The sequence below is a fragment of the Tasmannia lanceolata genome, unplaced genomic scaffold (assembly GCF_043159265.1).
Source record: "Tasmannia lanceolata isolate RefF3 unplaced genomic scaffold, GAP_Taslan_0.1 ptg000002l, whole genome shotgun sequence".
NCBI classification, from domain to species: Eukaryota; Viridiplantae; Streptophyta; class Magnoliopsida; order Canellales; family Winteraceae; genus Tasmannia; species Tasmannia lanceolata.
The window spans coordinates 39,101,052-39,173,140 of record NW_027518679.1 but is presented as its reverse complement, the minus strand read 5'-3'; the positions used below and the strand labels follow the sequence as shown (position 1 = coordinate 39,173,140).

The 72,089-nt window shown below is 37.5% G+C and overlaps 1 long non-coding RNA gene and 1 pseudogene across 3 annotated transcripts; one reads left to right on the top strand and one right to left on the bottom strand.

The window, feature by feature from the left end:
* The first annotated feature begins 15,309 nt into the window (after positions 1 to 15,309).
* Positions 15,310 to 20,516, top strand: LOC143872092 (uncharacterized). 3 transcript variants are annotated; one of them, XR_013246859.1, is made up of 4 exons: positions 15,781 to 16,308; positions 17,536 to 17,576; positions 18,488 to 18,954; positions 20,024 to 20,516. It is a non-coding gene; the product is annotated as an uncharacterized LOC143872092 (long non-coding RNA). The 3 variants fall into 3 exon arrangements; XR_013246865.1 differs by having other exon boundaries at positions 15,310 to 16,308; positions 16,754 to 18,954; XR_013246853.1 differs by lacking the exon at positions 15,781 to 16,308 and having other exon boundaries at positions 16,321 to 18,954.
* A 16,821-nt stretch (positions 20,517 to 37,337) lies between these two features.
* Positions 37,338 to 38,838, bottom strand: LOC143891431 (uncharacterized; annotated as a pseudogene).
* Positions 38,839 to 72,089: the final 33,251 nt, after the last annotated feature.

Below are 72,089 nucleotides of genomic sequence, written 5' to 3'. Positions count from 1 at the left end.
TGATCCCCTTGTGTTTGTGATTGCAGACCCCGCGGAGGCCCTCTACCGACCGCGCGATCGCAGACCCGGATCCGGACGCCACCAGTTTGTGATTGTTTTAGAGTTAGGGGTTTGTCCTAGAGTTATAGGAGCGCTACCGTCCTGTCAGTCGGCGATCCATATCGCCGAGTGATGACTAGAGTAGGATACGCTAGTCCACCTTTTGTTTTCCTTAGGAAATACAGCCTAGTTACACATAGGTTGTAGGAATCACCTGCATTAGCTTAGGGCTAATCTGCATTTAGTTAGGGCATATAGGGTGTCCTAAAATCCACAGTTCACTGGAATTTAAATAATCGTACAAGAAGCTTTAATAACTAGTCCGGTCTTTTAGAACGAGTCTAGGATAGAGGTCTAGGTGTCTTAGGCATCATAGCTTAGAATAGGTGCGAAGAACTACGTGGCTCTGATTCTTGCGGAGGCGAGGATACGCAGGCTTCTTTGGATGAATACCAGACCATCTGAAGACTCGGGCTAATCATTTAGAGTCTTAGGATTTGTTGTGTAGTCATTGTATGTTTTGATGTGTTTTCTTACTTTCTTGTACTAATCTTATACCTTTAGCTATAGCTTGCATGTGTTTGCACATCAGAACTTAGACACCCATTAAGCATGTCACTCATAACCTAGCTATGCTTAGGTGACACATCTTTCATTTTATTTTATGTGTGTTTATTATTTGTATTCTCAGGAAATGCATGCTTAGGTAGACGATTCCTGAGTATTGTTCCCATTTCAAATGATTTTGACCCAAACTTCTTTGGAGTTAATAATAAATGGCATAAGAGACCAAGTGCTTGCACTCGGACGAATTGGGGATGCTATCAGACCTTCTCCATTCGTAACCAGGCACAAACCCATATATATTTATGGTTATCCATTGCACAGAGGATTTGATTTTTAGGGTTCCATGGCATATCCATGGATGGCCACTCTGAGTTTATTTCAGGTATGTCTTGATTTCGAGCCTCGGCTTCGGATCGAGACATATCTCTTTCTTTTTACATCGCCACTCGTGCTATGCTATGAGGGTGGCAACCGTTTCGAGAGTTCCTTGGTAGAGCTCTCCTTCACACGTGGATGATCCAGAGGGTGTTAAGGGACCTGTCCACTCGTCCTATCTCGGATCGGGGTCCACAACTATATTCCAATCTCTGTTTGAATTTTTGGAACTCCGAGAGTAATTCTCGGAACTCCGAGAACACTATGTCGGGAAAAAAATATATCCATTGGGGTTTTTTGCAGAATTACGACTATGCTCCTCAAACGGTCATTTTTGGGTTTTCTATATATATATATATATATATATATATATATATATATGAGTTAAGTGAAGCTACACATACGTGTAGCTAACTTAGCTACACCAATGGCTTAAAATACAGTGGGCCCACATTGTTTGGGTGATCCAAACCATTCATTTGATAGACCCTCACATTGATAGGGTGTGCCCAAAAAATCAGCTCCATAGGATCATCCCCACCCTTCAAATTGTGGAGGCAAAAATGGACAGATTTGTGAAGGTTTTTACGCGTCCATTTTTGCCTCCACAAATCGTAAGGTTGGGATGATCCATAGAGCTGATTTTTTGGGCACACCCTATCTATATGAGGGCCCATCAAATGAATGGTTTGCATCACCCAAACAATGTGGGGCCCACTGTATTTTAAGCCGTTGGTGTAGCTAAGTTAGCTACACGTATGTGTAGCTACACTTTTCTCTCTCTCTCTCTCTCTATATATATATATATATATATATATATATATATATATATATATATGAGATCTAAACTTCACCATATCCAATTCTAACACTCAAAAACCATATTGGAACATCCAAAATCAAGATTGTTTTATGCCTCTCATCCTCTAGATTAAGGATTTGGATCATAGGCTCTCATTTGTACATCCTCTTCAAGATTGTAACCCTTTGGAAGGGATTTTTTGTGTTCTTTCTTTCCTGACAAATCATTGTATTTGGGCGAGTATTCAGAGAAGCGAAGCCCTCTCTCCGTGGCTACGATTGGCACCAAGGTTAAAGCAATTGGAGATTGTAATTGGCACCGGTCTTCGCCAAGGTTAAGAAGATCAACATAGTGAAGCCATTAACGTGTTTGGTTAGTAGAGTGGAGTAGGCCTCGTGTTTGAGGACCGAACCACTTTAAATCTTGGGTGCACTCTTTCTTGACTCTTGCTCTTTTCATTTGCATTGCACTTTAGATTTAACTTTCTTACTTAATTATTTTTTATCTCTTAATCTTTAATTGAGTTAAAGTTTTCAAAAGGTTAAAAATTTAATTTTATAAAAACCTAATCTCCCTCCTCTTAAGTTGCAAATAAGCATACTTGGGCCTGACATTGGAATTTCACTTGGTATCAGAGCCTTGCCTCTTAGAAGATATTTCTTAAACTTTGGTAAGGTTTTTTCAAATCTAACAAGGGAAAGATCGTTGGCAACTTTTCTATTTGTGAAATGGCAAACATGATTGGAACCAGACTTCCGGAAGGCCATTCCACAACTTGATCTCCTTTCTTTGATGGGTCCAACTGTAAGCCCAAGGGTTCCCATGGGTTAATCATTCCTCTTACCTTCTTGTTTTGATGCTAGCAAACCAAATTGATTAGCATTTATGGGCTGATGTGTTGCTTTGAGGTGTTGTGTTGTATACAGGGATTTCATGTCATAATTGTCATTACACAACTCTTCACAACATATGACTTGTGGATCAAGGATCGAAGGAACCAAGACCTTGTACCTACATTGGAGTCATCCTCATTTGAAGAGGCTCAAGTAAAGAAGCTCATCATGAAGATCCCACAAGTTCCTAAGCAAGTGTCAAGAAGGAGCTTGGAGTTGAACATGCCATGGTGACACCTCATGTACCTCAACATGCATTGAAGATTGGAGGACAAGTCACAAGAGCCAAGACAAGGACAAGATGTTCACACAAGCTGAAGAAGTCCAAGAAAGTACAAAGGGGCCAAGACATTCCAAGAAGACTTATTTTTAGAATGTATTTGGAGTCCTCTTGATTTTATGTTTAAATGCACTTTCAAAAGGTTTTCAAATGATTTTTATACTTAACATTTTACATCTTTGAAAACCATTAACACACCCAAAAATGTGTTTGAAAACCTTGGACTTAAGCCCAAAGACCATTGCCCAAAATTCCCTGGATTTTAAAGTTAAAATTGAATTTCACTCAGGGCCGGTCGACCGGGCGACCGCGCGATGGAACCTGAAAATCCAGGCCATCTCGAATTTAATGGGGCCGGTCGATCGGGTTAAGTCGGGCGACCGCGGATGCGTTTCTGTTTCAAACAGAACATTCCAATTTGGCCTAGGGCGGGCAACCACCGTGGGTCGTTCAACCGAGAAAGGTTTTTGAGCCAAATTTTTTGAGCAAACAGTAAGCCCTCGCGGGGCAATCGCCATGTGGCCGGTCAACAACGACGGTAAGAAATTTGAAAATAGAATAGGGCGTTTTCTGCTTGACTTTTTCAAGCCATTTATTTACAGTTTTACCCCAAACTGTCATATTTTCAAATAAACTATATTACATCATTAACCTATCTCTACAAGCTTTTGAACATTAGAGAAAGATCAAATCCCATTTCTCTTTGACCTTCAACTTTTTATTTCAAAAGCTAAAAACCTCTTTGATCTTCCATTTCTACATATTATCAAGAGGCACTCCATAGGGCTTTACATTTGTATATTCTTGAAGTGAATGTGAGCTATCAATGTTGTAATCCGCCTATTAAGAGGCAAGAGAGTTTTTATTTTTATTTGCTCTTCATGTGAGGGTCTCCTCTTCGGCCCGTAAAGAAAGGTGAAGAAAATGGTCTCTGATTAATCCCGTGAAGAAAGGTGAATCATGTGTGAGGGTTTGATTCCCTTGCGAAGGCTTTGTGCGACGGGCTTCACTTTGGCCCTTGAGAATGGAAAAGCTTATTGTAAGAGCTTCGAGATTAGGCTTGAAATCTCAGCATAGTGGAGTACCCAAGGAGCCAAACTTGGAAGAGTGGAGTAGGTCAAGTTGTGACCGAACCACTATAGAATCTTTGTGTCCTCATTGTGGTGTCCATTGTCTCTCTCTCTCTCTCTTCCTTTCATTCTCTTGCACGTGTGGTGATTGGTAATCTCCAACCTTACTTGTGTTTATGCTTTAATTGAACAAGGGTTAGTAAATGCACTTGTGTTAAATGTTATAAATCCTAATTGCATTATGATATCCATTTGAACAAGGGTTAGTAAATGTGCATGATTAGAAAGTCTAAATCCTAGCTTTTATTGATATACATATTTTAACAAGGGTTAGACTAATTAGTGCTTAATTAGAAGATTAATTTTTAATCTCCCTTAATGAAGCCTAAAATTTCTAATTGACCAATTCACCCCCTCTTGGATCGTCACACCTGTATTTCAATTGGTATCAGAGCTTAGGCTCTTAAAGAGATTTTTAATATTAAAAATCTACAAGAGAAAAGATCTGTGACAATCCCTATAGATTTTGAGAAAGGCCGATCCACCCTAATTCCTCAATTCTTTGATGGAACCAAATATGGAGCTTGGAAAGCACAAATGCAAGCCTATCTCAAATCCATAGATAATGACATTTTAGATGTCATTAAAGAGGGAATTTCTTTTTCAAGAAAATGCACTGAAGGTGATATGAAATTATTTTCCATGAACTCAAAGGCAATGATTTTATTGTGTTGTAGTTTAACTCCAAACATTTTTAACAATATTTCAAATTGTATCAATGCAAAAGATATTTGGACTTCATTAGAAAACACTTTTGAGAAAAATATTTGTTTCTTTTCAAATAATACAATTTCTAGACAAAAAGAGATTTCAGAAAATTCTTTTGCAAAAGAAGTTTCTTTCAAACATTTAATTTCTGATTTGAAAATTTAAATTGAAAATTTGAAATTGGAAATAAATGAATATTTGAAAAGAAATAAAAAATTAAGTCAATTGAGCATATTTTTGATAAAAAAAAATGTTGACTTATTTCAAAGATGCAATGCCTTTGAGAAAGAAATTAAAAGCCTTGAAATCACATACATTGAACTTGTTAAAAAATATAAACATGTTTGTGAAAATGAAGAACAAATGAATGAAGAACTCTCTAATAAAAATCAAAGACTTCATGAAGAAAAAGATAAACATACTTCAAAGTCTTATGATTCTAATTGCTCCTCATCTACCAATCATAATTATTGTGGTAGAGTTGAGCATTACAATTCTGAGTGTAAGCTTGGAATTGTGAAATCTAACAAGTTTGTTTGGATAAGAAAATGTACACTCCTACAAACAAACTTGGATGGAACCAAAGGGATTTGGGTTCCAAAAGATTCCCTCTAAACTAATTAGTAAATGAGTTAGTTTAGGGGCAATGCTAAAATTTTCATATCATTCACATTCACGGTAGATACTTTAAATTCATTGAATATATTTTGTATCTGGTTTTCTTGAGCTTAATGATATATCTTTTTAATTTTGAGCTTAAATGATCACATCTTTTTTTATTTTTGCACTTTATTGAATATCTTTCTTGATTAAGCCTATCTAAGTGCAAATCACATCACTTGTGCACTTAGCATCCATAAGAAAATCCACAATAGAAAATTCAATTTGAAAACCATATATGTGCTTTCATAAAAAAACCATCATTTTTTTCCTTAAGTTCAAATTGATCTTTCAAGTTCGTTCCCTGCATTCTTGAACTCTTTCTAGGACAATTTTGGCATTTGCTAGATCTCTGTATATTCAACTTACGAAGAATATCATTTCTAGCAAAATTGAGTGTTAAAAGCCATGTCTAAGGAAATCCACTCAAATCCGTTCTTAGACATCTGTTTTGCCCTAGGTGAGTAAGTATGTTTATTACTATGCACCTAGTTGTCCTTCTAACCCATTCTTATGTTCTTAATGACATTAAATGCATAAGAAATCTTAATGGGTTAAATTGATGTATTCCAAAATTGCTTAAAATGAATATCCTCTCATGACTAAGATAAAACTATGTAGTCATAGTAGTTCATTTTGGAATGCATGTGTCTAAGGTAGTTCTCACTTGATATTCTTTTGAATTCCTTGGATTATTCTCTACAGTCCTGGATGAATATTTTTGTTAGTGTAGAGAATTGAAAATGTGTCTAGATTCAATGTATGAAACTCAATTGAGTAAAATTAAAAATGTCATAGGAATCTAGTACCATTGTTGGGCAGTTTCTCATTGTTATGGTTATCATGTAACACATTGTGATGGGAACACTTATTTCCCACACATCTTAGTTTTCCATGGGCCTTTTGCACTTTGTGCTTAAATGCCCAATTTTTATATGGTGGTTTGTGGATATAGGCATAGATGTTTGGACCATGATTCGTGTGTCCAAACATGGTAGACTATCCATGAATGCTCTCATTGAATGTACCATGGAATTCTATTGATCCCTCTTATAATATATAAGTCCTATAGAATTGTGCTTAATTGATAGTATATATATATATTCTATAGTTTTCCCCTTGTATGCTACTGGGTAAATGGTAAAGATGGTAAACTTAAATTTGAAAATCACTTAATTAGTACTCTTAGTCCTCTTACCCTGTAAGATGGAGAGTGTACACTCACCCTTAATTAAAACATCTAATTACTTTGGCTTTTAGCCAGCATCTTGGCCATAATAAGTCATATGTGCCTTGTGTGTTATATATACATATATATTATTTGCACATATTTAAGGGGAGCATGGTTTGCTAGGTTGTCACTTCTTTTGGTATTATATGAATACCTATAGCAATCATGCTTTAGTGGCCCAAAGGTGGTTTGAAAATCATTCACCTTTAAATTCCTTGGTGTCTATGTGGTTGGACAGCCCTTTGGATTCATAAATTGTATGAGTCACGTACAAAGGGAGCTATAGATGCTCAATTTCTATCCATCCACCTTATCATATGATGTGTGATGTGCATCACATATTATAAGTACACTCATGTGGAGCCACATTGCTCCATGTGTGTTGTAGTTGGGTCTTATCCTATTATTTAAATTTGAAATCGTCTCTCATCTTTTGACAGGATCCCTTTGCCTGTGCCTTACTGTTATATCTTCTCAGGCATTATACTTATCTTGGATAGACTTATATGTTTTTATCTCTACTAATGATAAGTATTTTGTTCTAGAGTTTGAAAAATCTCTAGAACTCCTCTTCATAGAGTAGTGATTGAGATGATCATCCTATCTCCTATAAGTAATCTCTTATCATGTGATCTTAAAGATTAGAACATCTTTAATCATGATAAGATCCAATGGCTATGCTTTTACATTCTTATCTATAGCCATTGTGTATTGTCAGGCCTTGCATTATAAGAATTATCAAAGGCCAATGACAATTTCTTGGAAGAGGGATGATTTAAAAATATTTTGAGTTTGTCATGTCCCATCATCTCTTCCAAGATTCTAGCTTCGGAGGACTCCACTCAAATCATATGTCCTTCGTAGCTTGTCTAAGGTACTTGTCTTCTTCCGTCATGCCAGATGTAATGAGATGGTAGATGTACTCAATTTTTCTCTGTTCATCTCTACATTCTTCCACTGTGAAGGATGAACAGAGACTAAGGAAATTGAAGACTCTGTCTAAAGGCTGGCATGTGCACTTCATGATCATCCTCTCAAGGATGATCCTTTGATGAAGGAGAGGAGTTAAAGCAAGTACTCAATCTCTCAATCCGAAAACATTTGTCAAAAGATGCTCCCTTACATGGAAGAAATGGTCAAGCATTGATCTAAGCTCTTCTAAACATTCATCAGTAGAAGAGTGCCAGATAGAAGAAAATAAGTTCAATTTTACTTCTTTCAAGAGATTTCCAAATACCACTTTTATCATTTCTTGAAGTGATAAAAGAAATGTGGTATCAATCTTCCATTTTGATCATGTATATGGAACATTATAGTTTTATCTATTTATACATGATCTGTTGGTTGCCATGGATATGTACCTCATTGATTTCATTCTCTTATCCATGTGTTTAATAGACCATCTGCCTTAAACTCGTATTCTATGTCTAATAATCATTTATCGATATATTCAAAGTGTGATTGGTTTATGAATGGAGCAATCCGAATGGTTAAAGGTGATTAATTAAATCATGGGTTCTATGTGCCTTGATCTATTACATTTAAATTAGATGCACTCAGTCAGTGGGAGCTTTCACTTTGATATGTAAATCTCTATGAGCAAGAAACAAGTCATCTCAAAAATGTTATATTATAGTTCAGAGCATATCAATGCTCTGGAAGAGACCTTTTTGCTTCATGTCAAGAGATCCCCTACACAATGCAACTTGTGAACTTGAAAGTTATGTCTAATACTTGAGTATATCCTTGCTAAGGTAGAGACTCATTTTTACAAGTTGCAAATGAAGCCCAAGTATTTAAATCACTCACCTTTTAAATCATTTTGCCTGGTCATGCCCTTTCACATAGGTTTCACCTAGGGCCAATGACAAATAAATAGGAGGAGAGCCAAATGGTTGCTTTTTCATGTTTATATAGACCATTGTGATATGCTCACAGTCTATTGCCCCTATAATTGTGCTTAACTTACATATCTTTTGAAATAAAAAAAAAATGCTTATAATGCTCTTTACTTTGTTTTCTATTTTGATAAGCATCATATGAGCTTCATTGACACATCATTTACACTTTGAAAAACTCTTATAAGTTGTTCTTCATCTTGACACCCCACTTGCACTTTCACTTGCATATTCCTACCTTTTTGTTGTTGCCAAAAGGGGGAGTATTTTGGGAATTGATTAGATAGTCCATATTGTATATGCACCATATGCAATATAGACTACCTAATCAATTCCCAAAACCAACTATGGACATTAGAAGACAAGGATGTGCATCTATCTTCTTTCGATAGATGTGGAGCTTTGGCATATTGTTAACAATTGATACACTTTGCCTTCTAAACCATTTGAAGAATGGAATGTTGTAGAGAAAAGGCAAGCAAACTTGAACTACAAAGGTATTAATTATTTATTTTGTGCCTTATGTACGAAGGAGTTTAATAGGGTAGCTCTTTTTTATTCCGCCAAGATTATTTGGGATACCCTTGCCATTACCTATGAGGGAACATCTCAAGTCAAGGATTCTAAAGTAAACTTGTTAAGAGCAAATATGAAATGTTTAGATTGAATCTATATGAAAACATATCCAAAATGTTTACCCGATTTTCTAAAATTACAAATGAATTGGCTAATCTTGATAAATCTTATCCTAATGATGAGCTTGTGGGTAAGTTGCTTAGGTCACTTCCTCCACATTGGGATCCAAAGGTTACCGTCGTACAAGAATCAAAGGATCTCTCTAAGCTCACTTTGGAGGAGATTTTAGGATCTCTTATCACTCATGAGATGCTCCTCACTAGCCGACAAGAGGAGAAGAAGCCAAAAGAGAAAGAAAAAGATAGTAGGTCCCTAGCACTCAAAGCCTCCAAGGCGGACTCATCATCCTCAAGTGAAGCGGATTGTGATGAAGAGGAAGCGTTGAGAAAATTCAGAAGCTTATGGAGAAAGAAGCACAAGAAAGATAAAAAGAAAAAGAAAGTGACTTAGAGGTTGGAATAAGATGCTACAATTGTAAGAAGACGAGACACAAAAGATCAGAGTGTCCACTTCCCAAGTCATCATCCTCGAAGTACAAAGGAAATAAGAACGATTGGAAGAAGAACAAAGGTATTGTAGCCGCTTGGGATGCATCAAGTGCTTCAAGCAAAAGCTCAAGTGAAAGGGAAACAAATAAAGATGATTTATGCTTCATGACACTCACCCATAAAGATGAGGTAAATTCAAACCCTTCTCATAGTTCATCTAGTAGTGATAGTGGAAGCATGTCTTATGATGAATTACGTAATACTTTGCATTCCCAAATTTCAAAAAATAAAGCTCTTAAGAAATTTATTTCCAAATTAGAAAATGAGTTTGATATGTTGAAAAATGAATCATCTTCTTCCAAATCTCAAGGTCAAGTGCAAATTAAAAATCTTAAACTTGAGATTGCAACCCTTAAGGGTTGTTTGGATGAGAAAACTTGCTAAATAGTCAAATTCCAAAATGTGGCAAGCTCTTCCAATTGTTATGAAGATGAGAATAATGAGTTTTTAAAACAAATAACCCATCTTCATAATGAAAATGAAAGCTTAAGATTATGTCTTCATGGATTTTTAAATGGTGATAAAATCATTGACATAATCATGAAGAAGGCTAGTCATAGACCTAAGCATGTGTTTTATGATAAGACTAGTTTATCTAACCCTCATGTTAGATGCCATTATTGTGGAATTTATGGTCACTATCAATTCCTATGTGCATCTATGATTAGGGATAGTTGTGGGACCAAGAAAGCTTGGGTTCCCAAAGCCCCCACATGATTCTACTCATATATTTATTTGAGATTAGGGGCTTGCACTTAAATTTGAATATCATTCTATTATGGTTTTTAAAATCCCCTCTTGTGTTGTATTAGTATTCTAAATAGGGGGAGTTCTATGTTTGATTTTTTCCTTGAAAAATGAGGTGCTTAAAATTAAAAATTTTATCCCTTTGATTTTTTGACCCATCTTTTTGTTGATGACAAAGGGGGAGAAAAATCTAGAGTAAGAAAAATATGTTCGCTTTTATTGGAAAATCTCTTGTGCTTGTCATCATAAAAAAGGGAGAGACCGTAAGCCCAATGATTCCCACCTTGGCATTCCCATCTTCTTTTGATGATTCCAAACTTAAGTGATTTTATTTCACTAATGTGTTTGTTTGTCTTAGTTGTAGATCATAAATAGTGTGATATCAAGGTTGCTCGGATCAAGTCCAAGAAGCTCTTATTGGACCGTATTCGGAAGGCCAAAGTCATTGGAGATCCAAGAACCAAGAAGACTTGAAGCAATGCAAAGTGAAGATCATTCTTTGAAGTCTTGTTAGATTGTAAAGATCCAATCCTAGTTTAGGTTTTGAGAAGCATAAATGAAGTGATCACACACCCCTAAATGAACTAAATGATTAAGTGTTTGTCCTTGTGGTGTTCCAAGACTTTGGAACCCTCATAACAATCCCAACTATGTATAAAATTGGAATTCCATGAGACCAAAACAAACTTAAAAACCTGCTGAAATAGGCTTCTCGAAACTCAGAGCTCGGAACTCCGAGACAGTCCTCGGAGCTCTGAGAAATGGTCTAGGGACTATATTCCAATCTCTGTTTGAATTACCGGAACTCCGAGTGTAATTCTCGGAACTCCGAGAACACTATGTCGGGAAAAAAATATATTCGTTGGGGTTTTTCGCAGAATTACGACTATGCCCCTCAAACGGTCATTTTTTGGTACTATATATATATATATGAGATCTAAACTTCACCATATCCAATTCTAACACTTAAGAACCATATTGGAACATCTTAAGAGTGAATCAAGCTTGTTTTATGCGTCTCATCCTCTAGATTAAGGATTTGGATCATAGGCTCTTATTTGTACATCTTCTTCAAGATTGTAACACTTTGGAAGGGATTTTTTGTGTTCTTTCTTTCTTGAAAAATTATTGTATTTGAGCGAGTGTTCGGAGAAGCGAAGCCCATTCTCCGTGGTGAGGATTGCCACTAAGGTTAAAGCAATTGGAAATTGTAATTGGCACCGGTCTTCGTCAAGGTTAAGAAGATCAACATAGTGAAGCCATCAACGCGTTTGGTTGGTGGAGTGGAGTAGGCCTCGTGTTTGACGACCGAACCACTTTAAATCTCGGGTGCACTCTTTCTTGACTCTTGCTCTTTTCATTTGCATTGCGCTTTAGATTTAACTTTCTTGCTTAATTGTTTTCATCTCTTAATATTTAATTGGGTAAAAGTTTTCAAAAGGTTAAAAATTTGATTTTATAAAAACCTAATCTCCCTCCTCTTAAGTTGCCAATAAGCATACTCGGGCCGAACATTGGAATTTCACTTTCTACTCTTCAGTTTCTTTCAACACAATGAAGGCTCCACTAAATCTCGCAACGATCCGCTCTGAACAGGAGATTCTATCTAGAAGACTCTCCCATAATAAGAAAAAGATTCTGGATGAAGAATGATGAAGCGTAACGCAAAATAAGGTACACAATCTCCTCTCTTTTCTTGTTGTTGTGGTGGAGTTCTTCTGAATGGTGCTAATTTTGCAATAGTTGTGTCACCATTTTTCATCATGATTTTTGGGTAGAATTTCATTTTTTTATTAATTTTTTATCATGCTCTGGATTATACATGTTGAGGAATGACATCTTCGAAGTCCCTTTTTCTCTAACAACCTGTTGGCATCGCTATTGGGTTTTATGTAACAGAGTAGCCAAAGTTGTTTAGGATTTTTTGCTTTTGAGAGCTGTTTAAACGTAATAACTTTTGAGAGCGGTTTAAACGATAAACGATAAACGATGAGATGATAGTACATTTATCAAAAATGATAGTTCCGATATCAACAACCTTGAAATATTATGACTGAACTGGGATTTCAATATCCATCTGCTTTTCTTACGTCCCCCACCTGCTGCAAATTAATCGACCACTTCAAAAGGGTTCTATGCTACAATAGACAAAGCCGAGAAGTAAGTGATATTCCAATACGGAAGAAAACAGTCAAGCACCCACAATAGGAAAAGTAAACATCAATGAATCATGTTGGTTTGTTCAAATTCTCAGTGTCTATGTTTTACAGAATGCCATGAAACTAAAAATGATATTCCCAACCATACAAGCCCATGTATATGGTGGTTCCCACAATTTTACAAGTCATGATTTGATGGGAAGGGACATTTTGATCCACCCATGTATAAGAATCTATATATATTATTAGGAGGAAGGTAGGTTTCACTGTTCATGCCTACGTGGAAAGCCTCCCCTTCCCCCTCAAATCTACATGCCAGCTTATTTTCCTACATGACAACCCATTCATAATTTTTCACCAGAAAATCAAAATATGTAAAGAGCATTTATAAAAATTAATTAGGTGAACTTGAGGCCGAATCGTTTCCAATTCTCTCCAAGCATCCTTCGAAGAAATTGGCGTATAAATCCTACATGGCCCTTTCCATACCTCAATCTCCCCACCCTTAATATGGAAATCTGTTGGACTTCACCGTTTCCATTGACGATTCCTCTCCAATTCCACCGTCTCACTACCATAATTATACATACCGAGCTTGAAAGAACTTACCATTTTCATATAATAAGACAACATGGATGGGTTCCTGTCGTGATGGAGAATGATTGCCAAGACGGGCAGTTAATAGATCGATTTGCCCTCTCCGATTCTACAATGATCCAAAGGTAAAGGTTGGGAGATTTGCTCTTTCTACTCTTCAGTTTCTTTCAACACAATGAAGGCTCCACTAAATCTCGCAACGATCCCCCTTAAACAGGAGATTCTATCTAGAAAACTCTCCAATAATAAGAAAAAGATTCTGGATGATGAATGATGAAGCATAACACAAAATAAGGTACACAATCTCCTCTCTTTTCTTGTCGTTGTGATGGAGTTCTTCTGAATGGTGCTAATTTTGCAATAGTAGTGTAACTTTTTTTCATCCTGATTTTTGGGTAGAATTTCATTTTTTATTAAGTTTTTATATGCTCTGGATTATACATGTTGAGGAATGACATCTTCGAAGTCCCTTTTTCTCTAACAACCTGTTGGCATCGCTATTGGGTTTTATGTAACAGAATAGCGGATTTTTTGCTTTCTAGTGCTGCCCTCGATTAGGCAGTGGAAATAGTTGGTTAGTTTGTAGGCCTTTTGGACTATACAGTGAAAATGTCTAATGTAAATTAGTTGTTCTTGAGCACATTTTGCTTGGCTAGTATGCAAGCTTTATATCTGTCCAACTCATCTACTTCAAATTTCTTGATAGACCATTGTACATCTGATGTGATTCTTTATAGACAAATGATTTCTTATCCCCTCAATATGAAGTACCTTTTGTAAGCATATTTCATCAATGCTAAAAAAATGAGAACTTTATTTTATTTCATTGTTAACTCCCATTTCCATTTTTGAAAGGGTCTTTTTGTTGTATATGATAGGCAATGGAAAATGAAAAAAGGGGTGGAGATATCACTACCCTTAGGATTATTATAAAACGACACCTCCTCCTCTTGTTCCACATTAGGGTTAAGAGAGAAATGAGGAAATATCATTTTTTAAAATTTTATTTCAATATTGTCAAATATAATTTCGGCTTTTATTTCAACATTTTAATTTTAAAAAATTGTCAGTCTTTTTTCCTTAGGGTTTTAGGCACACTGCATTTCCAAATTGCATCCTTTTAGGAAAAATACATTTTAAAACATATTTCTTTAGTCTTTCAGTGCATCGCACAGGGAGTCCCACTAGTTTTCTATATATTTAATGGGTTGGCCGAAACATAACTTAATCATAAGTAGGGCTATCAATGGATCCATTTAGGATCGGATCTATATGTCTCGGTCTCAGGTTTCTTAATAGTACGTCGGATCATTTTCAAACTGCTTTTGTGATCTATTTTGAATCGGGACATCCATCGGAGTGCCCTAAGTCCCACCTAGGTTGTCACTTTTGTTGCACCTAGTTACCTCGTAGAGTAAACAGTGTAAGCAGTCAACAGGGAGGAGATAAGCCCTATGGTTACCTTGTAGATACCTCATAGAATAGTAGTAAGTAGTGGTGAGTGGTGTTTGGTTGTCAACCACGTAGAGCAATGGTGGGGGTTGTCCTGAGAAATCTATCTACCAAAAAAATTAACTGTAGTGTTTTTTGGTTGAATTTTGTTGGGAGTTCCTGGAATGCCATGTCTGGAGACAAGCAGGAGACATCCCTAGTAATCTATTAGTTTCACTGTTCACGTGGACAGTCCTCCCATCTGGCGTTAGATCCTACGTGGCATCCTCTTTTGATTTAACGCAAAAAACATAAACACCAAATCTCCTATTATGGCACCTTAAAATCATATTGCTATTATGGATTGTTTCCTACAATATCGGGATTTGGGACGTGGCATCCCTTTCTCAACAATCCAACGATTCTCTCTTTACTCAATTAACTTTTTAATATTTACTTCCGAATAATAACTTTCTAATACCGAATAAAGCTCCCTGATTCTCTTTCGGATTGCATTCTCTTGATATAAAGGTCATCTTCAATATATCTTCAAATCTCTCTCTCTCTAAATCACATCAAGCAATGTTTCCATATTGTATTCTCTCTCCATTGGTGGGCCCAACATTGTTGACCCCACCCATATTTTACAAAATGAAGTATTGTACGGCCTGCCACACCATTGGATGATCAAAACAGTCCATTTGATGGGCCACGACGTAAATAGGCTACACCCCAAAATCTCATTCTCATCTGATGATCCTAGCCCTTCCATCTCCTAGCCCTTCCATCTGATGATTCTAGCCCTCCAAACTAAAGAGAAACTGCATATTATGGAAACATCTATAGATTGGAGGGTTCCAATCATCCCATTGAAATGATTTTTGGGGCACAACCTATTTACATTGTAAGCAATCAAATGGATGGTTTGGATCATGTTCGCTCCCAAAACGATTCTATTTCTAAAGAGGTGTTAAGTAGAATACTTAGGCAAAAAAATTAGCTCTCTCTTACTAGTTATTCTCCTAAACACACCTCCCCATGTAGCGTCCATCCTACTTGGCGTTTAGTTTTCCTGAACACACCTCCCCAAATAGAGTTCATCCTAAACACACCTCCCCTTCAGAGGCAAAAAATCAGCTAGCCTTCCCCTTTACTAACCCTTCTCGATATCTTCTTCTCCTAAACGATTTTCTAAGATCTTTGAAAATCGTCCCGGATATTCCCACATCCTTAAATGGGAACTTATCATTGAATGTCATGGATATTTTGGTCCTTTTACAAGGTTATTTTTGGCAGTCCACGTATTGTCTATCCACGTAAAGGTAATTCAAACGTCATGACTCCAGCTGTTACCAAATTGTCAATCTAGAAGATTCTTTTTCCAAATAAAGCAAAGTATTAGGATTTTTTTTGCAAAAGCCTCATTATTATATCTCCACCCAATAAGAAGAAATCGTGAAAATGAAAAAAACAGGGTGGAGTTATCACTACCCTTAGGATTATTATAAAAGGACACCTCCTCTTGTTGTTCCACAATAGGGCTGAGAGAGAAGAGAGGCAAGATAGTAGAGATGAGTAAAAAAAAGAGACGGAGTCATCTTAAGAAGGTGAGGGTTTATTCTTTCCTTTCTAGAATTTTTCATCTATTTGGTAGCTATTCAACTAAGTCTGGCCATTTTCCATTTGGGTTTTATTCTCTCAAATTGTGTGTGTGTTTTTTTTTTTTCCGAGTGTATTCAGTTTTTTAATCTGTTTTTCTCAAGTCTGTCTTCTGATTCTTTTGTTTTACTTTTTATTGGAACTTTCTTTTTCACGTGAATGACTTTTCCATTTCCGAAAGTGCGGAAAGTGCGGAAACATATTGGCACTGTTTAGATTGAAGAAAATTTTTGGAAAAGAATTTTTTTCATAAATTTCTTATTTTTCATTTGGCTGATTATTTTCCGCCTTGATCAGCCATGTCTTGTTCTGTTGTTTTTCTGTTTCAGCTTTCTTATCTTGTAATCTGTTCTATTTGGCGAAAATAATTTTCTTAGGAATTTTTTTCACCAGAAATATTTCCTACAATCCAAATTCCAAACGTGGCCTTTGTTAATCATCATTTGCATATTTAAGCATGGGGCAACAATACTTCTATTGGGTTAGACAACAAATAACTTACCTCATGAGATTTTGGGAAGAAGTGAAGTTAGAAAAACAGATCACAACAAAGACGACATCGCGGCTGGCTGTTACAAGAGACATCGCGGCTGGCTTGTTCATATAAATCTTCTGAGGTGGCCGCTGTCTCATGTAACAGTGCGGCACTAAATGCCGTTCTTTGAAAGTCCCTAGCAAATCTGTTTTTACCCACTTAAAAAGGTAATTCCAACCAGCCTTGTTCCATTTTTATCTGAAAGGACCTTCAATTTATGATGGTATCAAACCTACTAAATTAAGTATAATCATATTATTTCCCTTTAAATTATGAAAAGGAAACCCATCACTAATAGTTTCACATCACATCACGGTGTAGATTCAGACTTTAGCTTAAATTGTTTAACATCACACACCACACGGTTACCTTAATTCAGAATTAATTACATGCAGATATGCTTGAATGGCCACTTTTCATTATAAGCAAGCTTGCATGACTGTAAATCCTATCTCCACCCCTTTTGTTTCTCCATAACTAGTTAATTGAAGCTCTAACAAACGAGCTTGAGTAAAACTGAAATGTAGAAGTAACCAAAACAAGAAATGAAAAACTGAAATGGTAGAAGTAACCAAAACAAGAAATGAAAATACCGTTGCTTTTCTTGTTTCATTGTGCTTATATGTATGTAAATTGACAGGATTAAGATGTTGAATGGAATGGGTGATATAGGAAAAAGAGGTACGAGTCTAAACTTCTTTGCTCTTTATATGTCGATGGAGTATCGATTTCTTTGTTTTTTAATATTATCTGAATTAGGGCTGCAACAGCGTCGGGTTTTGCAAAACCCTAGCCTAACCCTAGCTGCCATTACCTTAGCCTTGACCCTGAGTCAGGGCCGAAAATACTCAACCCAATGCCCGCCTTATAGGGTTCAGCCCAACCCTTGCCCGCCCTGATTGGCCCTAATTCGGCCGGGCCGGGCCGGGCTGGCCCTGCTTGGGTCCGATCGAGCCGGGCAATTTTACATGTTTTCGGTCTGTTTTATTGTAAAAAATCAAAATACTTCCACACAATCTATTATTCTAATTGATATATGATTTTTGGTGATAAATACATAACCAAAACCCAATAGATGGAGAAATGAAAAACAAAAAGGCTCAAGGGTGGGCAGCAGGTAAAGTGTAAACAGGGTCGGGTGGGTCAAGGCGGGCCGTGGTAAAGTGTAAAGGGGTCGGGTCGGCCAGGGGTATCAACCCTAAACCCGACCCGACCCGACCCTGAGTCAGGGCCAAAAAAATGTACCCAAACCCGCCCTCAGGGTCAGATTTTCCAACCCTGACCCTGTTCGGGCTCAGGGCGGGTCAGGGCTCATAGGGTCAAACTTGCACCCCTAATCTGAATTATAAGAGATATTATATGGTGCTTGAGCGTACGCGGTTCATCAGCACTTGGTATTCGATCTAACAGCAGCCTCTTAAAAGTGGGCTAAAAAATTAAAAATTAGGAAGATGGATTTTAACCTAGAGTGAGATCCTACGTGGCAGAATCTGCTAAGCCACACTGGCAGTCTCTCTCCCTATATATTCACAACCTTTTTTGTACTTGGCTCTAATTCCTTAGCTACTTTGTTCTCTCTATGTTCTTTGTAGTTTTCATGGAGGAGATGGGAGGGGAATGTCGTCGCAAGTCTGACCCATGTTGGCAAGGAGGCTGAAAAGATGACGAAGATTCCCGTTGTATTGGATATTAACGTATGGGAATATCCGATTCATGAGATGATAAGCGAGGAGGCCAGAGGAAGTGATTAACAGTGGAGATCTTCTTCCAAATTTCGTTTCGAAGCCTTCATCAGCTTTAGTTTCTGTTAATGTCAACGATAAGATCAGTGAGGCTTCATCAGCTTTAGTTTCCGTTAACAGAAATGATAAGAGTGGTGAGGCATCCGAAGACTCTGCTTCAGCCGTGTCAGCTAAGCTCGATGTTGGTGGGGCCGATATTTCTTTCATGATGGGGCCCACTGCCACCGATACCACCAACCCATTGGCTCTAGAGAACCTTCTGTTGCATGTCGATCTCGACGAGGAACTACGCATGCTATTTCATGTTAGGAAAAGAGGTACGAGTCTAAACTTCTTTGCTCTTTATATGTGGATGGAGTATCGATTTCTTCATTTTTTAATATTATCTGAATTATAAGAGATATTATATGGTGTTGTAGCATAGGCGGTACATCAAAAGTTCTGCACTTATTATTCGATCCAACAGCGGCCTCTTAAGAAAGTGGGCTGCCTTAGGATCAAATATCCTGGGTGGTACCGCATGAAGTAACATGCAGGCGGATACCACCCTTGATATTTGATCCTAAGGCAGCCCACTTTTTTAAGAGGCCGCTGTTGGGTCGAATACCATACCAAGTGCGGAACTTTTGATGTACCACGTACGCTCAAAAGCACGACACGATTTCTGAAAGAGGATTTGCCTGCAAAATCTACTTTTACTATCATCAATAAAAGGCAATTACCTTAACTCAGCCTATCCAAGGTGGGCATTTTCTCAATACAAATCTTACCTATTCTGAACCTCACGTTTGGAAGGGTCAATCTTAACCCAACCTGCCTCTAAATCTCCCAACCCTAATCCAACCCATCTGACCTGATTTCTGAAATCGAGGAGGGTTGGTTTTGGATTCGCCTACGGCTTAAACTGAAAAAAATATAAACAAATAACTTTGAGATTTTAAAAATCGCAGTAAAAAAATATTAGGTGGACGTAGTTGGATCGAGTTGTCCAAGACCTTAGGCATAACCCAATCGGGTTGTCTTTTACCCACCCAAGCCAAAATCAGCTGGAAGCTGTCAATTTGGGTCGAGCCTAATCCAAGTTGCTCTCCCATAGCGACGCTTGAGCCACGGCTAATTCAAGACGGGAAATCTGAAACTCGACCGAACCACAACAAGCTTCCATCTACCCGCAAACTGTTTTTTAACCTACTCACATGGGCTATAGTTGTCAAATAACCAACCACCATTAAATTTTAAAAATATTCACTTGGTATTAAGTAAGCATCTTTGGAATCCAGTTTCCTATTTGCAAATAAGCATATTTTAATCTAATCTTATTTGCATATGGGATTTGCGAAACTACTTTGCGAATCGAATCAAACCTTTCCCACCATTGGGTTGTAGATGGTAACGAACAGGAGTCGTGGTCCAACAAGAGGCGGGCTATTGATCGAAACATCCAACAAAGACCTAGTTTTGGAGTTTTTTGACGGGGACGATTCTCGGTGGGAAAATGGTTCGAGCTGGGGAACCATATTGCGCCTAGTTGATGAACCGTTACCTAGATCCGAGATGCTGAACAGTGTAAATCTTGGCTTCGATAATGTCGGTGCAGAGAATTCCACAAATTGCACAATTAGTGAGGGGCATTGTGGAAGTGATTATTCTGCTCCCTCTCAATCTCTGCTGATAATAGAAGATTCCAAGTTGTGTATTGTGGATGGCGGAAGTGAAATTAATTTCTAATTTAGTAAGAATTTGGAATTTGGTAACGGCATTTCCACAACAACAGGCGTGGCCATGAATAATCTGGATAACAGTGGCCACTCTTATGGTGTCTCTCATACAGTTTCAATAATCTGAATAATTTCTACCGGCATCTTAACAGTTTCAATAATCATAATTGTGTGAATTACATTCAGTAAACATACACTTTTGGTTAGTCTGGGTCGTTGATCCATTTCTGTTTATATAAATGACAATAGCCTAAAAGTCACATGCAAGTGATAATCCTAGCCATCGAAGCAACTGCCTAGAAAACGACGATTAACTAACATTCTAGTTTCAAGTCAATCCATATGGACACTTAAATACTACAGAGCGTTCCAGATAAGCAGGTTGAATCAATGCAGAGGGTCAATCCAACTAATGATTGAAGCTGCTTGAGGGCAGAGGCTGAATTAATTGCTCGAGCTTAGATAAGCTTATCTGCGCTTGAGTGCAGAAACAGCGTGGGACCAATTTGGAAGGCCCTATCATAGATAGGATGTCCACAAAAAATCAGCTCCATTGGATCATCCTAACCCTTCCATTTGTGGAGGGAAAAATGAGTAGATTTGTTTGAGTATTTTAAAACTTCGTCTTCGTGCATCCATTTCTGGCATTAAAACCGACTCTTGGGAAAAATGGGTAGATTTGCTTGAGTGTTTTAAAACTTCGTCTTCGTGCATCCATTTCCGGCATCAAAACTGACTCTCAGTGCATGTTTGGACGTAGGTAATCTACTTTCTTGGAAAATAGAACTTCCCAACAAGGTTTTTTCTACCTTTTTTTTTTTTGGGAATTTTGAATTTTGTGGTCTGGTTCACATACTTCAATTTTCAGGACTTTTAAATTTTAACCTTTGGCTCACGTCCCCCTCTGAGTGACCCAATGCGCATGGTTTAAGGGTGATTTCATGCATCCATAGGGTTTAGTTAGTCCTGCCCAAAAATGCATCCCTATGTCATTAAAAAAAAATGTTTCGCTCGTGTCCGTTAACTTCCTAGAATTTATTGAGGAAAGTTTTATCAAAATAAAAACTTTACCTACATCAAAATATGCCCTTAGGACTCTTCGCTAGGAAAATCCTTTTCTGAATCTGGTTTGTAACTTCCATAAAAAACAAGGTGGTGAGTTACTGGACATTTGTTACTGTCCAATACTTTTCTTATAAGGAAAAATTATATCTCCACGCGTATTGTTTCTCCATAACTAAAAGAGCGAAAATGGGCGGAGTGGTAATATCACTTCCCATAAGAATACAATAAAAGGACACCTCCACTTCTTCTCTTGTTTGAGATTCGGACTAAGAGAGAGTGGGAGAAAACAAGATGCGGAATTTGGAAGAAAAAACGACAGGGATTTATTAGAGATTCAACGAAGTCTGTCCATTTCCTAGTTTAACTGGGATTCAATCACGCCAGGCAAGCGTTTGCAAATCAGGTCATGCCATTAATTTGTGGCCAAAATATATCTGGTGGGGGTCTTGCCTAACCCCAACTTACCCATAAAAAATAAAAAAAAAATAGTAGGTCCCATGACCACACGAGCCCACACTTAACATTGAATGCCAAGGTCGTCTATCCACGTATAAGGATATTTTGTTCTTACTGAATGAGTACAAAAATAGAAATGATATTAATCCGGCAGTTACAGAATTGTCAATCTAGAAGATTTTTTTCCAAATATAGCAGAGTAAGACTTCTTTTAGATAAACCTCAAAATTATATCACCACCCCATATCGTCTGGGAATACGGACGTCCAAAAATTACGGACATCCGATGATCCATCTGTCGCCAAACTTGGTACTCACAAACGTCCGCTATTTTTTCGGACGTCCGTCCCACGCGCGGACTCAGATTTCTTCTAAACGCGATTCTCCACCGTTTTTTTCACTAAAAACGGCCATAACTCCTTCGTTTGGGGTTCAATTCGCGCGAGGTCGGATCCGATGAGTTCGTATCGGCGAGAGGAATCCATTAAATCATATTTCACGCTCCAAATTCATATGTATAATTTAAGAAAGAAATCACCAAAGATTCTACGTCAAATCTCCAAAGTTCTAATTTCTGATTTCAGATTCATATATATTGATTTTGAGTTCGTTGGAATTGTAATTCAATATCGGGTCCAAGAAAACTCAAGATCAACCCAAGGATTCTTATTTCTAATTCATATAAATCGAATTTCTTGTGTTAGCCCAAGGGTTCCCCATGGGTTCATTCAATCACCTTATTTTGATGATTAACTAACGGAAATTGATTAGTCTTTTATGGACTAATTGTTTGCCTTGAGTGTTGTGCTATGGACAAGAAATTCACAGGTTAATCCATGCTAGCACACACCATTGATGGCCTATGCTTGAAGATGAACCAAACACGTGTCAAAGGAGCTAGAGCTTACAAAGGATCAATCATACATTGGAGGATCAACCAAGGAGAAGCTCAACATTAGTCATCTCAAAGCATTGAACAAACAAAGAAAGATCGATGAAGGCCAAAGCATGGAGATCAACAACTTGTCAAGGAGCTTGAACCAACTTGAAGGAGTGATCCATGCAAGAGACCAAGACTAGAAGATGAGCTTTAAAGTTGAAGATGTGAGTAATGAGTCTTGTGTTAGATTGTATAATTTAATCCCACTTAGGTATCCCTTGTTGAGGCATAATCAAGTCACTAATAAGGTCCCAAACAATATTAGAATATAAGGAAAAGACCCGTGGACAAAGCCCTAGTGCCATAAATAGCTTAGAATTGCAAAAGATTCAAATCGGCACACTAAGCACTTGAATTTTGAGATCAGGTCATAAATCCTATCATAACTGATCCTAAACATTTTTAAATATTTTTGAAAATATTTTTAATAGAAATAGCTCATCATTTCTGTTCAAATCGAGTATAAGAACGTCGAAATCTGACGAGAAACGAGTGAGATATGAATTTTACAAAACCGAGTCTGAAATTTAGAAAATGCCAAAAATGCCCTGAAATAGATCCGTTGGGAAGTTGCCTAGAATTACAGAAATACCCCTGTAACGGCTGGTTTTGGGTTTTCTCTATATATATGGGTTCCCTAAGCATGTGAACTAATCTCTCTCATTCCTAAACTTGTTGTAAATATATTAGAGAGTGAAAAACACCCTTTGTGCCTCAATTTGGGAATATCTAAAGGGATTAGACCTAGGCTTATCTTTATAATTATCTTTGAGAGACTCTTGTGAGCTTTACATTGTATCAAGCCTTCAAGAGGCTAAAGAGTGTGCTTCAATCTTCTTCTTCATTGTAAACTTGGCAACAAAGGGTGCTGTATTTAAGACCCTTGGAGCTTGGACGCTCGGACGCTCGGATTGTACAAGGCGAAAGGAACGCCGTATTTAAGTTCCTTGGAAGATAGTGGATTCCTTAAGGAGACAAAACTTGAGAAGAGTGGAGTCAGGGTTAAGACCGAACCATTATAAATCTTCGCGTCTCTTGTATGGTATTTATCTCTCTCACCCTCACTCTTATTTGTGCTTGCATTTATACACTTAGAATTGAGTGAGTAGTTAGCAATGGTAATTAACTTGCTTATCTAGTACCTTGCTAATTAGCCAATTTAATCTTGTTAATTAAGTTTGCATGAGCCTTCCACCAAGTGTTTGATAAAAGGCCTAAAAGAAACCATTCATCTAATTCCTTTACCTTGTTGTGGGATTTACAATCTTTAATCAACCACCAAGTATTTTCATAGAAAGATTAAAAATGGAATAATCAACTAGGGTTTTCAAAAGCCATCAAACAAGTGTTTGACAAAAGATCTAAGAGAGGATATTCATTTAAGATTTTGAAACTAATCTTACAAAAGTTTTTAAAGAGGATAATTTTTTTTTAAACACACCCAATTCACCCCCCTCTTGGGTTGCCAAGTGGGATTTCATCTTGCTTCTTTTCTCTTTTCAAACCCTTGTTTTAGGGTTTCTAATATTCCAAATCGTTCATGGTTCATAAGTCTTACCTTGGTTCGCGGCTTCGACCCAAAAATCGCGATCACCTTGGTAATGTTCTTCTCTCTCTCTGATTTCTCCTTCTAGGGCTGCACAACTGTTTAGGAATTGTTTTAGCCACAAAGCAATCTATTTATACGCTTTATTAGAAAGCCCTAACATGAGTTAAGTGTTAACAGACAAAAACACCCCTCTTTATCAAGGGGGGACGAAAATTTAAGTGGGGGGGTATTTTGGGTATTTACAATTCATTTCATAATCCTTGCAGAATTTCATGCATACTTAAAATCAGCTTGTGTGAAATAGCAAGCTTTACAACTTAATAGCAAGCCTTACAACATACCAACAAAAGGCAAACCTTACCAAAAGCTTTATGTTATAAAGATGGCCAAAGACAAAAGTTTTTTGTCCCACATTAGTACCTAATATAATCTTTTTGATAAACTACTGAGCTTTATCCCAAGCTTTCATGGTCCTGAACATATCCAAAACACCAAACTTTATTCCATATAACTATATAAAATCATTCCCTCTATACCATCAGCTAAAAAAAGAACTGGCCTTCCTGACTGTCAAAGATGGCAAAATACAAGTTTTGTTCCATCTCAGAATGTACGCCATCTTATAGTAAAATTTCAAGCTTTATAACAAGCTTTCATGGTCCCCAAGATATAAAAGAAGTTTTTGTACAACCTCGGTTACCTAGTAGTTCATAGGTGAAGTGGGATGCTTTACCACGAGTTTCATTGCTGTCATGATTGACAAGGTATCAGATTTTAACACCTTTGAAAAAAGGATTTCAATACCTACTATCTACAATCAACTTATGTAAAATAGAAAGCTTTACAACAAGCATGCATGTTCCTCAATACAGATAATGGTTCTTATTATACTCACCTCACATACAGAGTATTTATCTCTTCCTTCTCTGTCAATTGGAAACAAAGAAAACACAGAAGACGATGTAGAAAAGAATAGATCATGCAAGATGTCATGCATAATTGACAAACATAGCTTAAGCCAGAGTTACTTGTAGACATTCCCCCCACCATAGCCTAAATAAACTTCTGGTGATCAATTAACCTACAGATGTAAGCAAGGTCAACCTTCCTCAATCTGCAACTGTTATTTGTTGAGCCTCAAATAGAATCGAATCTAAAACTAGTGTCCACTAGACTAATTAAAAGAAAATGACACCCAAAGTCACTGAAAACAAATGAAGTTCTATGATGTATCTCAATTCTACAACATTTAACTAATTGACATAATATAAATTAAGTCTCCAAAAGACCTAGATGTTTCTTAAATTAAGAAGAATCCTACTTGTCTCCCGGTAGGTGTGTTTATTGGTATTTTTAATAAACACGAAAGAACGAAATTCGAAGAACAACCAAAATGACCACCACTCTGCACGGAGCAACCGATGTGGAAGCTTATTCCTTATGTTTTAATGTGGAACATTTGGAATGAGAGAAACAAGAGGATTTTTTAATAATAGGAGAAGAGATGGTATCAAAACTCTCTTGATATCAAGCTTGCTGAAAAAGCTTGGACAAGAGAGAAGTTTGACATATTTTACAGTGCAGGGGAAATTCTTACAAATTATTGGCACTTGGTTATAATGGAAAAGGGAAAAGAGAGAAAATCATGCCCAAGTAGAAGGCCCCTCTGGTGGGTTGGTTTAACCTAAATTTTGACTGAAGCTCTATCGGCACTCCGGGTAGAGCCGGTATTGGAGGGTTGATTCGAGATGCTAACGGTGTTGTATTGATGTCCTTCTTGGGTCCGATGGTCTTTTGTGATACTAATGAAGCCGAAGAGAAGGCCCTCTTGTTTGCACTAAGATGGCATGTGAAACACAAGTTGGGCCCTCTCATCACTAAAGGTTACTCATTGAATGTGTTAGCTTGGGACTCTAACAAGTGTAGGGAACCATGTAAACTTGAAAATCTCACTGTTGAGATTCGGGATTTGATTCGTGATGCTTTGGCACTGCGATTGGGGTGGGAAAGATATAGAGCATGGGGACAACTATTTACAGTCTCCTTACTTTGGTGGGCTCACTTTTTTCCACCCATGTACAAGAATGATAATATAAATAGAAATGATATTACCACACCCTTGATTTAAAACTTATCATTGAATGCCATGGGTATTTCGGTCCTATTACAATGTAATTTTTGTCTATACTCGTATAAAGATATTTTGTTCTTTTCAATGAGTAAAAACATATACATGGGTATTATGGTCACAAATGAGAAAAGCATGAAATACAGGCAAAGATTGTAAACAACTAATTTGGGCGTGGGATTATACCAATACAAGAATCGGTTTGGGAGTTGAAATTCTTCTCTCACAAGCCACTGGTATCACCTTATTTCTCACGCGTGTGAGTTTTGCTCCTCCTCAGAAACAAGAACCAACAGAATAGTTTTTGCTGTGGTTTATTCCATTATTATATGAAGTGGGTTTCTTCCACCATAAAGAAGTTAGCCTCTTTCTCTTATGTATCTACAAAGATCCAAAAAGAAGACATATGTTGTTGTTTTTGAAATCTCTTGAAATCTTTTGATTCACATCATATTTGCTTGGAGGGCAGCAAGGGCAAGGGCAAGAACAAGGACAACTCTCGAGAAAGTTGATCGGATCATTGAATTGATTTGGGCGTGGGATTCTTATTCGTCAAAAACGACTATTTGAGCCACCGGTTGAAAGCCCTGCTAGAAACGGTGGTGAAATCAAGTTGGTGGAATACTTGGAGGATGTCCCTCTCTCTCATCCATTAGTGCCAAAGAAGGAGATTTGGAAAAGAAAAGCAAAAACCCCCTTTGCTACTTACAGATATTTTGGCTGCAACCACGACTTGGTTGGTGGTTCTTGAGCGAGATACAATTTGGGCATGATTTAAGCAACCCTCTTTCAGGGTCGGTGCAAGTAACTCCTTTGGGGTTTCTGTAAATTCTCACTGGGTTTTGGGCATGGGTACTGCCTCTCTTAAATTCTCACAAGTGGCCTTTGGTGGTTCAACTCACTTTGGTTGTTGACCATCTTGTGGTTTCGGTTTTGATTGGGTTCTCTTACACGATTTCATTGCCGAACTCTTGTTGGGTCCTCTTGGTGGACGACAGTTTTTTTTGGCCGAATCCTTCGGGGTTCCATATTGTTGATTATTGGGAGTAGATTGGGTTCGTTCTCGCAATTGGTTTTTCGTACCGGTTTTGGCAACCGGTTCTCGCACCGGTTCTTGTTCGCCGATTACACCGATTCTCACGGTTTCTTGTTGCCGGTTCTTTGGATTCGATTCTCGGATCTGATTCTTGGATTCTTCTTGGATTGGGTACTGCATTTTGCCAATCAGGTGCACTCTTTCTAATTTTTACTATTATCTAAAAATTACAATGCAAAAGAGTTCTCTTCCGTTTGCAATGGTCAAACTTCAATCTTTTGGAGGATCTGAGTTTAACTCATGGAAGCGAAAGATTCAATTCAGTCTAAAATATATGAACTGATTTTACACCGTTTTGAGTAACTTTGCTGAGACGGATGAAGACGTTGATGAATCTCAATGGCTTAGAGATGAGGATTTCTGCAAAGACTACTTGTTGAATTGTCTTTCAGACCGTCTTGCAGAAACTTATAGTAAATATAACACTGCTAAAGCAATTTGGGACAACTTAGATGCTCAATTCAAGAAAGAGGAGGAATTGTCCAAGACCCATCTAGTGGACAAATTCATAGATTTCAAGTTTCAAGAAGACAAGGAAATTACTCCTCAAGTTATTGATCTAGAGAATTTGAGATCTAAGTTGCATAATGAGAAAATAGTTGTCTGTGATTCATTTCTTGTGGGTGCAATCATATACAAGTTACCATCTGCATGTCACTCTTTCAAAACCGAGATGTATCGGAAAAAGGTGCAAGTGGGACTGGATGATCTCAAACGATTCATTCGAATCGAAGATGAGAATCGAGCCAGAAATAACTTGGAGATGGTTAGACAGCAACAGTCTGCTGCTAACGCGGTAACATATCCCAAGAAATTTCCTCGAAAATCCAAGTCACCTAAAAGTGAACATCTCAAGTTGGAGGCCAAAAAGACTATCTTTCAGAAAAAGAAGGGCAAGTGCCACAACTGTGGGAAATGAGGTATGAAATTCCAAGGGTGGTCCCGAGTACGGCATCTTATGAGGAGTGAAAATTAGGTTGCTAACAAGTTTTAATATTTTGAAAACTTCTAACCCAATTTTGAAGATTAAGAGATCAAGAATGAAATTCAAGCCCACAAGTTAAATCCTAAGTGCAATGCAAATGTAAATCAAGGGTTTAAAAGAGAGTGCACCCGAGATTTAAAGTGGTTCGGTCCTCAAAACGCGAGGCCTACTCTACTCCACCAATCAAACCCGTTGATGGCTTCACTATTTGATCTTCTTAACTTCGGTGAAGATCGGTGCCGATTACAATTTCGAATGCCTTTAACCTTGGTGGCAATCCTCACCACGGAGAGTGGGCTCCGCTTCTCCGAACACTCGCCCGAATACAATGTTCTTGAAATAAGAAAGAAAGAACAAAAATCCCTCACAAGGGTTTACAAACTTTGTAGAAGATGTACAAATTTGAGCCTAATGATCCAAATCCTAATCTTAGAGGATGAGAGGCATAAACAAGCTTGAATCACTCTTAGGATGTTCAAATAGAGTTTTAGAGTGTTAGGATTGATAATTGGGCAGTTAGGAATACCCATATATATAGAAAAACCAAATATGACCGTTTGAGTGGCATAGTGGTAAATCTGGCGAAATCCCAAATGGTTATAATTCTTCCCGTTATAGTGGTCTCGGAGTTCCGAGAATTTCTCTCGGAGTTTCGGGAATACAAACAGAAGTTGGAAAAAAGCTACTTGACCAAATCTCGGAGCTCCGAGGATTTCTCGGAGTTCCGAGAAGCCTATATGCAGCAGATTTTCAATTCTGTTTTTAGGCTTCCAACTTTACACCAAGTTAGGATTGTTATGAGGGTTCCAAAGTGTTGGAACACCGCAAGGATAATCACTTAAACATTTAGGGTGTGTGTTTATTTACTTAATTTATGTTAATTTATGCCTCTTAAACTTAAGCTAGGATTGCATCAATACAATCTAAAAAAGACTTAAAATGGTCTTCACTTGCAATGCTTCAAGTCTTCTAGAGTCTTGGATTTCCGATGACTTTGGCCTTCCGAATGTGGTCAAATGAGAGCTTCTTGGCCTCAATCTAAGCAATGTTGTCTTAGCCCAATTATAATCTACAACTTAGACAACCAAACACGTTAGTGATATAAATCACTTGTGTATTGGAATCATCAAAATAAGATGGGAATGCCAAGGTGGGAACCATTGGGCTTACAGGGTCACTTTGCTACAGAGTGTAAACAACCTAAGAAGGTTAAATCTAACACACCACAAAAGGAAGCTCATATGATGGTGGGCAGTGCTGAGCCTAAAAGTTTTGTTGCCATGTTAGTCAATGGTAAGGCCAGTACTTCTTCAGACTGGTGGTTAGATACAGGGGCCACCTGCCATGTTTGCAACTCGAAGAAACTACCTACGGATGCTGTTGGCGTGAAAGAGACCGTTACAGTGGCTAGTGGTGCTCAGGCAGAGGTGACTCACACTGGGACTGCGAACCTGGTCCTTTCTTCAGGTAAAATACTAACTTTAAAAAATGTTAAAGTAGTTCCTGCTATTCAAAAGAATTTAATTTCTATTAGTCTTTTAGACAATGCTGGCATGTGTTCATCTTTTTTGGGTGATAGAGTAACTTTAACTGTTAACTCTTATTATTTTAGTTGTGCTTTCTTAATCGATGGTATGTATAGATTGTGTTTAGCAAATAAAACCGTTAGTCAGGTTAGTTCCACTTTGATTGATCCTAAGTTGGGACATGTGAACTATAGGAAAATGGTCACACTTGCTAAAACTCATAATATACCTTTAGATACATCGATTAGATTTGACAAATGTGAAGTGTGTGCACAAACCAAGATCACTAGAAAATCTTTTCGTTCTGTTTCTAGGAGCACACAACTTCTTGAGTTAATACATTCTGACCTCTGTGACTTTAAAAGTTTCACTACTCGAAGTGGTCGGAAGTATTTAATCACTTTTATAGACGATTTTTCTAGATATTGTCATATTTATCTCCTAAAATCGAAAGATGAAGCTTTTGATAAATTTAAAATTTTCAGGAATCGTGTTGAAAATCAATTGAACTTGAAAATTAAGCGATTTAGGAGTGATAGAGGCTGAGAATACACTTTGACAGAGTTCAAGGAATTATGTGCCTCTCAGGGCATAATACTTGAAAATACTGCTCCTTACTCACCTCAATCTAATGGCATAGCTGAACGTAAGAAGATGACGTTAACTGAAATATTAAACTCTATGTTATTGACAGCTAGCATGCCTACTAGCTATTGGGGAGAAGCAGCTTTAACTGCAAATCACATCCAGAATAGAGTACCACACTCTAAGTTGACATCTACTCCTTATGAGTTATGGCATAAACATCCTTGTAGATATGACACTCTTAAGACTTGGGGCTATATTGCTTATGTGAGGATACAAGACCCTAGGAGACCTAAGGTAGGACCTAGAACCAACACTTGTGTTTATCTAGGTGGTGCAGAAGATAGTGCTGCTGATCAGTTTTTTGATCTATCTACCAATTTGGTTATAGAATCTAGAGATGTAGTATTCTTTGAGAATAAATTTGTCAGAGATCATGGTTTGAACGTACTTGGCGATACTGAGATGGTAACAGAATCGTATTTAGAGTTTGAACAGAATATTTCTGACACCTGTCCTACACTGATTTCTACATCAGAACCTTTAAGAGTTTCTACAACAGATAGAGTACCCAAGAACTTTGGTGAGGACTTTGTGACCTACCATGTAGAGAATGATCCGTCAACCTATAAGGAAGCGATGAGATCTAGGGATTCTTTGTTGTGGGCAGAAACTATTGATGATGAAATGAGCTCTCTGTTATAAAATCAAACTTGGCAGCTAGTCGATTTGCCAAAAGGGGCTAAGACTGTGGGCTATAAGTTGCTTTTGAAGAAGAAACTTAATCCTGATGGATCCATAGCTCGGTATAAAGCACATTTAGTAGCTAAGGGCTATACTCAAGTAAGTGGGATAGACTACTTTGATGTTTACTCCCCGGTCTGTCATTTGGCAACGATAAGAATTCTTCTTGCTTTGGCTTCTATTGAGAAGTATGTTGTGCATCAAATGGATGTAAAAACGGCTTTCCTTAATTGAGACCTCATAGAGGAAATCTACATGAACCAACCTGAAGGATTTATCATGGACAGTTTCGAGAACAAAGTTTGTAAGTTACACAAATTTTTGTATGGTCTTAAACAAGCACCTAAATTGTGGCATCAAAAATTTGACAAGGTAGTAAAGGGCTTTGGTTTTCAGACCAGTTACTCAGATAAATGCCTTTACTTTCGTTCTGTGTCGAATAAGGTTGCGATTATTTGCTTGTATGTAGACGATATGTTGATTCTTGGTTCCGATCTCTCTGTAGTGAGTGACGTGAAAATCACTTTGGCTAAAGCATTCGACATGAAAGATCTTGGTGTGGTTGACACCATTCTTGGTATGAAAGTAAGTTTTGAAAGGTAATGGATTACTCTTAGCCAAGCCCATTATATTGAAAAACTACTTTCTACATGGGGATATAGTGAGTGTAAACCGATTGAGACACCATTTGATTATACCAAGAAGCTGATCTCTAATGAAGGAGACAGTGTGAATCAGTTAGATTATTCTAAACTGATTGGTAGTCTCATGTATGCTATGAGTTGCACTAGGCCAGACATAGCCTTTACAGTTGGCATGCTGAGTCGTTTCACTAGTAATCCTGGCCATGAGCACTGGGATGCCCTTGTGAGGCTGATGAGATACCTTAAGGGTACTCAAGGATATGCTCTATGTTATAATGGCCATCCTCCTATCCTGGAAGGGTATTCTGATGCATCATGGAGCTCAGAATTAGGAGATAGTAAATCTACCAGTGGTTATGTTTTTACACTGGGTGGAGCCACTGTTGCATGGAAGTCAAACAGACAGACTTGTATTGCTCTGTCATCTATGGAATCAGAACTTTATGCTTTAGCTTCTACAGGAGATGAAGCAGAGTGGATAAGAGATCTGATCATGGACATTCCATTGACCCATTTAAAGATTAACTCTTTAAGTTTGTTCTGTGAAAATCAAGCTACAATTACGGTTGTGAAAAACTCACTCTTTAATGGTAAGAAGAGACATGTCAGGCTGAAACATGCCACGCTGAATTATCTTCTCGAACAAGGTATTATCACTTTGGTTGATGTGAGATCGAAGGATAATATGGCCGATGCTCTTATGAAGGGACTGCACAAAGATCGAATATTCAAAACTGTGGGGGAGATAAAGACTGTGTAGACGTGTCTTAACCTTCATCCATGTTATTTTGAATTTTTCGAATCTCCCTATCTTAGCCAAGATAAGCACTTGATATGTTTCAATGATGTTTACAGATGTCTTTATGTCATTCCACATTTGATGAAATGTCCTTCCTGGGAAATGTTGTTTCATTCCAAACTTGATGATACAGCTTAACTCAATTTGGATATGATGCATGTAACATTTCAAATGGAAACATGGAATGGTTCTTTGTAAAAGAAACTGTTTAGGTCTTATTCTTGATTGAAACTTGACATTGATGCTTATTGATATTGATATTTATTTTTTTCCGCCATTATGAAATTGTAATAAATTCTTCTGGTAGAACTAGATACTTTTAGTAAAATACACAAATGATTGGATTCATTTTTAATGAAATTCATACTTGGTAATTTACAGGAATTGACAAAAATGGAGGAGATTGCCTCAATTTGGATCTTGATGAGGATGACTTACTTGATGAGTGAATCCTTATAGAGCAGTGGGAACTATTATTTTCTTTTCAATTAATTAAATAGTTCACCTACATGTGAAACTGCTTATGTTTGAGTTTAGATTATTTCTAAAACTCTTGGTTATTCTTTAAAGTATTTTTGTTTTCAGTTGGATTACAGATCTTTATTGATATGGTGATATGGATGATTCAATAATTTTGTTTGGACATCACATTCACTATCTATTGGATTATGCTATATGTAGAACATTGGAGGAGATTGTTGGGTATATAATATAACCTATGTATGTTCTAATATAAGCCCAATAAGATAATGGACCGGTGTAGTGAGCCTATTTGGGCAAGAGCCCACTAACCTATTAAAACCCTAGTGTATCTCTATATATAGGGGCTGGAGGCAACAAACTAGGTATTCCAAATTAGATACCTTGGGTGTAATGCTTCAAGCAACCTCTTGCCTGACCTAATTACTCTAACAGTTTTGGACTTTAGTTTTAGACACACATGAATCTTGGAAAAGTGGAGGAAAAAAGACCTTGTTGCCCTTCTTGACACCATTAGAGCCCAGATAGCCTCCTCGGATTTTGTGGAAGATAGTACACTTCAGTCATTCTCTTTTATTGGGTTCAAGTTATTTAAAAGTTAGGATCAAATGAATAACCAGATGGGTCGACTAGTGAATGACATTGCCATCCCAATATTGAAAACCAAGAAGGGATCGACTACCTTAATCAACAACGGGTCGATCGGGAGTTAAAATGGGTCAACTAGAAAACATTGCCGGTATTGGATCTAGGGTTTCCATTAATGGGTCCGTATGTAGGATCCAATGGACTACTGTATTAAATCTGGCTCAATTAGAAAAGATGTTGTCGGTATGTTAAATAACGTTGTTGTTCTACTACTATTTCATTCAGAAGCAAAGCGGAAAATGTACTTTTTAATTATTTTAAGGAACGGGTCGACTACCTTAATCAACAACGGATTGATCAGGAGTATTAACGGCTCAATTAGAAAAATTTGTCATTCTGGATCTAGCTAGGGTTTCCATTAATGGGCCTATTTGAAGGAACCGAATCACCTATTCAACGGAGTCGCGATGCCGGTATTTTAATTAACATTCCCGCTCTTAAACTACTGGAATACTACGGAACCAATCGACTATCTTAAATAACACTGTCGTTTTTAAATAGCATTGTCGTTCTTAAATAATAGTAACATCTATTTATAAATGACAGCGTCATTTCATTTTATTTTTTTTGCTTTAAAAGAAAAGCATTCAAAGGCAAGATTGCTGTTTGCAGACAAAAAGAGTCTCATACATTTATGTGGAACGCGATATATATTAAATGCAAGCGGAAAGAGATAACAAGAAATAATAAAATATTCGAAAGGTAGGCTCCAGAGAGAATGATTGTAGTGTACTCTCGTGCAACAAATCCGAGGCTGCTTCACAATCTCTGATGTGTCAAAAGGGGAAAATGGACTTTTTCCATGCACTATTCCAAGTTTCTCGCATGGAGTTTTTATATGGTGTAAGCCCTTATAGTTCCTTATTTTTCCAAAAGTATTGTACAGACCGTACTATAGGATGATCCTAGGTGTAACCAACCTGCTATTAAGGATATGGCAGAAACAATTAATAGAAAAAGAGCTTCAGTACAAACCATCCCAGTGATGGGCCACAACGTAAATAGGTTGTGCCAAAAAGAAAAACATTTCTATAGGATGATCCTAGCCCTCCAATCTATAGAGGTTCTTAATGTGCAGCTCTTCTACAGACTGGTCTGGAGCCAAGTTTTATTCACACACCTCCCCATTCAAGGCAAAAAAATCAGCTAGCCTTGACCGTTACGAACCGTTCTCGACATCTTCTCCTAAACGATTTTCTAAAATCTTTGAAAATCGTCCGGGAACTTAAATAGAAAGGATATTCCCACATCCTTAAATGGGAACTTATCATTGAATGTCATGGCTATTGGTCATTTTACAAGGTAATTTTTGGCAGTCCATGTATAAGAGGAATGGGCCATTAGCAAATTGTCAAATCGTCTGTCCACGTACAAGGTTATTCAAACGTCATGACTCCAGCCATTACCAAATTGTCAATCTAGAAGATTCTTTTTCCAAATAAAGCAAAGTATATGACTTTTTTTACAAAAGCTCAATATATTACCTCCACCCAATAAGCAGAAATCGTGAAAATGAAAAAAAAGGGTGTAGATATCACTACCCTTATGCTCTGTTTGGTTGCCAGGTTTTTTTTGTTCCTGGGAGTTTTGTGGGAGAGTAAGTTAAATTTTGGTCCCATCCCATGTTTGGTTGCCTTTTAGCACTAGGTTTATTTTAATCCCACTCTTGTAATGATTACTTGTGGGGTGAATTTTTTAATCCCACTTTTGTAATGATTGCCTTTTCATCCCATCCCAAGATAACCTCAGGAACAAAAATAAACTCAGGAACGAAAAATAAGCTTGAGAAGAATTTTTTTCTACCCAACAGTTCAAGCAACCAAATAAAGGTTTTTTTTTTCCCACCATATCTCCCAAGGTATTTTTTTCTCCCACATAACCAAACATGGGATTTTTATTTTACCAGGATACTTCCAGGACTTCTTTTTTTTCCCACCTATCTCCCAGGGTATTTTTTTCTCCCACGTAACTCCCGGGAACAAAAATAACCTGGCAACCATACAGAGCCTTAGGATTATTATAAAAGGAGACCTCCTCTTCTCTTGTTCCACATTAGGGCTGAGAGAGAAGCAAGGTGTAAATACCCAAAATGCACCCCACTTAAAGCGGAAAATGTACTTTTTAATTATTTTAAGGAACGGGTCGACTACCTTAATCAACAACGGATCGATCAGGAGTAATAACGGCTAAATTAGGAAATTTTGTCATTTTGGATCTAGCTAGGGTTTCCATTAATGGGCCTATTTGAAGGAACCGAATCACCTATTCAACCTAGGTCGCAATGCCGGTATTGTAAATAACATTGCCCCTCTTAAACTACTGGAATACTACGGAACCAATCGGCTATCTTAGATTACACTGTCGTTTTTAAATAACATTGTCATTCTTAAATAATGGTGACATCTATTTATAAACGACAACATCATTTCATTTGTTTTTTGCTTTAAAAGAAAAGCATTCAAAGGCAAGATTATTGTTTGCAAACAACAAGAGTCTCATGCATTTATGTGGGACGCGATATGTATTAAATGCAAGCAGAAAGAAATAATAAGAAATAGTAAACTATTGGAAAGCGAGGCTTCAGAGAGAATGATTGTAGTGTACTCTCATGCAACAAATCCGAGGTTGTCAAAAGGTGAAAAGGGACTTTTTCCATGCACTTTTCCAAGTTTCTCGCGTGGAGTTTTTATATGGTGTAAGGCCTTATAGTTCCTTATTTTTCCAAAAGTATTGTACAGATCATACTATAGGATGATCCTAGGTGTTATTCTTAGGATACTTTTTTTACAAGAAATATTTCTTGCAATCCAAAATCCGAACACGGCGTTTGTGAATCATCATTTGCATATTTAAGCACGCGTCAATACTTTTATCGGGTTAGACAACAAATAACTCACCTCATGAGATTGAGGAAGAAATCAACTTAGAAAAATAGATCACAACGAACATGGCCTTAATATAGAAGAAGTTATTCTTGAAAATGGTTAAAGAATGCAACCTTTCTAGTTTCTATAATGGGAAGTGATATATATCACCCCTTTTCTTCCCTGGGCCACCCCCCTATAGTGTATTTAGCACAACCCTTTTTTGCTTAGCTTCCAAGAAAACAATTTCATTGTCCATATTCAGTAGAAGATTTCATGTCCCAAACTCCCAATTACCATTTTGGCGTTACACAAACAAGGTAATCAATTACTTAATAAATAAATCTCCAAATTTGTTTCTATCCCAATTATTTAAATAGTGAAAGGAGAAAAGCCTTGTCTCTTTCCCAACAGACATTAAACCAAATATAGTAACCCAAAAAATAAAAATAAAAAAGATAAGAGAGAAAACAAGAACAAGAAATCAATATAATTCAAAAGAAACTGATATTGGGTCTGTTAACAGAGATAAAAGGAAATTTAAAATTAGTTATTTGTTTAGGATAATTAAGGATCTCTCAAGTCATAGAGGGAGGAAGACCTTGGTGATTTGAAGGACTGGAATTTCTTTTCATGGAGTGGCAAAGGTGCCAATGGGGACTCTTAGTGCTCTTCTTCTTCTTCTTCTTCTTCTTCTTCTTCTTCTTCTTCTTCTTCTTGTGTTTCTTCGAAAGAGTCAGGGCCTATGAGAGGAAGAGAAGTATTGAGAGTATTGTAAGGAGTTGTTCTTGAGGACTTAGCAGCCATGAGTATTCTTCTTCTCTTGTTGAAGGGATTCTCTACCTTTACAAGATCTTTCACACAAGTCACTTCTGCTAGGTTAGCAAAAGATTTTGATTTCCCAGCAAAGAAATTCGACAAACCACTTCTGAAAAATAAATAAAAGATGGATTCAATTATCAATTTGAATTTGGAGAAATATACAATGCAACTTAGTTAAGATTTCAACAAAAGAATATAAGAAAGAGAAAAAAAACATACTAATTTGATCATGTGAGAACTCACATTAACTCAAACAAAATAGAAACTAATAATTGTCAAAAGACCCCACAAGTTTAAATTAAATAATAGTGCACAAATCTGAAAACATGTGTAAATTGATGTTTCCAAGATCATTTAAATGTTCCTAGTAAAAACCTATATGTTTCAAGAGGAAGTCTAAACTGAAGGGAGCCCTTGCATAAAAGAGGTGAAAGGGCTCCCCCATTGGCTGCTCATCACCATCATGTTTGACTTTTCAGCGGTTATTAATGCATGATGGTTATGTGTAGCCAATAGGAGAGCCCTTTCATCTCTTTTTTGCAAGGGCTCCCTTCAGTCTAGAATTCCAGATGTTTCAAGTATTGCCATATTATAATTTTTCCTCTTTTAGCAAAACAGTGCCTTAAAATCAGGAGGAAGTCTGAACTGAAGGGAGCCCTTGCAAAAAAGAGGTGAAAGGGCTCCCCCATTGACTGGGATATAATTTTTATTTTTTGGTTTTAGTCCATTTACCAAAAAACCCAAAAACAAAATATAAGAAACAAATCCAACCAAATTCATATTCCTTCAAAAGTGATTTTTTTTTCAAAATATAAGAGAAAAAAAGAGAACCCACTTGATGGGAAGAGATTCTTCCAATGATCCCATAGAAACCAAACCACCTTTGAATTCACTCTGAACATCATCCTCCTCTTCCCGATCAATCTCCGCTGTTGATTTGCACGAGCTCTCCCCTCCAACGCCGATCGACGAGCTCTCCACTGTCGATTCCGAGCAATCCAAACAGAATCCATCCCTCCCCACCAATTCTCTGTCCAAGTGGGCAGAAGAGCACGACACCGCTTTGATAACAACACCCTCTTTCTCCTGCTGCCCCTTGCCAACATACACAGTGGGTCCCTCCTTAACCTCCCTGCTACCTACCGGAGTCATCCTCTCTTCTTCTCTTCTTTTATTTTTTGGTTGGGGGGTTTTATAGATATCTCCTCAGCTCTATTCTCTGAAATACTCCCACGTTAAAAATAGATTGGATTTGGTTGAATTGACGGAATTACCCTCACCGGAGTGTAAAATGGAAATCTCTTCGATTTTATGGGAAGATTTCTATTCCTATACGAGGATGGTCCAACTGTAGTTTACTAGTTTAGTAGTTGATTGATAGAATTTTTCTAAAGAAATGACCGACCATCAATTCTAGGGTCCCAAATGTGGGGGGCATGTATGGTCAATCTAGACCATTGATCTTGTAGAAATGACTATATGATCAAAGGTGAACGATGGATTCTAGGATCCCAGAAGAGGAAGTTTAAAACCATGCATGTCAGTCAATTAGTGAATCGAACTTGCAAAATTAATGGGAGCTTGCAAAAATTGTATAAACATAGAAGAAGAAAATTAATGGAACATTTCACTCTTTTAGCGTGGGATTGCTCCCATATCTTTTGGATCATTCTTTCTTCAAACAAAAAACAGATATAGAATCATATTGATTCTCGAAATGCCGTTCTGTGTATTCATTTTCTCTGGTAGATATTCAACTAAGATTTTGTTGAATAGGGTTTTATTCTCTCAGATTTTGTTTTTTTTTCCCCGAGTGATAGATCTAGGATTTTTCATATTCAAATTTTTAATCTGTTTTTCTCTAGTCTTTCTTCTGATTCTTTTGTTTTACTTTGTATTGGAACTTTCTTTTTCACGTGTTAATGACTAATTATTCATTTCGGAACTGGGCTTGTTAGAGGCAAAATAAATTTTCTTAGGATACTTTTTTTACAAGAAATATTTCTGCAATCCAAATTCCAAACACGGCGTTTGTGAATCATCATTTGCATATTTAAGCATGCGTCAATACTTTTATCGGGTTTGAGTTTGTAGTTCTTGAAACATAATTGTACCGGCCACATCACATCAAAACCAGCACTCCAACTTTGTAGGAATTTTCTGGGAAATTTTGGAAAAAGGAAAAATATTTCTAAAATTTCCTAATTTTTTACACGGGATTTGCCACGGACTTTTGTAGAAAGGCATTTCGCGGCTGGCTGTTACATGAGAGAGCAGCCACACAAGCTGATTTTTTGGCAGATTTTGGGTTGTTCATTTAAATCTTCTGAGGTGGTTGCTCTCTCATGTAACCGCCCGACACTAAAAGCCTTTCTGTGAAAGTCCTAGAAAATCCTTCTTTACGCACTTAAAAAGATAATTTGAACCAACCTTGTTCCATTTTTATGTAAACGGACATTCAATTTATGATGATAACAAACCTACCAAATTAATTATAATCATATTATTTCCCTTTAAATTTTGAAAAGGAAACCCATCACTAATAGTTTCACATCACATCACGCTGTAGATTCAGACTTTAGCTTAAATTGTTTATCATCACACACCAGACGGTTACCTTAATTCATAATTAATTACATGCAGATCGATATGCTTGAATGACCATCGCATACTTTTCATTATAAGCAAGCTTGCATGATTGTAAATCCTATCTCCACCCCTTTTGTTTCTCCATAACAGAAAGCATGAAAATGAAGAGGGTGGAAATATCGAGAAATTATATGGTAAAGGCGCATATAGATCGGTATTTGTGGTAGTACAATAGAAGTACTGCTCTTGATATTTGATCCTCCGGCAGCACCTTACAAAGTGTAATGTTTTTGGATCAAATATTGAGGGTGGTACCGCCAGTACTGATCTACATGCGTATCCACCATATAAAATCTCAGAAATATCACCTTCATTTAATAATTAAAATACAAAGACAATTGCCAGCCCTTTTTTTATCCTTTCGGTGCTCTCTTAAAATTATTTCATCCATTCTAACTAGTTAATTGAAGCTCTAACAAACGAGCTTGAGTAAAAGAGAAATGGTAGAAGTAACCAAAACAAGAGATGAAAATACCATTGTCTTTTTTTATTTCCTTGTGCTTATATGTAAGTTTCAATTGACAGGATTAACATGTTGAATGGAATGGGTGATATAGGAAAAAGAGGTACGAGTCTAAACTTCTATGCTCTTTATATGTGGATGGAGTATTGATTTCTTTGTTTTTTAATATTAACTGAATCAGAAGAGATATTATATGGTGCTGGAGCATAGGTGGTGCATCAAAATTTCCGCACTTGGTATTCGATCCAAGTGCGGAAATCAATAACCTAGAGTGAGATCCTATGTGGCAGAACCTGCTAAACCACGCTGGCAGTCTCTCTCCCTATATATTCACCACCTTTTCTGTACTTGGCTCTCATTCCTTGGCTACTTTGTTCTGTCTCTTTTATTTTTCGTTCATGTAAGAAATGGGAGAGGAATGTCGTCGAAAACGTTGGATGTCTGACCATGTCGGCGGGGAGGCTGAAAAGAGGGCAAAGATTCCCACTGTATCGGATATTAACGTATGGGATTATCCGATTCATGAGATGATAACGAGAGAATAAGTGAAGAGGCCAGAGGAAGAGATTAACAGTGGAGATCCTCTTCCAAATTTCGTTTCGGAGCCTTCATCGGCTTTAGTTTCTGTTAACGTCAACGATAAGATCGGTGAGGCTTCATTAGCTTTAGTTTCTGTTAACGGAAATGATAAGAGAGGTGGGGACGTCTGAAGACTCTGCTTCGGCTGTGGCCGCTAAGGTCGATGTTGGCGGGGCCAATATTTCTTTCATGATGGGGTCCACCGCAACCGATACCACCGACCCATTGGCTCTAGCGAACCTTCTGTTGCATATCGATCTCGACGAGGAACTATGCACCATATAAAAACTCAAGCAATAAAACTTTTAACCCAATGTAGAATAATGATAATGCTAATGCTAAGAATATTAGGGCCCCTTTGGATTCACTGTGCATTAGTCTCTATTTATTGATAAGATTCTTTTAATTAAATCTTTTTTGTAAATAATAACATTAATTAGGAGTTCATTATGAACTAAATATCATGCATGCCTTCTAAAAATCTTCCATTTCAATTATCTAATTTTGAGTACAGTTGAAGTCCTAATAATTAATGCTCTATAAACAATAAAAGGCGACCCATCTGACGCGATTTCTGAAAGAGGACTTGCCTGGCAAATCTACTTCTACTATCATCAATAAAAGGCAATTACCTTGACCCAGCCAAACCCAATGTGGCATTAACTCAATACGAATCTGATCCATTCTGAACCTTGGGTTTGGAAGGTCAACCTTAACCCAACTTGCCTCTAAATCACCAAACCCTAATCCAACCCATCTAACCTGATTTCTGAAATCATGGCGGGTTGGTTTTGGATTTACCTATGGCATAAACTGAAAAAATTATTAACAAATAAATTTGAGATTTTAAAAATCACAGTAAAAAAATTAGGTAGACGTAGTTGGATCGAGTTGCCCAAGACCTTAGTCATAGCCCAATCGGGTTGCATTTTTCCCACCGAAGCCAAAATCAGCTTCAACCTGTCAATTTGGGTTGAGCCCGACCCAAGTTGCACTAGCCACAGCTAATTCTAGACGGGATGTCCGAAACTTGACCGAACCACATCAAGCTTCCATCCATCTGCAAACTGTTTTTTAAGCTACTCACATGGGCTATACTTGTCAAATAACCAACTACCGTTAAGATTTTAAAAATATTCAGTGGGTCTTAAGTAAGCATCTTTGGAATCCAGTTTCCTATTAGCAAATAAGCATATTTTAATCTAATCTTATTTGCAGATGGGATTTTTAGACTTCTTAGGAAGGCATTAATCATATCATTTCTAAGACTGTTATAACCATTATTTGCAAATAATCATATTTAACTTTAGACCCATCTCAATGCAAGATTATATACAAATAATTATTAGAGATATCCAAAGAAACCCATAAACTTTTTCCTAATTTCAATTTCTGCTACAAATTCATAACACCCATCTTACCCGATCATCGATCTTGATCACCCATCTAGTGGACCCTAACTTAGGTTGGAGGTGTTAGATCTTGATCCTATAATCATGATATCCTAAGAGAACAATCCTTGGCCGTTGGATAATCCAATATGGCCCACACTAGGTAGATAGTCTATACAATATATCTCTACACGTGAAAGAATTGGATTGGGTATACTTGATTGCTCCTTTTTTGTAGCTTTCAATATTTTTTGGTTGTGGCCTAGATTATTATTGCTTCGAAATTTGACTGGTGCAATTGGAGTTTGTGCCAAATGAATTATTATTGCTTTCTTTGAATTGGTTGTGTTTGGAATCAGGGAAATTCTGTCGGTTCTTCTTTTCTTAGGAATGGCTATTGCATTGGAAAATGGTGTTGTTTGTTTAACGATGTTAAAATATAAAAATTGTTTGCGAAACTACTTGGAGAATTGAATCAAAGCGGCCCACCAATGGTTTGTAGATGGTAATGAACAGGAGTCATTGAAAATATTTGAAAATGTTTAGGCCCAATTATTATCAAATTAAGGTCTATGGTCACTAAGTGAACTACTAAGCAAGTGCCGATGATGTCTATCTTTTGGGTGTGTTTTCTAAGATTTTTCCCAATATTATTTATCATGTTTTAGGACCTTATTTAATATCGCCTTGACCCTCTAATAGATCCTAAGCAAAGGATTGGGCTTAACATTCTAAAGACTTGAGACACACTTAAATCTTCAACAATGATCTTCCTCGTCAAGTCTTCATTGTCACCAAGGATCATTTCTTCCATTCTTTCAGCTTCACAAGGTCTTTATGAAATGCTCCAGGACTTCATCTTCCTTTGGCTTCAAATGATCTTCATGATAATTCAAGCCTTGATTCATGCTTCCTTGGCTTTGGTGTTTGATTCCTTGATTTCCAATACATGCACTTTGAAACATCAAACACATTAGACAAACAACACAAATCAACTTGTGTTTAGAATCATCAAAACATAGAAGATTTCCAAGGTGGGAACCATTGGGCTTACAATCTCCCTTTTTTTTATATGGCAACACACAAGGTGATTCCCACATTTTAGCGCAATTTGCCTAAAACTTCTCCCCCTTTGTTATCAACAAAAAAATGGGGTGAGAGTTTTATAAAACATAAGGGTATAAGATATCCAAATAAAACTCTCCCTTTATCAAGGAATTTACAAAACTCCCCCTTTTTAAATAGCAAAATGCAAAACAAGGTGGGTTTAAGCATAAATGGGGTTTTCAAAGTAAAATGCATATAATGCTCCCCCTAAATCAAATCTCCCACTAAATGAATTACAAGAAAGAATGTAATGGAGATTATCAAAACAAATTGCCAAGGTAATGACAAATCAAATCAAACAAGAACCTTGGGCAACAAAATAAAATGATTTTTCAATTTAGCACAAGCCCCTAATCTAATGCAAAGCATATCAAACTTAAGTTGGGGCCTTTGGAACCTAAACTAACTTGGGTCCAATGGGTTTAGATTTGTCTAAAGAACCTTTTTCAACCCAAATTAACTTACTTTTAGGCGAAAGTCACATGCATGTGATGATCCTAGCCATCCAAGCAACTGCTTAGAAAATGATAACTAACCAACATTCTAGTTCCAAGTCAATCCATATGGACACTTAAATACTCTAGAGCGTTCTAGATACGCAGGTTGAATCAATGCAGAGGGTCGATCCAAATAATGATTCAAACCATCTCTCTCATCTATATATAATAAGGAGGAAGGGCTGTTTCACTTTTCACGCCAAGTGGCAGCCCTCCTCTTCCTCCCTCAACTTTGAAATTTTAATGCTCTGTTTCTCATGTCCTACTCTCTTGTATACTTTTTAATGACAGTTCAATTTCTAATTGTTTTACTATGTCTTGCTGCTTCCTGTTGCAATTATATAATATGTTACCATTATTAGTGTTATTGATGATGATCATGATCATGATTGAAAGCGTTCAGATTTGGCTAAAATTTTTTCTAGTTAAAACTCCAATTAATTAAGATGGCCTGCATTCATAAAGTATTGAGATAAATATGCATAACATAAACCAGTTTTTCAACTAAGGCGGCACAGTGCACGAGGCTCCCACCATTGCGGGGTCTGGTGAGAGCTAGATGTACGCAGCCTTACTCCTGCTTTGCAAAGAGGCTCTTTCCATGACTCGAACCCATGACCTCCAGGTCACAATGGAGCAACCTTGACATTGTGCCGAGGCTCGCCCTCTTTATTTTTCACATTACCTCTTTATTTTAATGGAGTTTGAATTTCATGGATGAGTTAGGTCATATTGTCGCGGAGAGATGATGTCTCTCAAGCCTCAATATTGTTGGTTCACCAACATTGGCTTTCCCAATCTCTCTTCTTTGAGTTTGTCAACGTGTTGGTTTTCAGGTGTTTATTCCATTTCAAAAATGGTGATTTTTGGCTTCATTTATTCTTGGACGTTTCCTCATCTCCATTTGATCCATTATCATTTATTAACTAACCAACATGTGTTGTTCATTATATTTTACAGGCCATCAAATGACCTAACTTTGAAGGAGATTTATCTGGACTATGGGACACATGGTGGCTTTTACAATCCCAACTTACATAGCAGCTCTTGGGACTGCTTGGGCTGGTGAGTTGCATTTGGAATGCCATTCATCAACGATTTAGGCCCTGTTCTTTTTAGATTTTGAGAATTGACTTTGGGTCCGAAATTGACTATTGGACTCAAAATTGCTTTTAATTTCTATTAGTTGTAATGTGAACATTACACCTAATTAATTATATGCTTTCTTATGGATTTTTATTAGTTGTAATATAATATTTTTAGGGAAGTGATATTTACGCCCCTTTTGATCACCAGGGACACCTAGTGTCAGTGTGTCAATGACAAAAAGGGGCCTAATGTACTTGATGTCAGAAAAAATTCAAGGGCTTTGATTGCAACATACACTGTCAATGGGTGTCTCTGGTGATCAAAAGGGGCGTTAATATCATTTCCCTATTTTTATTAGCTGCTCAACTGAAATATTTTTATTCTATTTCAGCTATTGAAAGTTTTTTTATTATGAGGTTATAATTTATTATTTCTATTCTACACTCATTTAAATTTTTCCTTTTCATTTCTCAAATTTTGAGTTTTCACTAACCCATGCATTACACAAGTTGTCCCACTAACTAATTATAGCTAATTCCTTATCTTCTTTACAAATGTATAATTATTTCTCATTCTCTATAATTTTATCACTCATTCTCTATAATTTTATTACTCATTCTCTACTTTCATTATTGATAATTTTATTACTTTCTCAATTGGATATAGCTAATTCCTAATCTTCTTTAGGGATGTATCTTCGATCTCCTCTCTTTTTTAAAAATAAATTCTAAAACATACATTTTTTATGTCGCCCCGTGTGTATATATATATAGAGAGAACATTTCCTACACACTTGTGTAGGTAAGTTATCTACACACTACCTTAAAATACAGTGGGGGCCCACATTGTTTGGGTGATCCAAACAATTCATTTGAATGATCCTCACATAGATAGGGTGTCCACAAAAAATCAGATCCATAGGATCATCCCAACCGTACGATTTGTGGAGGTAAAATGGACGTGTATAAACCTTCACAAATTAGTCCATTTTTTGCCTCCATAGTTTGAATGGTTAGGATGATCCTATGGATCTGATTTTTTGTGGACACCCTATCTATGTGAGGATCATTCAAATGAATGGTTTGGATCACCCAAACAATGTGGGCCCCCACTGTATTTTAAGGTAGTGTGTAGGTAACTTACCTACACAAGTGTGTAGGAAATGTTCTCTCATATATATAATGAGGAAATGGTTTATGCGCTCGAGGGCAGATAAGGTTATCTGCGCTCGAGCACAGAAACAGGGTGGGGCCACATTTTGGGTGGGGTACGAAGCATACATTTGATGGGCCCTTTCATGGGTAGGGTGTCCACCAAAAATCAGCTCCATTGGATCACCTTAGGTTGTCCATTTGTGGGGCAAAAAATTGACAGATTTGTGGACAAATAGTATCTGTCCATTTTTTGCCCCACAAATGGACACCCTATTGGACACCAAAAATCAGCTCCATTAGATCACCTTAGGGTGTCCATTTGTGGGGCAAAAAATGGACAGATTTGCGGACAAACAGTATCTGTCCATTTTTGGCCCCACAAATGGACACCCTATGGTGATCCAATGGAGCTGGTTTTTGGTGGACACCCTGGAGATGCCTATCATGGATGGGTCACAGGTAAAGCATTCTAGTTCTTGTAGGGAGGAAATTGCCATTTCATTCTTGTTGGCGAAATTGTGGGGGCCAAATTGTCATTCAATCACATCAAACTCATTCTGAGAGGATAAAATGACTAGAAACTTTACCCCATAGCGGCATCTAATTTTGAGGCCAACAGTTCTGTTCTCAAAATCAATTATCAAAGGAAATGATATCAACACAACCAGGTTTTGATAATATGCACAAACTCATCTTGTCCTATATGCTTAACCAGTTGTTACAATTCCTAAAAAGCTTTGAACAGCCTTTAACAGCTAGTTATAGCATATGGGACAAGTTGAGTTCATGCCCATATAATTTAGCTTCCCAAAATAATGCCTAAATGAACAAAATACCCTCAATTTTCATGAAAATGTTTACGTTTATGATTTGATTTATTTTAATAACAGAAATGCAAAGAAGATACGCATGTGACACAAATGTTTACGTTTATGATTTGATTTAGTTGTGCTATTTGGGTTAACCCTGATAGAAGATGAAAATCTTGCTTCCATATATATTTTAACAGAAGTGCCCATATTATTTAATAAAGTAATAATATGCTCCTATTTTAGTAAACTTTTCAATATTACTAGTGCTATTTGGGTTAACTTTGATAGAAATGAAATTCGTGTCTCCATATATATTTCCCTTAAATATTTAGATTTTTTTTCATGTGATAGGGAAGCATGATTGTGGGGGTGAGCGGAAACTTGCAGACCGAGGCAGCTATTCATAGGGGCTGGAATTGACGTGTTCTACGTGAAGCCTTTGACTCGCACTAAGCTCATCTCTATCCTCCAAGAAATCGACAACTGCTAAAATGTCGAGAAATTATATGGTGAATGACCATGTAGATTGGTATAGTGGCACGATAGAAGTGCCGCCCTTGATATTTGATCCAACAGCAGTATCTTAAAAAGTGTGTTGCTGAGACCACTTTCAATATATAATAATATGCTTCTAAATTAACAAAAACCCTATCATGTCCCTCTAAATTTTGGAAAGAAAAATATTTCCGAGGAAATGATTTTCCATCAGAAATATTTTCTTGTAGTCCAAACAGCGTCTAAATCGATTAAATATTCTTTGGAGTCAAATCTTAATTGAATTCTAGATGGTTAATAATAACTATAATCGGATCCAAAATTAATTGAATTGAAGAGTCTAATGCAGTTGCCAATAGTGGAATGAGTTGATGAGGCCCATGGGCAACTTAAATGGTTTGATATCACATTGCCCTTAGGCCCATGATTGGAACTTGGAAGCCATTTAGTTCTTTGCAGGGAAAATTTGTTTTGTTTTTCCTGTTTTCCGCTACTTAGCTCCATCTCTTTCACTACAAAAAAAGGGGCGGCCCAGTGCATGGCGCTCGCCATTGCTTGGTCTGGGGAGGGTTAGATGTACACAGTCTTACTCCTGCTTTGCAGAGAGGCTGTTTCCGTGACTCGAACCCGTGACCACTAGGTCACAAAGGTGCAACCTTACTGTTGCGCCAAAGCTCGCCTTCTATCTCTTCACCCCTAGCCCCCTCAAATTCTTTCCCTCTAGCAAACTAATAATCCCCTGAAAAAAAGAAATTGTGGTGGCCAAAAGTATTGTTTCAATTCAAGGAAAATGACATTCAAATGAAACCATTTTTGACCATTGGGAATAGTGTGGATTTATTTTGAATGCATGCTATGCTTGTCTTTTGATCACATACGTCAAAGAGTTCTAATACTAATGCTGATACTTAAATAAGCATTGAACAAGTACTTGCTTAGGCAAAGTGAAGGATAAATGTTTCGGACCCAAGGGCATTCTAAATTTGTATTTTTATTGGTAAGCAGGAGATTGGCAGGACCCCTATTTTTTTTTTATTTCCACTTTTGCGCTTGACAAATCTTCTATTTTCCCCCTTACCCATTGACAATTCTTGTGACAATGGCATGGATTTCAGTTTTCTATTTTCATGAAAATTCCTCCAATTTACTAACAATTCATTCCTCCCTAAAACCAGACAGATTTTCCTTCCCTTCCCTCCTCAAGACCTGTGCTTCCCAATCATTCAAATGGGTCTTCAGTCCATTCTTACATTGCAAGTGCTTTGATCAGTCAGCATGCACAGGAAAACATGTTCAATTGATAATGCCACCCATGTGTTTGTGAAATTGTCTGAGAATGAGTATTAATTAAGAGGCCGTTTGGATATGCGGATTTTAGAATCCGGGATTTCTTCAAAATTGTAGCTAAGAGATGAGAGAAGAAGCGGACCAGCCGTTGTTTTTGACTTCTCACTCTTCTTTCACCCTTCTTTCCCTCAGCAAGAGAGTAGCATATCCTCCCTTATTTCCAAGTTTTTGAAATCTCAAGATGTAGGAGAGATTTTTAAAACCTGAATTTCTCACTTAAAATCCAAGAAATGCTGTCAGGACAGCATACAACAGCTTGAACATGAACCTTCTTTTACACTGTTTTCAAACTAAAAACCTGGATTCTAAAATCCGTGTATCCTAACGGTCCCTAAAAGATGTCACTCTTCAGAAATCCATGATTGATAGCCACTTTCGCAATAGTTATAAGGCTGGGGTCCTCTTTTCTTTTCATCGGATGCACATTTTAGGCATCAGAAAAGACGAGTAACCATTATAATGCTTGGGCTCGTAGTGAGTATTTTGGTTTAGATAATGCGAAGCAAATTCATGGTTATGTTGTTAGGAATGCTTTGGATCATGACACTTACTTGGGTATTACATTTATAAGCATGTATTATGAAATGCCGGCGGCTATTTTATGCCCGTCAAGTGTTTGACAAATTGGTGGACAAAAACAGCTTTGCTTTGACTGCCATGATTGGGGTGGCGGGGGGTGGGGTGGGGTGGGGTGGTGTATTATCAGATTGGTAGCTGGGAGCAAAGTTTGGTACTATTCAAACTTCTGAAGAACCTGTGTTTTGAAGTTGGTCTTCGATGTTTTCGAGTGTTTTAACAGCATGTTCATATGGAGAGGCTATGATTATTGGAAAGGAGGTTCATTGCAATGTGATAAAGATGGGTTTTTTGATGATCCTTACGTCTGCACTTCTCTATTGGCAATGTATGGAAAATGTGTGTTAGTTGAAGAAGTAAACAAATTGTTTGATAGTATGTCTAATAGAGGAATTGAGTTAAGGAATGCTATGATATCTGCTTATGTTTGTAATGATAATGTAAATGAAGCTTTCGAGATTTATAATCGGATGAGATTAAGCGGATTAAGACTAAATTCTTTCACAATTTCAAATATTATTCTGCTTGTAATATGACTGGTTTATATGATTTTGGGTGGAGAGTTCATGGAGAACTGGTGAAAAGTCTGGCGGCGGCCTCTACTAACATAGCTGTGCGGAGTGCCCTGTTGACAATGCATGCTAAATGTGGAAGAATTGAAGAAGCTAATTCAGTTTTTAATACAATTTAGGAAAGAGACTTGGTTGCCTAGGGCTCCATGACCATGGGATTCTGCCAAAATATGAAAATTGTGGAGGGTTTGGATTCATTCAAAGCAATGGAGCTTGATCGAAGGACTGAAACCAGATATGGAAATTGCGGCAAGTGTGATCAATGCCTGCTTAAGTTTAGAAAATGTGCAATTGTGTGTCAACTTTATGGACTTGTTATCAAGAATGGCACATGATCAGATGTGTTTGTAGGTTGTGCTTTGATAGATATGTACGTGAAATGAAGGTTGCCTGAGTTGGCAATAAGCGTGTTTTCCGGTATGTCGTATAAGAATTTGGTAGCCTGGAATTCATTAATCTTTGGCTGTTGGAATTGTCAATTCGACTTGGCCATTTCTCTTTTTGCCCAATTTCTTGAACGCGTGTGGTTTGATTCCAGTCTTTGATTCCATAACAAGGGTTCCAGATGCAATCTCCTCATTAGCAGCATTGCTCAAGGGAAAAACGATACGTGTGTAAACCCAAGGGTACAACTAACGCAGAGGCGTATAGTGGAAGCTTGTATTTGAAATATTCAACAGCAGGTGGCTAACAGCAGGTGGCTGAATTGAGGCGGCAAAAACAAGCAGCAGATGGCTTGTTGTAGAGATAGAAGCAGGTGGCTCTCTCTCCAGTGAACAAATTTCGCAGCAACGGCAACAAAAGGCAACAAATTTAATTCAATTAAGCGATAATCAAAACGATTACATGGGTGCCATATTTATAAGCTTTTATGGACGTTCCTACTTCTACTCAAAGTAAGAAACGAAAAAAAAAGCCCTAAAACTCTAATAAGCGTCCATCTATTCTCCTAAAACTTCTCAAATCAAAATTCTAAAACAACTCAATCTTCTTAAAATCCTAATATCTCTCAAACTCTCCTAAAATATCTAAAAGTATCCAAAATCCAAGATACTTTTGAACGACTACTCCTAAATTCGTCCCAATAAAATTAGAAAGAAAAAGGTCTAATAAATCAAACACTAGCGATCAACGTAGGCCGTTGATTTAGATGTCGTGTCTTGGACGATCCGATAATGTTCCGATGATCTTTGACCGTTGATCTCGTGATAGTGCGAGATGCACCTGCATCAGACCCCATTTCTTGAAAAGAAGTCGACCACGAGTTCATATCAAGGTAGATAAAACCGTATGTGATTCTCGCTCCGACTTCGAATTGGAGGCCTTTCCAACGGGTCAAATATTTCCATCGAGCAATTATTCTGACATGCTTTGACTGGCGGCAGGATTTGATTCGATTGGAAAGCAGGCCCTCGATGTAGTCTTAGAATTTTGCCGGTGAAGGCAGAAAGTAGCTTTCACTTCGATCGGGATCAAGGGCTTCGTATTCATCGAGGCAGACACGATGTTTTTCTGGTTTGAGATCGTTTTTAATCGATTCGTGATCATCGGCATCTTAAAGAGATTCATCTATTTTCGGTGGATCTTCTTCTTGAATTTTGTCTTATTCAAGGAAATCTTCAATATCCTTTGTTGACGAACTGAACGTTGATCTTTCCTTTTCATCAAGATGTTCATTCAAACGTTGGACCACTCCCTGAACCTGTTGAATCATATTTTCTCGTCTCTCGTACATCCCTTCATGTCTCTAATACATCTCTTCCTGCCTCTCATAAATCTCTTCTTGCTTTTGACTGATGGGGTTTAACATCTCAAATATTATGTTTACATGAGATCGTGGTGAAGACATCGTCCAACTTTGTTTTTTTTTTCCTAACCCAAGATTACAAGAAAAATGGAATTCTTGTTTTCCTACGCTTTGATACCAAATAAAGCATAGGCGTATAGTGGAAGCTTGTATTTGAAATATTCAACAGCAGGAGGTTGAATTGAGGCGGCAAAAGAAAGCAGCAGATGGCTTGTTGTAGAGATAGCAGCAGGTGGCTCTCTCTCCAGTGAACAAATTTCACGGCAACGGCAACAAAAGGCAACAAATTTAATTCAATTAAGAGATAATCAAAAGGATTACATGGGTACCATATTTATAGGCTTTTATGGACGTTCCTACTTCTACTCAAAGTAAGAAACAAAAAAAGCCCTAAAACTCTAATAGACGTCCATCTATTCTCCTAAAACTTCTCAAATCAAAATTCTAAAACAACTCAATCTTGTTAAAATCCTATAATCTCTCAAACTCTCCTAAAATATCTAAAAGTATCCAAAATCCAAGATACTTTTGAGCGACTACTCCTAAATTCGTCCCAATAAAATTATAAAGGAAAAAGTCTAATAAATCAAACACTAGAGATCAACGCAGGCAGTTGATTTAGATGTCGTGTCTTGGATGATTCGATTAATGTTCCGATCATCTTTGACCGTTGATCTCGTGATAGTGTGAGATTCACCTGCATCAACAACCGATTGATGTCTTGATGATCAACAACCAAATTGATTGTAGTCAGCTAATGGCTTCTCTAGTGTTGTGATTTAGAGGTCTAGCATCTGTACAAAAGTCCTTAATAAACTTCGGTAAAAACTAGCATGTCCCAACACGATCGGATGTCCTTCATGGTTTTGGGAGGTGGTAAATTGACAATGGTGTCCACTTTGGCTTTATCAACCTTAATCCCTTCCTTGGAAACTACATGACCGAGAACAATGCCCTCTTTCACCATGAAATTGCATTTTTCCCAATTGAGGACCAAATTCTTTTCTCTACAGCTCTCCAAGACCAAACAGAGATGAGAAAGACATCCAAAATAGGTAGACCCATGAATGGAAAAATCGTCCATAAAGACTAAAGTTTTCCACCGTATCTGAGAAAATATTCATCATACACCTTTGGAAAGTCGCTGGGGCATTGCATAGCCCAAAGGGCATGCGGCGATATGCAAACGTTCCAAAAGGGCATGTGAATGTCGTTTTATCCTGGTCCTCAGGGCAATAGGGATTTGGTTGTAACCGGAATACCCATCTAAGAAATAGTAGTACTCATGACCAGCTAGACGTCCCAACATCTGGTCAATGAATGGCAATGAGAAATGGTCATTCCAAGTTGCTGCATTAAGCTTACAGTAGTCAATACAAACTCGCCACCCTGTTTGGATACGGGTAGGAATTAATTCATTGGCGGGGGATTGCACTACAGTGACTCCAGATTTTTTGGCAGCAATTGAACTGGACTGACCCATTGACTATCAGAAATAGGATAAATGATCCCATTATCCAAACATTTCAAAATCTCTTTTTGAATAGCTCCTTTCATCACAGGATTAGCTCTTCTTTGAGGTTCCCTTGAAGGTTTTGACCCCTCAACAAGGTTGATGTGATGTTGGACTATAGAAGGGCTAATTCCTTTGATGTCAGCCATGGTCCATCCTATGGCTTCCTTATTTTCCTTTAAAACTGCAATCAAATAGTCTTCTTGACTTGTAGTTAAATTTGAAGCAACAATAATTGGAAGAATTTGATCATTACCCAAGAAAGGATACTTGAGATTTGAGGGCAAAGCCTTCAAATCAAGCTACAGAAGCTGTTCAATGGACAGCTTAGGAAGAACTGTAGACAAGGGTCCTACTGGTTCCAATGGTTGCTGCATGCTCCAGACATCAAAAAAGAAATCTCCAACAATGTCTCTCAATTGCTCCATACATTCCTTAAAACCTGAATCAAAATTAATGTCGAAGTTAGTTTCAATATAATCTGGAATTTCCTGCAACACATTAATTTCTTCATGCAAATTAGGTTGCTTTCCCAATCTAAAAATATTGAAATCAACAGAGGCAATACCAAAAGAAAGTTTCATTAGACCATTGTAGACACCCAAGTTTGTCAAGGCGGTACTAATGATAGCTATTGCGAGGAAGAACCTTATGACAAGTCCCAGACCACCAGTTTAGTTTCTCTCAATCTCTCTTTAGGGTATTTTCAGAACAAAATGATTTCCGAAAATCATTTTTTACAACCGGAAAACCTATTTTTACACAGCACCTGCCTTTTTGGCAAATCGAAAGCCTATTTTTACATAGCACCCGCCTTTTACGGCTTAAACCGGTATGCCCGTTTTCACACGGCATTTCAATCGGTAAGTTAACTTTGAGTCGAAAATATCTGTTTTTACCCAAATGGCACTTCGTTTTCAGAAAGTAAGCGATATTAGATTCATTGAAAAGTCCCCAGAATGAGAAATCCAATGGATCTGACTGCGTGTGATTCGGAATTCAATCGGAGAAGTTACGGACGCTCAAAACTCACTGATAAAAGATGAAAAATCACATTTTTCAATACGAGGAAGAAACGAACCATCACACCCTTCGAAATGTGATGTCATCTGGATGATGTCATACAGATGACATCACAATTTCGCTGGATTGCTCCCCCAACGAAATTGTGTTCGAAATTACCACAATTTGCCCCCCAAACCTATAAATAGGGGGGTAAGTGTAAATCACATGGTTTTCACCCTCTCTCTCCTCTCTTTTGTTTTTTGAAAACCCTGATTTTCTCCTCTTCTAGTATTCCCAATCCACACACACCCCAAATTTTCAAGAAGACCCTTGTTTCCTTATTTTTTAGAAGAGAGAAAGTGGAGAAACTCTAGGTAGTTCACACTGGGCGTCGGCATTCTGTTGAAATTTTGAAGGTTCAGAGCGACATCCTTTAAATAGCGTCGTTGTTCTGTCGAATTTCGCAGAACCACAAGCTATTTTTAGACAATAGCGTCGTTGTTGAGCCGAAATCTCGGCAACTCCAAAGCCCTTTTCCAAAACAACGCAGTTACGCCGCCGATTTCTCAGCAACTTCGGAAACCCTTTTCCGAATTGCGGCATTACGCCATCGATTTCTCTGCAACATCAGAGCCCCTCTTTCTAACTAGTGCTATTACGCCGCTGATTTCTCTGCAACTTCGGAAACCCTTTTCCGAATTGCGTCTTACGCCGTCGATTTCCTCGCAATCTCGGAACCCTCTTTTTCAGAATAGTGCAGCTACTCTGCCTATTTCTCCTCAGTTTTTGATAAATTTACATTTATTTACCAGCTTTATGTTATTTCCTTTACAAAGTAAGGTACGAGGTGGTGACATCATAAGATCTCCGGCTCATATTGCCATCAAAACTTATGATATAAATCCCTCTGCCTTTCTTTTATTTTCCGCACTGTCTTTTCTGTTAGGTTTAAGTTAATTTGATCGATCAGGATAACTACCGCTTATTTTCTGTTAGATCTTCCGGGAGTCATAACCAAAAAATGATCTCGATCAGGATTTCTATTAGATCTTCCGGGACTCATAACCAAAAAATGATCTCGATCGGGATAACTATCGCTTATTTTCGGGATTTTCGTAAATTCATTTAATATCTCATTATTGCCTATTCTAGCGAAACCACCCATCTGTCGTGTATCCCCGATTGATGCAACCTCAGATGCTTCAATTGTTTTACATCCTGGAATTAAGTATAACCTAAATAAAGGATAAAAAGATAAGTTATCATAGTCAAAGTTCTTCGAAAAATGCCAATCTAAGTTCAGAGACCGGATTCATCCACGCAAGAGGGGTTTCTAACACCTTCTCCGATTGTAACCATAACCCTTACCAAGATATCTGTAAGGACCATTCCTTAAACAAACAGAGCAAAATATAAGGCTCTAGGCCCAGAGAAAAAGAATCCCTTTGGTTACTGTTCTTCCAATAAAACTCTGGTATTACTCCCCTTTTTATCGGAAGAACAGGCACGGGTCCTAGGCCCTGACCTAAGTGGTGACTCTGAGTTTCTCTTTCTTGCGAAGTGAGGACCTCGGTCCCGAGTTCGCAAGTAACGAAGATCAAATAAACATCCCCGGAGAACTCGATGTGGAGATCCCCTGCCATCCTACACGCGCGAGAAAAATCGGCTCCCACAACCATTTCTACAGTTAATCAAAGCATTGCTAGTGGCAAGAAATGATCTACCCAGGATGATAGGAATTTGATCTTTATTGCAACCAACAGGTTAGGTATCTAAAACTGTAAAATCCACAGGAAATAAAAATTCACCCACCTTTAGAAGAACATCTTCAACTATCCCTCTAGGAGTAAACCTACCTGTCTGCTAACTGTAGCGTGACATTGGTTGGTTTGAGTTCTCCTATGTGTAACTACTGATAAACTGAATATGGCAAGAGATTGACACTTGCTCCAAGATCAAGAAGGGCATGGTCAACTTTGGTACTGTCAATGATGCAAGAAATTGTTGGGCATCCAGGGTCTTTGTACTTAGCCACCATCTGTTGGGACAAGATGGAACTAATATTGGTAGCCAAGAAAGCTTTCTTGGGCACATTAGTGGTTTGCTTTTGAGTGCATAAGTCCTTGAGGACTTTAGCATAAGCAGGGACCTGGGAAATTGCATCCAACAAAGGAATGTTGACCTGCACATGCTTAAAAACATCAAGAATTTTATCTATGGTAGCAACCTTCTTGTTATTCTCAAGCCTCTTGGGAAAGGGAGCCTTAGGTACATGGACTCGCTCAGGTTACTCATCACTCATGACTTAAGATTTCTAAGACAAACCTGGTAAAGGAGGCTAAGCACTAATCTCAACAGAGTCGTCCTTGGGATCTTCAGGTGATTTAGATGCCGCAGGCCCTGTGTGCTCACGACCACTCCTTAATGCATAAATGGCATTACATTAGTTGGAGGGCTCTTGTTGTTGTGGACTCTGTTGAATTGAATTCAGTTGATTTGATGATCCTTGCTGATTCAGATTCAAATTCCTAGGATTTGGAACAAGTTGGCTTGGCACTTTTCCTTTTTCCATCTCATGTAAAGCCGTAGCAAGTTGGGAGATTTGCTTCTCCATATTGTGCTGACTAGTCATGAAGGTACTCATGAGAAGTTCCATACTCTTTTCCAAGGAGCTGATCCTGGCCGAGTCACCCACTTTTGGAAACCCTGGGGGTTGCTGACTTGGAATTTGGGGTGGTGGCCTAATGAGATTAGAAGGAGGGTTGGGCCTTTGAGGACCAAACTGACCTTGATTTTGGAAGTTTGATGGTCCAGCTTGGAATTCCCTTGGCTCCATGAGAAATTGGATGATTCCTCCATCCCGGATTGTAATTGTTTCTATAGGGATTATTTTGGAACATAGCACTCACATTCTCATGACCATTATTTACCCTAGAAACATTGGGGAATTCTTCCATGACATGGACTAGAGAATGGGACCAATTGCATATAGGGACATTTTGACTCACTTGATTCACTTGATTGACTTGTGCTGGACCCTTAACGACTATGGCCTATAGTCTTTTGATAAGACAATCCAACTGAGCCTCTTTGGAAACAGTTCCGTCGACAAAGAAACCCTTACCCGACACTGTTCTCTTACTCTCCTGAGTTGATTCCCATTCACGAGTCTTTTCAGCCAGGTCGACCAAAAAGCTCCAAGCATTGTTTTCATTAGTGTATGATGTAAATCCTGTTGGGCACATAGACTCTAACAACTACTTGGTTTGATAGTCAATACCCTCATAAATAATTTGACACAAGTGCCAAGTGTCAAGTCCGTGATGAGGGCATTCTTGGAGTAAGTTCCTAAATCTCTCCATAAATTTGGAAAAAAGACTCATTGGGTTTTTGACTAAACTAAAGAATATCATTCTAGATTTTATTGGTCTTATGCAAGGTAAAGAACTTCTTCAAAAAGACAACTGTGAACTGTTCCCAAGTGGTTATTGAGTCTCTTGGGAAACTATAGAGCCACTTCTTGGCTTGGTCCTTGACTGCAAAAGTTATAAATCTTAAATTCACCGCATCATCCGTCAGTTGTTGGACCTTAATTAGAACAATAACCTCCTGAAATTCCCGAAGAAACAAATAAGCATCTTCATTAGCCATCCCGTGAAAGTGTGGTAGCATACTAATGAAGTGGGACTTAAGTTCATAGTTGTTCCCTTGGGCCACTGGCAATCTAATGCATGAAGGTTGAGCTGCTCGCACGGGGTAAAAACGATCCTTAAGTGTCTTAGGTTGTTCTTCTCCCATAGTTGGAATCTTAACTCTTTGCAAACGGTTCTTAGAATTTCGAACCCAAACATGCATGCAATAAAGAAACCAAAATTAGAAACACTCTCCTTCTTTTAGTATTATTTTTTTTTCAGAAACAAAATACACAAAAAAATCTGAATAGTCAAGAACTTAAATAAACAAGAGTCACCTCCCCGGCAACGACACCAAAAACTTGTTTGCACAAAATTATACCGCAAACGCACAAATCCCATGTAGTTGCGGGTCGAACACAAGAAGGTAATCTTGATTAGTTTTAATTCTCAACTAAGGCAGAGCGCACGAATTATCCAATGATTTGTCACAAATTAACTGATCACGAGGCTCAAGTGAAATAAAATTGGCAAATTTTAACGAGATGAGAAAAATTCAATTAAGGAAAATACTTGGGGATGAAATCCACCATGAGAGAGCATCAAACTAGTGATCATCACACCATTGAATTACATGTATGATGAATTAGGTCACTAGGGAATAAGGTCAAAAGACAATTATTCCTATGAGTAACGCATTAAACAAGCAATTCAAATAAATGACCATACGTGAATTTATATGAGACACATCGGCAATTATACATACGAACTCAAAGGATGGCATGTATAATTTAGATTGTGTAAATATAAATTCTAATATATTATTTTAATAAAAACAAGTACACAGCTTTATGAAGATCATCAATCCTCCCTTCTCTCATGGCTTCATCCAAACCCTAAGTTGAGGGGTTTAGTTATCCATGGTGAGAGTTGAAGAAGCATGAGTTGAAGCAATGTAAATCATTACACTATTATGCTGAAAATTAAACTCTATGTTGCCCAAAATAAATCTAAATATAAGAAACTTATCTCAAAGAAGAACATTCATGGAATCGAAGTAGAAAAAAAGATTGATTGAAGAAGGTATTGTAATGCACCAATAAATCTCCAAAGAACAAAGCATCTTCTCCAATTGAATTCTTGATTACATCCCCCTAAAAATCGAAAGACAAATCTAAACATAAAAATTCTCGAATTCTAAGAGAGCCCTCAAGATAGAAGGCAATCTGTCTTTTAAGGCTTATCAAAGAAGATTGCCAAAAATCTTTTCCTCATTGGATAGACCCAAGGTTATGGCAATCTTTATTATAAAAGAGTGGTTCAAGATTTTTCTTCAAAGCCTTGCGATACAACTGCCAAAAATCTCCCACGTGGAGAGGAGTGGTTGACTTTTATGAGAGAAAGTTGCCACAACTTGACACCCCTCACCAATAGGAAATTAAGATCGATTCCTATGAGCTGCACAATATTTATTTGTGAGAATAAGTAGAGATTCCCCAAAAATCACTAATTACCAATTTGAGAAGTCCTAATGATATATATCGCCTTATATATCATTTCTTCCCTCTCTTAATTCAATTACCAAAGTGGTTATTTTTCTAATAATTGAATGTTTCCTTTTTCCATTTGCGCATCACAAATTAAACCATGTATGAATTAGAAAAGATCCATGTGGGCATCACTAATAAGATTCGACCCTTTTGTCTTGGGCTAGAAAGAGGCCAAAACCTTGGATTTTTGTGTTTTTCTGTGACATTATCCTCATTAGACCTGAAACCTAAAAACAAGAGAAAACAAGTAGAGTAACTCTGCTCCAAGTATTAAAAATGTATGAATTAATACCTAAATTCACACATTAAAATGTGTTCATTAGGAATGGTAGGGAGTCTTCTCTATCTGACTGCTAGCAAACCGAATATCATGTTTAGTGTATGCTTATGTGCTAGATTTCAGTCAAATCCTAGGAAATCTCATCTACTTTATGTTAAAAGGATTCTTAAGTACCTGAGAGGGACCCCTACTCGAGGTCTATGGTATGGAAAGTCAAACACTTTTGACCTAGTAGGAAACTCGGATGTTGACTTTTTCGGATGTAGAAATGATAGAAATGGTACTACTGGCACTTGTAAGTTTTTAGGGAGATCCTTGCTGTCTTGGTTTAATAAGAAACAAAACTCTGTTGCTATTTCCACCACCAAGGTAGAGTATATTACTGCAGGAGCATGTTGTGCACAAATTTTGTGGATTAAGAACACCTTGGAAGACTATGATTTAAAGTTCAATGTGTTCCAATCCACTGTGATAACACAAGTGCAATCAATCTAACCAAGATCCCAATTCCAACATTTCCGAACTAAACATATTGATATAAGACATCACTTCTTCAGAGATCACTCCAAAAGAAAGAAATTGCCATCTCTTATATCAATACAAATAATCAACTTGTAGATATATTTACTAAACGACTAAGTGAGGAAAGATTTTGTAATATTAGAAGTGTTTTGAATATGTGGACACTTAATCAAGTAAAAGAATTTGAATAAACCTTTACATATCTATCCTATATTATGTACTTGATTCTGTGTTTGCTATTGGATGCTTGACTAGATGTGCAAACTTTAACTTCAAATTCACTCAATTGGTACTCATGCCCTTTTTGGAACGGTACTATCACCTTTAATCAAGACATCTAAGAATTTGGCAAAAGCCTACATCTAGTGCATGAACATGCCTATTTGAATGATGTTTGTATATATATGTAGGCATAAAGGTAGTTAAGTAGCAGGAACTACACTTGATTACTCAAACAAACAAAAAGGGGGATTTTGCACATCACATGTCCATCTCTTTCCCTACTCTTTTTGACGTGATAAAAGGGGGAGAAATATGATAGAATTGATTATTTTTTTCATGGTTATGCATTTCTTATTGATTATTCTTCATAAACCATGCATTCCATTCCTCTAAGTCAGTATACACTGCACTACTAATGCTTATATTGTGCTAAAGGTTATTTCATGTAACTCATACATAATTTACCTTAAATCAAAGATTATGATAAGCACAAAATGAGGGGGAGGCATAATTTTACATGTTTATCATATTTAGGCAGAGCCTCAACCCCATAATCAATTTAGGTTTGTCATCATAAAAAAAGGGGGAGAATGTAAGCCCAAGGGTTTAACCCATTGATGTTTTGATGATCAACAAACCCAAATTGATGGTAGTTTGCTAATGGCTTCTCAAGTGTTGTGATTTATACAAGAGATATCAAAGCCAACACTTCAAGGAATAAGAACAAGGGCACAACTTGGAGACAGTCAAGCATTGGTGATCTTCCTACAAGCCTTGAAGTTCATTGAAGAATGAAGAAAACCACAAGCACAAGAGCAAGATAGAAGACTGTCCTAAGTAAAAAAACATCACATGCAAATGCCTAGAAGATGAGAGATTAAGAAGACTCAAGGTTCATTTACTTTGTAGAATGTATTAGAGTCCCCTTGACATTAAGTAATTTGCATGAAGTCATGTTTTTAAAACCTTTTCAAAAATCATTTGAACAAAAGCCTCTCTTCACATAGCACCTGCCTTTTACGGCACAACCAAAAGCCTGCTTTCACATGACATTTCAACCGGAAGTTAACTTTGAGTTAAAATCCTATGTTTTTACACAAAAAACACCTCGCACCCAAACCACCTCGAGAGATTAGGGTCATCGGATGCTCCTTAGAACAAGAAATCCAACAGATCTAACTGCGTACGGTTTGGAGTCCAAACGAACAAACTACAGACTTTCGAAGTTCCAAAAAATCCTGAAAAACCAAATTTTTGGACTAAAACACTGTCCATGGAAAACAAAGAATTTGCAAAATTCTTTGGGAATTTCGCAGATTGTAAAACTCTTACCGACCTGACACTGACATAGTGTGTCAGGTACAATTTCGTAATCTGTGAAATTTCCATCGAACCCTATAAATAGGGGGGGGGGCACAAAGTAAAATTCAGATTTTAACCGGAGAGGTTTTAGGTTTTAGGTTTTTACTGTATTAGAATTAGGTTTTTCAGATATAAAACCTCTAGTTCTTTACTTTTTAAAACCTCTTCAAAGGAGATTCTGTCTAAAAAACCCTAGTTTCTTTACTTGAGAGAGAGAAAGTAGATAAATTCTTAGGGAGCTCACACTGGGCGTCGGCATCCTGCCGAATTTTCGAAGACTCAGAGCGATATCCTTCGAATAGCGCTGTTGTTCTGCCGAATTTTTCGGAGTACCCGAAGCCCCTTCATCGGAATAGTGCCACTGTTTTGCTAAATTTTTAGAGATCCCGAAGCCTCTTCATCCGAATAGCGTTGTTGTTTTGCTGAATTTTCGAAGAACTAGAAGCTCCTTCGTTTGAATAACGCCGTTGTTCTACCAAATTTTTGGAGAACGTGAAGCCACTTCGTCCAAATAGTGCCGTTATGCCACTGACTTTTCGGAAAACATCCTTGCTTCTTTGGTAAAATTACATTTATTTCCCTGCTTTCGGCACTTCTGTTATAAAAAACTAGGTGCAGGGTAGTTATGAAATCTAAGGCTCCTTTTGCCCTACGTCCTGTAATGTCAATCCCTCTCCTCTCTTTGTAAATAGGGCTATGTTCCCCCTCCTTATCCCGCCACTCTATCTCCGGTCCAACCATAGACAAAAGAGACAGAGACGAGAGCCCTGGAGCTCCACGGCGTTGGACAAACAGAGGGAATTATAAACCCAGTATTTTTTCCTTTATTCTCATCATTTTCTGTTTGTTTTATTATCCTGATTGAGGTCAACTGAGAGATCCTTTTGGGACTCAAAACATGCAGTACATGACTTCAATCCGGATAACGCCCAAACCGATTTTTCTCCTTTTCTTTGCAAATCCACTTTATTTTACACATGGGAATTGAGCCTAACCGTAATAAAGGATAAAAAGTAAAGATTTCTGATAAATCTTTTGAAAATTGCCAAATCAAGTCAAGGGACCTGGTTTACCCTAGGCATGAGGGGTGCCTAACACCTTCCCCGAATGTAACCATAACCCTTACTCAGATTTCTGTAAAGACCAAGCCTTAACACAGACGGGGCAGGGGTGAGAGATCCTGTTCGTCGCGTCGGCAGACGCTTTGGGGTTCCCGCTTCCCGCCAACTCTCCAGGAGTAAGTGATTTATTTGATTTTCATGCATTTATTCATTTCAATTTTGAATATATGCCCATTTGCTTCTGATCAACTTGATGTTGCAGCTCCCTCACCACCAGGCGAATGACCTGCTGCTATTGGTGGAGAGCTTGAAGCTCTTGGTCGCCCATCAGGTGGGGGTTATCAAGAAGCAGATGATGGATGTTGTTGAGCTAGAGCTCGGCAGAGGTAGACCAGATGCTCTTGGCATACCAGCAGGAGAACCTGGCCTTGAGACAGAGGCTTGAGGCCCATGAGGGTGTCCCAACCAGACATGTACGAAAAATGCATTCTTTATTGAGTTTGCACGCATGTTCTTGATATAGCTTTGATATGTTAACATGTTTTTTGGATGCAGGAGGTACATAGGCCGAGGATGCCTGAGGGAGGGTTCCCTTCCACTTCTGGTGCTGTGCCGAAAACGGAGGCCAGAGGAGACACTGATGATAGAGACGACACATCCGATGAGGATTATGTCGAGGAGGTGGAGGAGGCTGGCGTAGAGGAAACCACTCCGCCTGCCCGGCCGATGAGGCAGAGATCCCCTCTGATGAAGATGGAGAGGGTTGGGACAAGCATTGGTGGCCTGTTGCCCCTCGTCCCTCTGATCCGATGGACGAGATCATAGAGGAGGCGGTTGCTGCTACAGTAGAGGTGGCTCCGGAGAGAGTTACATAACTTTTTACTGGAGACTTGTCGGTGAGCTCCCTACTATCTCATCTAAAAATATGGTTGTTTAAAGATTTTTACACTTTTCTAAGTGAAAGTGAAATCGGTGAGCCTTTATCTTTAAGAGAAGCATTAGAATCTCCTGATTCACTTAAATGTAGAGAAGTTATTCAAGAAAAGTTAAACTACATAAAGAAGAATCAAGTGTGGGAGCTAGTAGATAAACCCAAAGATAGAAAGGCTATAGGTTGTAAGTGGGTATTTAAGCCAAAACTCAAACCAGATGGATCAATTGATAAGTCTAAAGTTAGATTAGTAGCAAAAGGATTTACACAGCAAGAAGAAATAGATTATGAGGAGACATCTTCTCCGGTAACCAAATTTTCTTCCATTAGAATAATTATGTCAAAGGTGACATATCTTGATTTGGAACTTCACCAAATGGATGTTAAAAAGGTATTCCTAAACGGACAACTTAATGAAGAAATTTATATGATCCAACCTGAAGGATGTGACATTGAAGGACAAGAAGACAAAGTTTATAAGTTGAAGAAGTCCTTGTATAAATTAAAACAGTCCCCTAGGCAATGGTACTATAATTTTCATAATGATGTGATGAAATTTGGTTTTGTACGAAAAAGCTTTGACCATTGTGTGTATGTCTTAAAAGGTGGGTGTTCATTTGTGATATTGTCAATATATGTAGATGCTATCTTATTGGCTAGAAGTGACATGTCATTGATTAAGAAGTAAAGTCATGGTTAGACTCCCAGTTTGAAATGAAAAACATGGGTTAAGCCTTATTTGTCTTCCTTAGAATGGACTTGTCAAAAGCAATAGATGCTCCTGTTTTGAAAGGTACCAAATTATCAAAGAACATGGCATCGTTTAATGACGAAGAGTCAACTGGAATACAAAACAAACCCTATGCTCAGGCAATAGGAAGTTTAATGTATGCCATGTTGTATACATGACCAGATTTAAGTTTTGCAGTTGGTCTTGTGAGTAGATATCAAAGAGAATATTTAGATATCTTGAAGGTACTTTGCATTATAAGTTGGCATATCATGGTAATGATTTCTTAGTTATAGGATCTTGCAATGCTGATTTAGCTGGCGATCCTAATGACAGAAAATTAAAATCTTGGTACATCTTCATATTAGGAGGAGGAGCAATATCTTGGTCAAGTCAAAAGCAAGGCCGTGTTGCTAAATTTACTATGGAAGCTGCGTTTATAGCCTGTAATGCAGTTGCATCTGAAGCTGTATAGATAAGATGCTTCCTGGAGGATATTAAGCTAGGTGAAATATCCAGCGATCCTGTTCACATTTTTTTATGACAATCAGCCAGCAATTTCCATCATAAAGGATGGTGAGGTTGACTCTGGAGGAAAGCATATTGAACATCACTATCATTTTATATATGATGTATATGCAAAAAATGAAATTTCAATGTGATATCTGCCTACAAAGGAGATGATCGTCGACTCACTGACAAAACCTACTGGAATAAATGATTTTAAGAGGTACATCTACTCCATGGGGTTGAGAGAGGATTTATGGCAATAGGTGAAGAGCGATCGTGGTGGCTAGTTAAGTTAGCTTTTGATAAAAAATCTGCAACGAAAATCTTGTTGTAAGACAAATCCGCAATGGAAGGGCAATTATAACCCCTCATTGCAGGATAATTCCTATGTATGATTGTTTGGTTACATCATGGATGGTCATAGGCGATGAACGTTCGTGGTGGCTTGTTAGCTTTTGATTGAAAATCTTCAACGATTTTTTTTGTACGACAAATCTGCAATGGAAGGGTAGATATAACCTCCATTGTAAGCTAAATCCCTATAGGATCATATTACGATAAAAATACACTGATTTGTGTGGTGAAATCATGACGTATGATCGATTGCCAAGTTAGCCTTTGATCGATAAGAAGCAAAGAATGGGCAAATAACCTTTGTTCGGTATTCAAAGAATAATAAATGGGCAAATAACCTTCGTTGGGGGATCCAAAGGACAATGAATGAGCAAATAACAATCATTGGAAGATAAATTCCTGGTATAAGATCAGGTGATCATCCGCTCTTGGTCACATAACTGCGAAGAATGTGTAAATAACCTTCGTCGATCAAGAGATAATTTCCCACCATCACCTGCATAAACATACTTCATGCATGGTTTTCTATTCATATATATATATATATATATATATATATATATATATAGAGAGAGAGAGAGAGAGAGAGAGAGGAAAGTGTTTCTAGTCCGGCCGACTAGAGATAATTCTCTTGTCCACCACCCAAAAACACATGGGTCCCACTGTGGATCCCGATCCGAGAGAGAAGTGGGGGATGAGCCCCTAGCGGCCTCTTGGATCATCCACGTGTGAAGGAGAGCTCTACCTAGGAACTCTCAAAACAGTTGCCACCCTCATAGCATAACACGAGTGGCGATATAAAAAAGATACCTCTCGATTCGGGAACAAGTCCGGATACGAAACGTACCTAAACAAACTCAGAGTCTCCATCCATGGTATACGGCCATGGATCCTTTAAACAAAAATATGCTCTGTATACCATGGATAACCAGAAATATATATGGGTCCGTGCCTGATTACGAATGGAGAAGGTCTGGGAGCACCCCCAATTCGTCCGAGTGCAAGCACTTGGTCTCTTATGCCATTCATTATTAACCTCAAAGAGTTTCGGGTGAAAATCATATGAAATAGGAACAATTCTCAGGAATCATCTACCTAAGCATGCATTTCCTGAGGATAAAGAAATAAGCATACACAAAATGAAATGAAAAAAATGTGTCACCTAAGCAAAGCTAGGTTATGAGTGACATGCCTAATGGGTGTCTAAGTTCTGGTGGACATACACATGCAAGCTATAGCTAAAGGTATAGTATCAGTACAAGAAAGTAAGAAAACACATCAAAACATAAAACACAAATCAATCCTATATATGACAGGACAAGACAAATCCTAACTCTAATGCGACTTGACTCGGACCAAGATGGCCGTCCATCTCAGCTGCTCTACGTATCCCGGCCTCGGGAAGAATCGGAGTCAACGTAGTTCGATGACCTATTCTAAACTAAGATGCCTAACTGTCTAGAACCGCTATCCTAGACTCGATCCACTAGACTTGACTGATTTTTAAAGCTTTTAACACAATTGTTTAAATTCATGTGAATTATAATTTTTAGGACTCTCTATATGCCCTAACTAATGCAAGTTGATTAACCTTAAGCTAATGCAAGTGGGTCCTACATCCTATGTGTAACTAGGCCGTGCATCCTAAGGAAAACAATAGGCTAACTATATGCTTCCTAGTCTAGCCATCGGTTCAACTAAATGTCTAACCGATCGACTCGAGGCCTCCTAACTCTAGGAAAACTCACACGACAGGACACACCATATCAATACAAATCAAGACAGCCCCCTAACTCTAAAACACCCAAAAAATCTAGGACATACTCCTAACTCTAGGGGAAGATCTCTTTGAAAAAGGTTTTGAAGAAGTTTTTGCATTTTTAGAAGGTTTGAAAAGCTTATTTTTAAAGGTTTGACTGGACCTGGGATGTGAATCCCAAGCTGCACTACGTACCTCGAGGAAGAGGATCAAGCCAACGTAGTTCGAAACGAACTCTCCTAATTAAAACCTAATAATCCAAAAGATTTAAGGTTTTTAATGTTTTTCAAATGTTTTTGATATTTTTAAAGTTTTCAAATGTTTTTGAGTTTCAAATTTATAATGTTTTTAGATTTTAAAGCTCTTCCAATGCTTTGGACCTTTAAATACTTTCAATCTTAAAGGGAACACGCAAGCACAGCAACAAACTAGGGCAAAGCCCTAAATCCAAAGGGGAAAACCCCGAACAAGCAACTAACGCCTTAAAGAGACGATCCACAACAAGTAACTGGTGTCCCAATAACAATGAAAATGATCTAAGATCCCTAGCAGGTAAAAGCATCTTAAAGGATAAACTCCTATCTAACAGACGAACCAAAAGGCTATGGGGCAAACTCCTAACATATAGGATAACCAACTCTAAATGGGAAGCAAATGAGTCCAATACTCTCTATTGCTCTATAAGGGAGGGCAAATGAGTCAAAGACTCGCTCTAAAATGAGGGCTCTAACATGAGGCTAGGTAAGCCTTCTAAAAGGAAAACTCTCTAAATGAGACAAGACCCTGCCTCCAAAAAAGGAAAACATTCTAATGAGACAAAGTGTATCCCCTAAAATGAGACTCATGGAATTTGGAAGTGATCCTAGAAGTTTAGATGTCTAAGTTGACATATAGCACGAGTTCCACTCATCTAGCATTAAAAAAAATAAAAAAAAATAATGAAAGCACTCTACACGATAGGCAATTTTCGGAAATAAGGCTCTAAAATATAAAGTAAATTATGAAAATTGATCAATATATGATTTGTGACTTGCTAGCATGCTCATCATGCCTCAATACAAGCATTAGAATCAATATAGGCTCAAAACAATCTAAAGAAGAAAAAAAAAAAAAGATGAAATTTCCACTCAACATGTAATTTTCACCAAAGAGGGTAGAAAACTGCCAAACAATTCATGGATATTATTCAATATATGATTTAAAACTTGCTACCAAGCTCAAAACATCCAAAACAATCATTAAAATTGAATAGAGCTCAAGTTGTCCATGATTTTCAAGAAATAGCACAATTATGACATATAGTGTAAAAAATGCAACTTTGCATTGACTTTTGGACCCCTTAAACATCAAAACCATCAAAAACTCTACTATTCAAAATTGTAGATCTCAGCATAAAAAACATTCTCTCGGTTGACCACTTTGTTTGGATCAGGCCAGAAATGGCCGGAAAATGGCCTCTTCCGATCCATCGCCATTAAAAGACATTAGCGTTTTAACTGAAAGTTCGGGCTCAGTTTTGACACTTAAAACATCGCTTCTGGAAAAATTCACTCAAGGACAAAGTATTAGAAAATCTTTTGAAGAACATTTTTTCTTTGTATGGCTTCGGACGAAACAGACTTGGAATAGCCTAAAAATGGCCAGCAAGCTGCTGTTGCAGAAATGACGGTTGTTTCAGAAAAACTGAAGCTTGCAAGTCATTTTTGACATATTAAAAAGCATTTATGGAAACATTTGCTCAACAAGACAGTTTTAGGAGATATTATAACGAACACTTTTCCAGTTGACAGTTTTGAACAATTCCGATCAAAAGCAGCCCAAAATTTATTCGACACGATAATTTCTAAAAAAACTTGGAACAAAAACAGCATTGTGGACTGAAAACTTTAAACAAGCATAACTCTCGTCTTTTGGCCAAATTTGGGCCGCCATATGTCAAACTACCGGCTCGACTAGATCTACAAAATTGATATATTTGCTTTTGAAAGTTTTGAGTATTTAAGGTCGAAAAAGGGAAATTTCAGAACTGGACAGTGTAAGGATCACCATACCTAGGAGAATACACACATACACTCACTCACAAACACACACACACACACATATATATATATATATATATATATATATATATATATACGCATAGACATATGTTCACACACATACACAACACACACACACACACAGAGACATACATACATTAGCTGAGAAAAACGAATTGCTAAATGCATGCAAAACTATTCCACAATTCTCAATTAAAGGCAAAGCATGGGACCAAAACTCATTTGACAACACCGTGGAAATCACAAAGTGAATCACTCAAGGACAGGCACAATATAAGTTTCTAGACGGACCGACCTTGATTTTGATTTTCAGTTCAAGCACAATGGAAAGAAGATACAATACTTGTCAGTTTAAGATAATGAAGATGAACGATAACAGTTTTCCTTTCAGCATAATGAAGATGAGCCATAACATGTTTTCATTTCAGACACAATAAAAACGAACTCCCAGTGGGTTAATAAACAGCCCTTACACCAGTGTAGTAAACTAAATATGTAAACGAATGCACTACCAGTGACTTATTCACCCCTTCGACATAAAACTGAATTGGTGGAATAAAATGAGATGAGTTTGGTTGATGGGCTGAATGGTGCTTAAGACAGGGGCTGAAATGTGCTTAAAAATGGGACTGAAATGTGCTTAAGAATGTGCATAAAACCGAGGCTGAACTATGGGACAGATTTGTGCCAAAAACTGGGGCTAAACGATGGACAGAATTGTGCCAAAAACTAGGGCCAGACTGCGGACAGATTTGCGCCTCAAACTGGGGCTGAATTGTGGATAGATTTGCGCCTCAAACTAGGGCTGAAGTGTGGACAATTTTTTGTCAAAACTGGGATTGAAACATGGAATGAATTTATGCCAAAACAGGGGCAGCAACATGGACTGAGCTGGGGACAGAATTTGTGCTAAAACAGGGGTGAGTTGTGAACAGATTTTTGTGCTAAACATGGCTGAATATAGGGACAGATTTGTGCCAAAACTGGGACAACAACATGGACCGAACTGTGGACAGAATCGTGTCTCAAACAGGGGCAGAAATGTGCTTAAAAATGGGGCTGAATTGTGCTTAAAAATGGGCTGAATCATGGGCTGATACCTAACAAATCTCTTTGTTCTTATAACTGATACCTAAGTGTATCTCTAACAACATTAGTATGAAGCCAAATAGGGTCTACTCTCAAATGAAATCTATATAATTCCCAACACTAAGACTGAAAAGGTATGAGATAAGAAAGTATAAGCATGACAAGCTGAAATATAACAGGTGAGATTCTAAACTGAAACGACTCCTGTTTCTGAAACTACACTGACTCCAATAGACCTTTAAAAATTCCAAAGCTTGTCCAATGGTCTTTTGCTCTTAAAAGAATTCATCTCAAGATAATTTAAGAAAAGCATGGACATTACAAAGTTTCCAAACCTCTTAGAGAACAAAAATCAAATGTACGAATAACTGGACATGACATTACTCTTATCAGCCATAAAAGAACTGGTCGCTATGGACATTACTATGCTTCGAAAACCCAAGAAGGAACTACTATTGGTCATTACCATATCTCAACAGCAAAAATGAGAAGCTATTATAGGCATTACCTTTTTTTTTAACAACAACATTATCCTTAAAACCATCATAAAATGGACTAATTCAGACCAGTTCAAAAATGTCATCACCATAATATGATAGAGCCACAACACACTATTTCTCTTAAAAAATGACATCTAAGTAATCATGTTCAAACATTTTCAGCAACCTATATTCTCTTCTAATTTTGTCACTGAATCCAAGGAATATTCACAAAGACAAATCATGCACTGACTGCTTCTTAGCCACAATGTTATCAATATCCATGCTTAAAAAAAAAAAAAAAAAACCTTTAGATCATAGCACCATAGCACAAAACAGAGCACATAAAAAAACCTGCTTAATCCCTAACTTTCCTTTTCTATCATTTGTAACGAAACTACAAATTTGCACCATGTAATGGAATAGAGCAACCACTTCTTTTCGGAAACAACATAAAATTTAGGAAAATCCAATGGTCTGAGTTCAAAGACTCAATTCCTTCTCCATACACATTCAGACATACACCAAAAGCCTCAGAAATGTCAAAATAAACAGAAACAAGAAGATCAGACCATATTCCTGTGCCATTCAGATATGTATTAAAAAATAAAAAATCAGAATAAAATAAAAGCTAAAAAACAAGCTATAATCTCTGGACTTTTCTCTTTTCCTTTTGTCTAAAGCTTAAAAAAAACTAAATCTAAAATTTAAGAAACTCAATCAAGGTTCCATACACTTGAGCTTAAGCTTGAAATTCTAGCTAAGTAGAAAGAACAGCCACACAATAGCTTTAACGTTGAATTTAT